This window comes from Azolla caroliniana, unplaced genomic scaffold (assembly GCF_043228905.1).
Source record: "Azolla caroliniana isolate FFs.n. ecotype wild unplaced genomic scaffold, voAzoCaro1.0.p SCAF_4, whole genome shotgun sequence".
NCBI classification, from domain to species: Eukaryota; Viridiplantae; Streptophyta; class Polypodiopsida; order Salviniales; family Salviniaceae; genus Azolla; species Azolla caroliniana.
The window spans coordinates 21,665,895-21,737,983 of record NW_028230439.1 but is presented as its reverse complement, the minus strand read 5'-3'; the positions used below and the strand labels follow the sequence as shown (position 1 = coordinate 21,737,983).

Genomic DNA, 72,089 nt, shown 5'->3' with positions numbered 1-72,089 from the left:
TAACCTATTTCTACCACACATTGCCTTCATGTTGTGGGTTTTATAGTTCTTCATTCTCTTGTAACCCTCTTTGCCGTCCACTCATTCCTATAAATTAACTTATGATAAACATTGTTTGTATATACTTAAGTAAGACACCATGCTTTTTACTTTGGGGTGGTGGGGGGTATATATCAATGCGTTTCATTTTAGTTGACCAAGGCATGATTGCCATTGATTGTATACTCATAGTGTCAAGGATATCCCAACCTCTTCCTTACCGATTTTCTTTCCACCTATCTAAATGGGTTAAGTGTCTTGTAATTTAGCTTATCTTGAAATACTTTGTTAATTGGGTTAATATGACGAAATCCTTGTAATGAGTGGGGTTTTACAGCACCTTTCATCCTAATTACCTACAAAAAAGCCAAATATTTTCCTAATTACAATTGGCTTAATTTTGGCACTACCTAGCTAAGGACAAAGTATGCTTGGTCTTAGGCTTAGCTTACTATGGATGGGAATAGCTTGTTTGTAGCTTTGTGTTGAGAAGAACAGTATAGAAGCAATTACTACATGGACAAAGAACAACATAAGAAGGTGTGATGCTCAATTGATCATTATTGGGACAACCGTCACCGCTCCAATGACAACTTCTCCTTTATCTTAGTCCTAGGATTTGAACCTAGGCTAGTCATCGAGCCTAGGCCTCACACATATGTTGTTACACATAGTTCTCAAGGGCCATACGACAAATTTGTTAAATATTATGTTCAAACATGTCTTCCTATGGAAAACTTGTTAAGCCTTTACTAGCATGTGTTTATTTGTAGTGTTGATTATCAAAAGTGTGCAAGTTTCTTGAATCAACATTGCAATCTAAATAGGGAATAAATTTTGTTTTGAGTTTCAAATAAGGTCATCTTGCTTATCACTATTTAATATTTAATATTTACTTTTCCAAGTGGTGGTGTATGTATTATTGTTGATCAATCGTCTAATAATAAAAACAAATAGAATACCCTTTTTTTTTTGGAAAAAAAAATAGAACACCTTTTGGTGTTCGCTATCAAGTCACACACAGTCAAACATTCTTGTTATAGTAAGGCATTACATTATGGGTGACAAACCTCAAGGTGAGGTGGAAACCCACAAATAATCTTTGCATGTCCAACTAGAATCATTTTGAAAATAGTCTAAAATATAAATATCCTCATTGATGTTGTGAGTGACAAAACAAATTTATAAAAGGATCATAATAAGGAAGCCTAAATAAATTTAGTGCGCAGGAAGTTTATAGCCCAAATTTTGGTACATATAACAATCATGGAGATTGTCCATAGAACTTCATAATAGACTTATGGAAAAAAGACGAAAAATTTCAGTTGGTCCTTTGGTAAAAAATGAGACACACACACACACACACACACACATGCTCTCCAACTACGATTTTATTACTTCTTAAAGAGGGGGATTCTAGTCAGGGCATTTTGCTAAATACCTAAAATATTTCTGGTATTTTTCCCTTTGTATGTATATGTATATGGTGTTGATCATCGATATGCCTTTTGGATATCATCATAGTGGTTTATTGATATAATTTTGTTGGCATAGGAGTAGCTTTCTACATGAATTATTTGGTTGACCTATGCAATATAACATGTTTGTTAGAAGGTTTTTTTTTTTTTTTTTTTTTTTTGCTTTATTTTTTTTCCAAAAATAACTACTTCCATTAGTTAAGGCAATGTACATAGGATAATATACAACTCATATCTTAGAGGCCAACTTGCATGTAAAAAAGAAAACAATATGTGTAAAGGAAACAACAAAAACAATTCCAAAACACCGCATCATTCGATGAGCATAGCATTATTCGAATGCATACCCTCCATGTGAGCCTCATACAATCCGAATTCAGCATTGACATCCTCCACTCTCTTCTCATGGCAGCACCCATCTATATGTTAGGTACACTCGGAGGGAACAACCACCGTGGTGGTTGATAATTCCACTTCGCTTTACCATCCACCATCTGTAGTATCGATGAACCGCTCCATTTTAGAAGGAATAGAGCTCTAGCTTCTTCACTTGCATCTGAGGGCCCTTGAAGACTTTCAAACTCTCCTCGTAATGTAGAAATAAGATTAAACTAGATCATCATTAAACTCTCAGCCGGTGGGGTTCCCTTACCTGAGAAAGTCTCCTTGCACCGACATACCCACACTTGCCAAACTGTAAGGCCGACCACTAATAACCATATGTCCACGTAGCGTTTCTGTATGAAGAATGAACCTCCTTGCGCTGGTTGTACAGTTCCTTGCATCACCTTTTAAAAATGACTATTTCCATTCCACCCTTGAAACCACGCAACCAATTCAGTGGCCAACCAAGTGATTGATGCGCTCGATACATGAACCTCAACTCCGAATCGAGCCAAGATTCTCAAGCTCCTCAGCCAAACTTCTTGGGCTCATAGGCAACACCACAAACAATGTGCGATGTCCTCCAAGCTCGCACTATAGGCCTTGCAACTACTCATGCCACCTCTTTTCCCAAGCCACTCTCCCGGTGGAACAGCCCGATGGGTGATTAACCAGAAAAACACTTTGACCCGCCGGGGAAGGATGAGTTCCATATCCTGCTCCTGGTTCTATCCACGAAGACTGAATCAACAGCTACATGGGCCCATTTGTTGGCACACTTCTCACGATGCCAACATAACATTCTCCCCAAGCGCGTCGAGTATTCGAAGAAACCTATTGATTTATCTTGTTTTCCCTTCCACTTATATTCACCAAGATCCCATTCTAAGCATTTGAGTGGCTTTCCTTCAACCACATACAAGATCCAATCATTCTCAACCTCCTCAACTGGTGGATTCACCGTCCATTTCTTGCCGTCTCGTGCCACAATTTTAATCAGGTACCAACTTGCACTTTCATCTATTGATCCCAACTGGACGATCTTCCCATTCTTTCCTAGATCCCTAGCATTGATAATTTTTCCCGTATCATCACATTGTCCGAACCATTCACCCTCTTCCTCATTACCAATAGGAATTGAGTAGACAATTGTATTGACTAGGTCAAGCATCTTTTTGCCATTTCTGACCTTTCCCACGTCTTCATATAATTTATCATGATTATTGCTGGACAACCGCATCCAATTTGCCACTGAATGAATCCCGACACAATACAATATAGCCCATGGCATATGCTTGCTCTATCCAAGCATCTTTCCCTCTGACGATTTTACGGTCTCATTCCACAATAGGGGTTGACGCATCCATTCAACATTAGTACTTGGATAATTCTGACTTAGATGCCCATAGAGCATACTCCACGCCTTCATCACTGACATACAAGTACGATCAGCCAACCGATTAGATTTCCTCAACTTTAAGTCCATACAAAAAAACAATGCTTTATGTGACTTCCATTGCCCACCAAGTCTTGGACTCCAGAGAATGCTCCTATTATGTATCAATGTTTTCCATAACTCGTTACTGGGTAGCAAGCTCCTTACCAATACCTTACATAGCAATGCCTGACTTTGCAATCCAGGGTCAATCAATCCTAAACCCCCTTTACTCTTGGGAAGAACCAACGTAGACCATGATACTTTGCCTGTCGCGTTGTCTTTCTTGATCCCAGCCCATAGGAATCCCCTAATACACGCTTTAACAATACGAATAGCTTTCTTGTCAAACATCCACATTGAAACTGCATGCCATAACGTAGACAAGAGCACATGGTTAGCTATTATGATCCAACCAGCCAATGACCAGTTCATCCCTAACCGGGTCGCTCCGACTCTCGAAGTTCAAGAAACCATTCTTTATGGGATGTCATATGGTTTGAGGCTCCGGAGTCAACGAACCATACGTCGTCCGGATTGAGGGCACTAGTTGAGGTAGAGGCCGACATAGAGTTTGCTCTATGTTTCATCATGAACATTCCGCCACGGTCGGGGTTGTGTGCATACATTCCGCCACGATCTTTGTAGTCGGATTTGTTCCCGTACATTCCGCTATACACTTCGTAGTCGGAAATGTGCGCGTAATTCGTTAGTTGTCGGCTTGTGGAAGCCGATTCTTTAGTACTTCTTTTGGCACTCTTCTTCGTGGTGGCCAAGCTTTCTGCAATATCCTCATTCGGTTGCGTTTTGACGGCTCGGGCCGGAGTGGAAGCTCCCCCTTCTTGTGAAGGTTCCTCGTTGGCTTCCGTTTTGCGGCCGAAATTGGGAGTTGTTATCGTAGGTCGGACCTCGTCCGCCTTGTCCTTGGCCGAATCGGCCTCTCGACCGTCCGCGTCCTCTTCCTCCATTTGAGTGCGTGTAGAGCATGTGGCCTTCTGGCTCATTGCTCCTTGTACGCACGTGGTTTTCTTCGACCAATAGCATTGATTGGAGCTCGAAGAAGGAGGGAGATTTCTCCCGTGCTAGAACTGCGGTTCGCATTGCACCGAACCGTGGTGCGAGGCCGCCGAGGCATATTTGAATCATCTTATCATCATCGATATTTATGCTTATTGAGCCGAGCGAATCGCAAAGCTCCTTGATCTTCGAGGTGTATATCGTGATGGACATGTCCCTTTGTTGAATGTTGTTCAACTCTTGGCGGAGTTGAAGCCTTCTTGCGGTTGTGTTCGCCGCGAAAATCTTTCGTAGATTTTCCCATGCCTCCTTCGGCGTCTTGGCTTCGCGGATGTAGCCGAGCATGTGATCGTGAACACATGTCACCAAGCAATACATCACGCGGCTTGTGGCTTGCTCCCATGTCGCGTATCCGGGAGCCGCTTCGGCGGGTCGGTCTTCATGCACTCCTTTGATGTAGCTCCAATAGCATTGTCCGACAAGGTATTTGTGCATCTTGTACTCCCAAGATGCGAAGTTGTTTCGATCCAACTCCCCGGTAGGGAGAGCGCTCCCCATTTGAGTATTCATTATGTCGATTCTTCTTCTTCTTCTTCTCTCTTCGAATGCGAGCTATGTAGCGAAGCTACGATAGTGATTAGCCAGTTCTTGGTCGTCGGCGTGGAGCATAACACATGATCACGATGAGGCGAATGGGCTAGATCAAACTACCAAATCACTCTAATACCATAAAAAGAAACGTGTATGATTCTTGTGTAGCGGAATAGATGTGAACTGTGTGTGTGTGTGTGTGTGTATGAGAGAGAGAGACACACACACAGAGTATACGCAAGGTTAAGTATATTAACAAATGAGAAAGACACAACATCATACAAGGTGGGAGGAGGGTGCTTTATATAGTCACCCTCTCTCTTCATTAACTACAAGACTCATGGAGCATGGGCAATGTGAAAGCTCATAAGTTATGTGTCATAGAATATGATTCTATGACTCATACTAAATGCTAAAATACAAAGTGGTGACTTAATGGTGACTCTTGACCGTTGGAGTGTCTATTCACTCTCAAGGTGAGTTCACACACTAGACCAAGTTGAGCTTGATTCTCAACACATATGATGGCTCATAGATTTTCATTATTACAATACATGTGTTCAAACTCACAACCATGGATATCTATTGTTCAATGTTTCATTGAGAACAAGAGTTTAACACATGGGAGGACAACAATTAAGGCTTCATGGTGGCAATTACTAAATGGATGTATTTCATGTAGGGAATAGACGCTTCTATTCACCTTCACCACTCGGCCACAACCGTGTAAGCGCGAATCAATGGAGCAGAAAATAGGAACCACAAAGAGAAACAAAAACGCGAACACACAGGGATTAACGTGGAAAACCCTAGACGGGAAAAACCACGGGAGTACAAGACTCCAAACCAACACTATACAGAGAAGTATACAATGGCGAGCTGCAAGGCGACAACCTTGAGCTCGCTGTCCTCGCCACAGGAGGCGGAAATACAAAGAGGCGTCGTCCTCTTCCTCTCTCACGCTCTATCTCTCTCTCTCTCTCTCGGCTGCTCCCTCTTCACTCCTCTTGAGTGGAAAAATAGAAAAATGATTAGCAACCACAAACAGGTTTGCCCTAAGTCATATTTATACTTATATGACTTTGGGCTATTTACAACTATAGCCTCAGGGGCCCATAGCGAACATATTCACGGATATGTCCCTGCATCCGGATCGCTCTCCGGGTACATTCGTCATCCGGCACCGAAGCCGGGGTCTTCGTCATCCGGATCCGAAACCGAAACCGGGCTTGTCGGCATTCGTCTCCGACATCCGACCATCCCATCCGAAGGGACCGAAATCCCAACAAACTCCCCCTTCACTTCGGCGTGGGATGTCTCTCCAATCCGATCCTCTTCCGGCATGCTTCCAGCTTGTCGGGTGTGAGGACCTTGGTCAGCATATCCGACCCGTTCTCGTCCGTGTGGATCTTTGTCAGCACGAACTCCTTGTCTTCTATCCTTTCCCGGATCCAATGATATCTTCGCTGGATGTGCTTCGTCCGGGAGTGATAGGCCGCGTTCTTCGCAAGGTGGATTGCACTCTGACTGTCGCAGTAGAGTCGGTACTCCTCCTGTTGGATACCGAGCTCTCTAATGAAGTCCTTCATCCATATTATTTCCTTGCCGGCTTCAACGACCGCCATGTACTCCGCCTCCGTGGTTGACAACGCAACCGTCTTCTGCAGCCTCGACTGCCATGAAACAGCTCCCCCTGCATACGTCATCACATACCCTGATGTGGACCGGCTGGTATCTGCATCAGCCGACATATCCGAATCGGTGAAACCGTCGAGTTCGGGTTTACCGGAGCCGAATCGAAGGCACACATTCGCTGTGCCCTTCAGGTATCGGAGTATCCACTTGACCGCGTTCCAATGCTCTTTGCCGGGATTGCTCATGTACCGGCTCACCACTCCGACTGCATATCCGATGTCCGGTCTCGTACACACCATGGCGTACATCAAGCTCCCGACGGCTGAGGCATACGGCACTTTCATCATATCCTCCTTTTCAGCCTTTGTCTTGGGACTTTGCTTGCTGGACAGCTTGCAGTTTGCCGGGAGAGTCGATCCGACCGGTCTTGCTTCCGACATGTTGAACCGGTGAAGCACCTTCGTCACGTACTTTTCCTGTGACAGCCACAACTGCTTCTTCTTCCGGTCCCGGATGATGTGCATCCCTAGTATTTGCCTCGCCGGACCCAGGTCCTTCATTGCGAAGGTTCGGTGAAGAGCCTTCTTCAGCATCCGTATCTTGACCTGGTCCCGTCCGACGATCAACATGTCGTCCACGTACAGGAGGAGTATTAGAAAGTCTCCTCCTTCGAACTTCTTCACAAACACGCAGTGGTCGGACTGCGTTTTGAGGTACCCTTCGTCGGTCATGAAGGAGTCGAACTTCCGGTACCATTGCCGGGGAGCCTGCTTCAGTCCGTAAAGGCTCTTCCTCAACCGGCATACCAGGTGCTCCTTTCCTTTCTTCTCGAATCCTTCAGGTTGTTGCATGTAGATCTCTTCATCGAGGTCACCGTGAAGGAATGCCGTCTTCACGTCCATCTGTTCTACCTCGAGGTCCATGCTTGCCGCTATGCTCAGCACCGTCCGGATGGAGGTCATCTTCACTACCGGGGCAAATATCTCGTCGAAGTCGACGCCCTTCTTCTGCTGAAACCCCTTCACCACGATCCTGGCTTTGTATCTCGGGGGGTTTCCGGCATCTCCCGGTTTCAGCTTGAACACCCACTTGTTTCGAAGTGCCCGCTTTCCTTTCGACAACTCCACAAGTTCATATGTGTGGTTCTCATGCAGGGAATCCATCTCGTCCTGCATGGCACTCAACCACCTGCGGCTCTGGGTGTCATGCTTTGCTTCTTCAAAGCTCTCCGGCTCCCCCTCGTCGGTTAGCAGCACGTGCTCTGGTTCCGGAAATCTCCGGGGGGCCCTTCTCTCTCTTAGAGGATATCTCCGTTCGGGAGCTTCGGTAACCGGTTCTTCCGATTCTTCTTCATCCGAATCCATTTCGGGATCGGGGCCGGTTCCGGTATCGTTTTCATCTTCTTCGGCCGGTTCTGTTTCTTCACCGTCTTCGGCCGGATCCTCGAGTGTTAACCGGTCCCTTGCCGGTCGGGACTGCTCCTCGTAGAGTTGATCCTCACCGGTCGACTTGGAGCTCTTCACCTTCTTCTCCGACTCCCAGTCGGCGAGTGTCTTGTCCTCCATGAAGATGATGTCTCGACTCCTGAATATCTTCTTGTCGACCGGGTCCCATACTCGGTAGCCGAACTCGTCGTCGCCGTAACCGAGGAATATGCATGGCCGGGTCTTCGGATCTAGCTTTCCTCTCCGGTCCTTTGCCACATGCACGTATGCGAGACACCCGAACACCTTCAGATGCCGGTAGGACACTTCCTTACCGGTCCACACTTTCTGCGGCGTGTCTCCGTCCAAAGGTACTGAGGGTGATCTATTTATCACATACGTCGCCGTCGACATTGCCTCAGCCCAAAATCCCTTGGGTAGTTTCGCATGTGCCAGCATACTCCGGACCCTCTCCATTATGGTCCGGTTCATCCTCTCGGCCAGCCCGTTCAGTTCCGGCGTCTTCGGCACAGTAAACTCGAGTCGGATTCCCTTCGAGCGACAGTACTCCTGGAACTGCCCTCGGTATTCCCCTCCGTTATCCGCTCGTATCGCTTTCAGCTTCTTGCCGGATTCCCTTTCCACTCTCGCGTGGAGTTCTTTGAAGACGGACAATACTTGGTCCTTTGTCTTCAACGGTGCCGTCCACAGTCTTCGGCTGTGATCATCTATGAATGTTACGAAGTACTGGGCTCCGCCATGCGACTTCGTTTCTACCTGACACACGTCCGTGTGCACCAACTCCAATGGTGCGCTACGTCTCGTCGGTGGCCTTGAGTGGAAGGAGGTTCGGTTCTGCTTACCGGCCAGGCAATCGGTGCACTTCTCCAGGTGCACATGCTTCACTGGAATAAGGTTGTCTTCTGCAAGCCTCTTCATCCCCTTCTCACTCATGTGGCACAATCTTTTGTGCCACAGCTCACCGGCAGTGTCGGCTACCACATTCAGCTCTTCCGGACATAACCGGGCATTCATCAGGTACAATGTGTTGACTTTCCGGGCCCGAGCCACTATCAGGCTCCCCTTGCTGAACTTCATTACGCCGTTCCGGATGCTACCTGTGTAGCCTTCATCGTCTAGCCTCCCGGCCGAAATCAGGTTCAATCGAACCTCCGGAACGTGTCGAACATCCTTCAGCAGCATTTTGCATCCGGTCGGGGTTGTCAACCACACGTCTCCGATGCCGGCTATCCGGCACGTACCTTCATTTCCCATCCGAACACAGCCATGCTTGCCGGCTGTGTAGGATGAGAAGTATCTTCTCTCCGGGGTCAGGTGGAACGATGCTCCGGAATCGACCACCCAGGTCGTCTCATCGCTGGCAATGTTTAGTTCACCTTCTTCGGTGATGAGCATGATCTCCTCTTCACTTGCCGCGAGTGCCGTCGTTCCTTTCCGGTCCTGTCCTCGCCGATCCGAACCATTCCGGTCCGTGGCTCCCCGGTATGCACCGTTTCTCTCCGGTGACTTCTTCGAATCGGTGTTGTCGGTTCCATTATCCTTTCGGTAATGCCGACAATTCTTTCGGAAGTGCCCCGGCTTCCCACAGTGGAAGCATGTGGGCCTTCCTCTTGACTGCGACCGGGTCCCCGACTTCTCCCGTCTTTGCGGACTCCGGTTCCATTGTCTTCCCCGATCCGATTCGGTAAACAACATCTTCGGGTCGGAGGTCGGTTCCTTATCTCTCCGACGCGCTTCTTCATTCAAAATACTTGTCTTTACCGTTTGTAAGGACAAGTTATCTTCGGTGCAGGAGGTGCTGAGAGTCACCACCAAGTTCTCCCAGCTTTCTGGCAATGTACACATCAGGATGATGGCTTGCATTGCATCCTCCAACGGGAACTTAATCGCCGCAAGCTGGTTCACGAATCCCATGAACGTGCTTACGTGTTCAACCATACTCTCGCCGTCCCGATACTTGAGGTTCACTATCTTCCTCATCAGGGAGGTCCGGTTCAACGCATTCTTCCTCTCGTAGAGGCCCGACAGCTTCTTCCACATCTCATATGCGTTGGTGTCATTCGCCACATGTTGTAGGACGCTTACATCGACATATTGTCGGATCGTCGCTACGGCTTTCCGGTTCAGGAGCTTCCACTCCGACTCAAGTACCCCCTTCGGTATTTCCGACCTGTCAATCGGTTCGTACAGGTCCCGAACAATCAGAAGATCCTCCATCTTGATCTTCCAGTCGGCGTAATTCTGTGCATTCAGCACCATCATCATCGGCTGCCCGCTGCCGCCGCCTTCCATTTTCTGCAACAGTCGCTCTGATACCAGTTTGTAGGGAATAGACGCTTCTATTCACCTTCACCACTCGGCCACAACCGTGTAAGCGCGAATCAATGGAGCAGAAAATAGGAACCACAAAGAGAAACAAAAACGCGAACACACAGGGATTAACGTGGAAAACCCTAGACGGGAAAAACCACGGGAGTACAAGACTCCAAACCAACACTATACAGAGAAGTATACAATGGCGAGCTGCAAGGCGACAACCTTGAGCTCGCTGTCCTCGCCACAGGAGGCGGAAATACAAAGAGGCGTCGTCCTCTTCCTCTCTCACGCTCTATCTCTCTCTCTCTCTCTCGGCTGCTCCCTCTTCACTCCTCTTGAGTGGAAAAACAGAAAAATGATTAGCAACCACAAACAGGTTTGCCCTAAGTCATATTTATACTTATATGACTTTGGGCTATTTACAACTATAGCCTCAGGGGCCCATAGCGAACATATTCACGGATATGTCCCTGCATCCGGATCGCTCTCCGGGTACATTCGTCATCCGGCACCGAAGCCGGGGTCTTCGTCATCCGGATCCGAAACCGAAACCGGGCTTGTCGGCATTCGTCTCCGACATCCGACCATCCCATCCGAAGGGACCGAAATCCCAACATTTCACTTAGGAATCCAGGCTCTATATGTGTTCAACACTTGGTTACCTCATGGCAAGAAGCACTCTTATTATGTGTATGGAAAGTATTGTTAACTCTTAGGTCCGGACAATGGCCTAACACAGGGTGTCTACGGAAGACACTTCACCAAAGGGTGTTACGGCAACAGGATTATACTCAACGATTAATCCGACTTAATTAAGTTACTTAGCAAGATCGTCCTTAATATTCACACGCGTAAGATATAACAATGAATGCAGAATGACAATTAACACAGAGAGATAACAATACTAAGCTTTATTAATTAACCGCTGTTCATTACATTGTATCCGGGCCTTTAAATAGGTTTTCGGTCTGTATTACAAAACGGTGCCATCCGCACCTGTTTGGGATCGGTCCGAATCCGGAACAGCATACCGATTCCGGTCCGTCCGTCCACACTCATAGCTTACCTACAACCATTCCTACTAATTAAATAACTCCCCGTTTCACACTCTAGACTCCTTTGCCGGCCGGGCCAGTAACACATGGCACGTCCGTGGGATAGTACCTTGTACGTCGAATCCACATCCGACCCTTGCTATTCCTCGTCCAAAATATCCAAAATGCTTTGTTCGAGAGTCTCCAATGGTTCATCTAGAATTGGTTGTTGTTGTTGTGGTTGCTGCTACTGCTGTTGCTGCTCTGTTGATGGCTGCTGCGACGGGTCCATTGGTGGCTGTTGCGGCTGCTCCTCCGTTTGTTGCTCTGACACTGGCGTCTCCGTCGTTGCTCCCTCCGTTGTAGTGGTCTCCGGTTGACTAGTTCCGGGCTGGCCCTCGGCCGACGACAGTTCCTCATCACTAAGGTTAACCGTTGCCGCTTCCCGTGCTTTTTCTTCCCGAACCCGAGATTGCTCGTAGCTTTCAAACTGGATTTGAGCGTCCAACCTATCATCGTCTAGCTGAGCTATGAGTTGCCGGACCTGCGCTAGCTATTCATCCGCCAGGACTTGGAAGTCATCGGCCAACTCGTCCCGTATGGCGGTGAAGTCCTCAGATGCATTGAATCCGGCCCGTTCCCAATTGCGATTTGGTCTCCGCAGCTTGCCATTCCTCCTTCAATTGCTTGATGATTTTGACGTTGTCTTCCGCCTGCTCCTTGTAATGCGTCAATTGCCTTTGATATGTGCTTTGTAATTTCTGCAATACCGTTGACGCTCTCTCCTTTTCTTCCTGCTGCTGCCTCTGGCGCTCCATCCGGACCTTCTCCGCCTCGTCCAACCGTCTTGTATTTTCCGCATGTTCGTCGGCGATCGCCGTCGCGGCCCGATCAACTTCCTGCTGGAGCTCGACCATCCATTCCTTATGCTCCGTTTCTAGCCGTTTGTAGTCCCGGTGCAGGTGCTCAAAATCATCTGTCTTTTGCTTGAGTCGTGCGTTGATCTGTTGACGGGCCCGGTCCTCACGGTCCTTCTGCTAGCGGAGCTCTTCCTTTAGCCGTTCAATTTCCGTTTCCGCCGTCTTCCGTAGCTTGTCCTTTTCCTGCAGCACTTTGTCTTTTTCCTCCCTTAGCCGATCGTACGCTTGATGGCCTTTCCGGAGGCTCTCCTCTGCCCGGCGGAGGTTCTCAGCAGTCTTCTTTAATTCGGCCTCGGCCGCTGTCTTCAATTCCCGTTCCCGGCTCCTTAGCGCTTCTTGTGCGGCCAGTTCATCTCTCAATTCCGCAAGCTCCTGGGCTTGCGCCGCATCTCTCGCCGGAACGGTTTCCGTTTCCGGGGTCTTATTGGTATGTACAGGTTGCTTTGTTCCTTTATTCTGTACACTTACCGGGGTCACCAGTGATTAGATCTGTGTTGCCGTTAAGGCCATTTTGGCCATCTTTGCCGTGACCTGATCCAAGTCTTTTCCAAGGCACCGGATTCTGGACCGGGCCGTCTCTAGTTGTTCGGTTGTGACGAGCAACCGTTCGCTTTGCGCTCTTTCTTCTACCTCAATATACCCCACTGCTCCGGCAATCTGTTCGCCTATCCACTGGAGCCACAGGCTACCGGTGCCTTGTTGTTGCGTTTGCACGGAGGTTTGACGGATGGGCTCGCTTGTAGATGGGTGGTCCCGCCTGATTGCGCCGAGTTGCAATTCCGTTTCAGCCCGTGGACCACCCTACTGTCCTGGTTCCTATTGCGCTTCTTCTTGGTTGGCCGAGGGAGGCTGCATTGACCTTTTTGGCTCTGGCGGGATGGGACTTGCCGATGTTGCCAGTGGTGCATGGGCTTCTGATTTCGGTGCCATGCGCACCGGTTCCGGTTCTTCCCTTGGCGTGGGAGTCTCAGTATGGGGAGCGGGTGTTCCCTCCGTCTGAGGGTCCGAACGATTCCCGGCTGCCTCAACGGTCCTTGCCGACGACCGTCGCTGGAGATGCTCCGTAGGCTCCTCCTCTATTTCCTCTTCCTGAGTCCCGACATTGAGTTTTGCCGCCAAGGGGTCCGCTTTTATATTCACCGGTCGGCGGAGGGTAACCTTTACGGGCCGTGCCGGTGGTTCCTCCTGCGCATCTGTTGGCCGCTTCCGGCTGGCGCTCTCCTTTCCCGCCTGTTCTGCGTCCGCCGCCTTCCCCTTAGTGGCCCTAGAGGCCAACAACTGTTGTCATTTGGAAGCCGTCTTTGGGGTGCCATCCGCCACTCTTCCTTGCTTCTTGGGTTGGATGGGCTGGACAGGTGGCACAAGTAAGGTGAGCCACTGCGTTACGGCGTGCCATATCCTCCGTCCGTCTCGACCTTCTTTGTCGTCTTTGCCTCTGACGATCTCGATCGCCGCACACAAACCGTCTGCGATCAATACCGGCCAATCCACCTTGATCCCTTCATAGGTGGCGATGATCATCCCTGCCCGGTTCTGCGGCATGACAAGGGGTCTAGGGTACACATGGCCGTATTCGTGGAGCACACAAGCAATCTCGCGGAACAACATATCTCCGCCGCCCTGTGTCCGATAGCCCTTGCTGGCTAGGGAGTACTCACCAAAATACTTGATGAGTTGCTCCGAGGTCGGATTGTCAATCGTGAGTATGCCTCCCTTCGGAAGGCCTGTTAACGCTCGAATCGCCTCCGCCGTTATGACCTCTGTGTCAATTTCTTTGATCACCTTGTCGGCTTCTTTGTGTGGCGGTACCTCCATTATCATCAAGAAGCCCTCGAGCCCGTGTTGCTTTAGCCATGTCTTGGCGGCTTCCGACAATGTTTGCGGGTCCATGTCTGTGTCGAGGTCGGATTGCGGTGGCGAGGTTGGATGGTGATGACAGTGAGATTGAGAGAGAGAGAGTTTAGAAGGCGGGGGTTCTCTGTGCGTAGGTTCTCGTCTGATGATCTTGTAGTGCCTTGGTGCTTCTGTGCTCCTGGGTTCGCGAAAGTAAAGGGTCTCCACGTGCAGTGGTTTTTCTTTGTGCATTCTGGCGCCTTTTTCGAGTGTGTGCACGTCGTGTACTAAAATAGCATTATGTCCTGTGGTGGCGCTTAAATGCCCACTTCGTACCTTTTCGGTCCTCGCTCTTTCGTCCATTCATACCTCGCTTTTGCATGATTACTTCGCCTTTTTTTTTTTTTTAATGATTACTAACTTTTAATCCGTTGACCCATTTGCCTAGCACTTCGCCGACAAGTGTCCCTAACTGGTAGGACCCATTATACTCACGTGTCAGCCAATACGGACCGGTCCATCTAAACCGTAGTTTACCCGGCATCTTGCCCATCCGGGTCTGAAATACTAACACCGGTTTGCCGATTGCGAACATTTTTTCGTTTCCTTTCCTGTGCCGGTCGACAAATGCTTTCCGTCACCGTTGTTCCAATTCTAAGTGCAGGATGCTTGCCAGTCGTTGTTCCTCGAGTTCACACAACGCTGTTAACCGTATTGCCTCCGACTCCTTCTCGTTCAATCGTTCCCGTAGCTGGATCCGTAAGCTGGGTACTTGGAATTCCACCGGCATTATCGCCTCTAGTCCGAACGCTAACTGGAACAGTGTTGTTCGGATGCTCGTTTTATATGCCGTCCGGTATGCCCAAAGCGCGCTATGTAGCTTGGTATCCTAATCCATTCGGTTTTCGTTGACGATCTTTCGGAGGATATTCTGGAGCGTTTTGTTGGTCGATTCCGCTAACCCGTTTGCTTGCGGATAGTATGATGTGCTCCGTTTATGGAAAACAACATAGAATGTCGTCAGGCTTTCAACTACTTGGCCAAGAAAGTGCCCCCCTTGGTCGCTTATTAATTCGATTGGGCATCCGTAACAGCACCAGATGTACTCGTATAGAAATTTCGCCGTTGACGCAGCGGTGTTGTCTCTTAAGGCTTTGGCCTCCACCCATTTCATGCAGTAATCCGTCGCGACGATGACGTACCGATTACCCGTTCTCATTGCCGGTGGTTTGAACGGTCCAACAAAGTCCAACCCCCACTTCTGGAATGGCTCGAGTGGTAGTACCGGCTGGTGTGGCATATGAGCCTGCTCCGTTGGCTGGCCCATTCGCTGGCATAGGTCACATTCTTTTGCGTACCGTACCGCATCTCTTAATGTCGTTGGCCACCATAGGCCACTTTGCCATATTTTCCTGGCCGTCACATCTCCGGCATAGTGACCTCTGGCAACTCCGCAGTGGGCTTCCCTGAATATCAGGTCCCTGTCATCGCTGCGCACAACCCGTCTCTATATGCCGTCCGTGCCCTTGTGGTAAAGTGTGTCTTGCAGTAAGCAGAAATGTCGGCTTTGCACCGCTCGGCGTTTCCGTTCGTCCCGGTTCATCTCTTCCGGAGGCAGTCCTGTGCTCAGAAATTGGTGCATGTTTGTGAGCCACTTGTCTTCCTGTGCCACCGTCTCATCTGCTGCCGTTTCCGTAGTGACTCGAAACAGCTCCGCATCCGGAAACTCATCCGCTACTCCGTCACCCGTCTCTCCGGACTCTAATTGGCTTAAGTAATCCACCACGACATGCTGTATACCGGGTTGGTGGAATATTTCGAACTCAAATTCCTGTAACAGTAAGGTCCACCGGGCCAACTTACTGGTGAGTGACGCTTTGGACACCAGGTAAAGGAGTGTTGAATTATCTACATGGAAGGAAAACCTCCTTCCCAATAAATAATGCCGAAACTTTGTCACACAGTAGATCATCCCTAGAGCTTCCCGTTCCGTGGTAGAGTAGTTCCATTCTGCTTGGGATAGCTTTCGGCTGGCATAGTACACTGGCCGGTACCACTTTGGCTCCGTAAGCTGCATCAGTACGCTTCCGATTGCGATGTCGGAGGTGTCCACGAACACATGAAATTCTTTACTCCAATCCGGAGGCTGCACTACCGGTGCTTGCGACAATAGTACCTTGAGGGCCCTATACGCCCTATCCTCGGTGTCGGTCCACTGGAATGGTGTCCGATGTACGGCGGCATGCAACGATGTAGCCAGGTCGGCCAAGTATCGGAGCATCCGGCTGTGCCACCGGATCTGGCCTAAGAACCGGCTTAATACCTTTGCCGTTGCCGGCGCCGGCGCTTCTAATATGGCTTTCACTTTTTCCGGGTCGACTACAATACCTTCCTGGCTCACAATATGTCCTAATAAAGTTCCACTGGACACGCCAAATACACACTTTGCTAGATTCAAGCTTAGCCGGTACGCTCTACACTTTTTTAGACAAAGACGGAGGTGCTGAAAATGGTCCTCCCGGCTATAGACGGCGAAATCGTCAAGGAAAACCTGCATAAACGCCAGGATATATTCACCAAAGATTTCCATGATGATTCGTTGAAATGTCGCCAGTGCCGTTTTGAGTCTGAACATCATCACCACGGCCACAAACACCCCCCATTCGGTGACGAAAGCCGTTTTTTCTTGGTCGTCGGGGTGCATCCGGATCTGATTATACCCGCTGAATCCGTCTAGAAAGCTATAGACCTCATGGCCGGCGACGACATCCAACACTCCATCTGTGAACGGGAGTGGAAACGCATCCGTTACCGTAGCCGCATTGAGTTTCCGGTAGTCCACACAAACTCGAATTTTTCCGTTCTTCTTCGGTACGACTATGATCGAGCTCAACCATGTCGCTTTCTTTACCGGACGGATAAAGCCAACTCTTAGCAGTTTGTCAATTTCCTCCTTGACTTTGGCGGCATAATTGGGAATCATCCGGTACCATCTTTGTGCCACTGGTTTTGCGTCCTTGCTCAAGTGAACCTGATGCTAGTATAACTGAGGGTCGAGTCCTCACATGTCTTCGTATGACCAGGCGAACACGTCGCGAAATTCCGTGAGAAGTGTGATCATCGCCGTTTTGTCTTCAGTCTTCATCTCCTTGGCGATGTGCACCAGTTTTGCTTCGTCCGTGGTCCCTAGGTTCACCTCTTCAAGTTGTGACGCTTTTACGCGCTGTGAAACGGCCATTTCCCATTCCAACGCTTCCTGCGCTTGCCGTAACTCCCGGATTGCGTCTTTATCTGGTTCTGCTTCAACCTCTTCCGGCTGCGGTAAGTATGGTGCTACTGCTTCGGCAATGTCAATTTCGAAGAGGGGTATGATCTTCGGGTTTTCTTGCAAGTACTGAGCTTCTTCTTCGTCAGCTAACCCTTCTAGCATGTTGACGCACTCTGCATACAATGGTGTACATTCCTTGCCAGTGCTCATCCTTGGCTGTGTTGGTACCCGTACTTTGGCTTTTCCTTGCCGGAAGGTAATTATATTTTTCCTCCAATTCTGTTTGATATGTGTCGTTTTCAACCACGACCGCCCCAACAATAGCGGGTATGCGCCTTGTGCCTGTAATTGTAGCACTACTTGTTGAGAAGCAAGCTCAACATGGTATGTGATGCTTATGAGAAATAAGCTATAGTAGCTATTTAGCTACTAGTGAACAAAAAGGTAAAACAGCTATTTAGCTAGTGACAGCTAATTAGCTAGTGAACAGCTATTTAGCGACTGACAGCTAATTAGCTACTGGCAGCTAATTAGCTGCATGTGTAATAACTTATGACTTAGGTAAAAGTAAGTGAGAGTGAATAGGAAGTAAGCAGTAAGAAAAAACAGAGAATAGTGAGTAGAGAACTCTGAGAGAGTGAGAGACCAGAAGACTGACGAGAGCAAGTTGAGCTCTACATGTAATAGAAGAAAACCATTTTGCTACTACAAAGGTAAGTCCCCTTTCCTTTCTCTGTCTGTTTAGAGCACGCTAACGATCCAGCACACTACGATCCGCCGCGCATACAGAAGAAGAGCCCGAGTGCCTTCTTCACGTTTTCTTAACATGGTATCAGAGCAGAGTAGCTCGTAAGGAAGAGTATAGCAGTGCCTTAATCTGAGAAAGTTATTTCTCTGGTTGCTGATCAGAAATCAGAAAGTTACTTGTTGAAGTAACTAAAGCAAAACCCTGGTTTTTTTGGAAGGAAAAAAAAAATGGCTGTAGAGAATGTAGGCCAAATGGTCACAGAGAAATTAGATAAAAACAATTTCCCGGCGTGGAAATTCAGAATGACAAACTTTCTGATGGGGAAAGGATACTGGGATTACATTGAAGGAGACCTAGAAGAGGCTCCAGAGATCCCAGAAGAGAATGCAACAGCTGCACATATTAAGGCATTTAAAGATTGGAATCAAGGGGCAAGGAAAGTAATGCATTGGCTATCACTCAGCATCTCAGATTCAATGCTTGGGCATATACAAGATGTTATGCTCCCAAAAGAAGCTTGGGACAACTTGGTAAAACTGTTTGCTGTGAACACAAAGGCTAGAAAGCTCCAGTTAAAGACTGAGCTAAATACCTTGGAGAAAGGTAAGATGTCAATAAATGAATATGCCTTAAAAATCAAGAGTATATGTGAATCACTTGCTTCTATCAATGTGAAGATAGAAGATGATGACAAAGTGGAAATATGCTTAAGAGGCTTAGGACCTCAATACAAGAGTTTTAAAACTTCTATTCTCACAAGGGATAGTATCCCAAGTTTTTCAGATCTGGTCTCAATGCTTGTGGTAGAGGAAAGAAATCAGATGGATGATGCAAATAAAGAAAATCTTGAGAATGAGGGGCAAGCCCTATATAATAGTGCTGGAAGAGGCCGAGGAAGAGGCCATGGAAGATTTGGCTCAGCAAGAACCCACAATAATGGTTATCAAGGAAGAGGACAACAAACCATTAGAGGAAGAAACAACAACAGAGGCAGGGGGAGCAACCGAGGTAGAGGTAAGCAAACATATGTAAATGATGATGGCTGTTGGTATTGTGGAAAACCAGGCCACACACAGGCTGAATGTTACAAGAAACAAAATGATGAGAAAAGAGGAAAAGGACAACAGAGTAACTATGCCTCTACTAGTGAAGATTGTGAAAAGGAAGGTGTTCTTGTAGTGCAACATGAGATAGCAGCAGTGGCTGAAAGCTCACAGAAATGTAATGAAGAGTTTACGTGGTATGTAGACTCGGGGGCATCTAACCATATGACTGGACATGCAAATTGGTTTGAGAGTTTAAGAGAACCAGAGGTTCCTGGTTATGTACAAACAGGTGATGACACAACTCACCAAATAAAACATGTTGGAGATATCCCATTGTGGGAAGAAAGAGGAAAAACCAAGTATATGTTGAATGTGATGCATGTTCCAAACCTTGCTAAGAATCTGATTTCTGTTGGATAGATTGTATGCAAGTGAAGTTTAAGCAAAGTGGATGCTATATAGAAAAGAATGGGAAGCTCATTGCAAAAGGGAAGAGACAAGGAAGAATGTTTATCTTGGATGTAGAAATGCCCAAACAGTTTTCAGCCATGTTTGCAAATGGAACGAGTGTAATCTCAGATGTGGAAATGTGGCATAAAAGGATTGGCCATATAAGTATGCAAACATTAAAGAATATGTTGAGAAAAGATGCAGTGGCTGGACTGCCAAACTTGAAAAAGTGTGAAATGGGAAAAGTATGTGAAGCATGTCAATATGGTAAGCAAAACAGGTTGCCATTCCCTCATGAGAGACATGTAAGCAAAAATCTATTGGATTTGGTACATACAGATGTATGGGGACCAACAAAGAATGCATCTATTGGTGGATGCAGATTTTATGTTACATTTATTGATGATTGTTCACGGAAGACATGGGTGTACTTCATGAAGGAGAAAAGTGAAGTATTTGACTGTTTTCGTAAGTTTAAATGCATGGTAGAAAAGCAGGCTGGTACAAGGATAAAATGTTTGAGATCTGATGGAGGAGGAGAGTATTTCTCCAATGAATTTTCTGATTTTTTGTGTAATCAGGGAATAAGAAGACAGTTCACATGCCGATATACTCCACAGCAAAATGGAGTTGCTGAGAGGAAAAACAGAACTTTGGTGAACATAGCAAGGGCAATGATGACTGAGAAGAACATGCCATTATACTATTGGGCAGAAGCTGTAAATACAACAAATTACATTTTAAATAGATGTATTACATCAGGAGTACATGAGGCAACTCCTGAAGAGTGTTTTTATGGCAGGAAGCCTAGCTTACAACACTTGAAAGTGTTTGGATGCCTTGCATATGTACATGTGCCTGCAGAAGTAAGAAGTAAGTTGGATCCAAAAGCAGAAAAATGTATCTTTGTTGGATATTCAGAAGAACAAAAAGGGTACAGATGTTATAACCCTGTGACTAAAAAGATTGTGACAAGTCGAGATGTGATATTTGATGAGTTGGCTAGTTGGTACAGCCCAAAACAGAATCTAGAGACTGATGAAGACTGTCAAAATGAAGACAAAGACAGATCAGAAAATGTAGAAGACTGTCACAGAGATGGAGACAAGGTTGGACAGCAAAGTCCAACATCAACAGAATGTTCTGGACCATCAAAAAGCTCAGATGGTAAATCTGATTCAAATTCATGGAGTGGAAAAACTGGACAGAAAAAATCTGATGACAAAAAAGGAAAACAGAAAATGCCAGAGTATGAAATCTCGGAGGACCTATCAAAAAACATGGAAGATGAAGATTCAGATATGTCTTTGGATGATTTCCTTGGAATACAGGAAATGAAAATCCCTGGTATGGAAAAGGCAATAAAGAATGCAAATCAGAAACTGAGAAGATCAGATAGAGAGAAAAAGACTGTGGAAAGATTTGGGTATGATACATATATGGCTATGCACTATGCATATATGTCTAAGGTGGTACAGATCCCTGACCCAAACAGCTTTGAAGAAGCAAAATCTGAGAAGAAATGGATGGATGCAATGCAAGAAGAGATTGATGCATTGGCTGAGAACAAAACGTGGGATTTAGTGAAGTTACCAAAAGAGAAAAATGTGGTAGGCTGCAAATGGGTCTACAAGACAAAGCATGACTCCAATGGGAATGTAAGTAGACATAAAGCAAGATTGGTTGCAAAAGGATATGCTCAGATGCAAGGGATTGATTATGATGAGACTTTTGCACCGGTTGCAAAGATGGCAACCTTGAGAACACTACTTGCTGTAGGAGCAGCCAGAAAATGGATTTTGCATCACATGGATGTAAAAAATGCTTTTTTACATGGTAACTTGGAAGAAGAAGTGTATATGAGTCAACCACCAGGTTTTGAAGATAAGAAACATCCTGATTATGTATGTAAGCTGAAAAAAGCTCTCTATGGACTGAAACAGGCACCAAGAGCATGGCACAGAGAACTTTCAGATTCTCTGAAAAATCTTGGTTTCAAAATGTCAAAAGCTGATCCTTCTTTGTATGTAAAAAGTGAAAATGATTGCATTGTTATTATTCTGATTTATGTAGATGATTTGATTATTGGAGGAGATTCCGTGGATGAAATAAGAAAGTTGAAAAAAAATCTGGAAATGCAGTTTCATATGAAAGATTTGGGAGATCTGAGATATTTTCTTGGTATTGAAATCATCAGATCTGAAAGTGGTATATGTATGTTGCAAAAACAGTATGCAACAACTATGTTGAAAAAGTATGGTATGCTTGGATGCAAACCTATTGCTGTACCACTTGATAAAAACTGCAAGTTGAGGGCTGATTTGGGAGCCAAGATAGAAGATGTAAACATGTACAGGTCTATGGTGGGCAGCCTTATTTATTTGACCATAACAAGACCTGATTTGAGTTATGCAGTTGGATTAGTCAGCCAATTTATGCAACAGCCAACAAAGCCGCATTTGGACTGCATTAGAAGAATTCTGAGGTATGTAAAAGCTACTCAGAACTATGGATTGTTTTACAGGGCTGATTTGGACATAAATCTGGAAGGATATACAGATGTTGATTGGGCTGGAAGCCAAACAGATAGAAGATCCACAAGTGGATATATCTTTACCTTGGGAAGTGCAGGAATTTCATGGAGTAGCAAGAAACAGGCTACTGTTGCATTGTCCAGTACAGAAGCTGAGTATAGAGGGGCTGCAATAGCCACATGTGAAGAAGTATGGATCAGAAGACTGCTTGCTGATCTGGGAGTATATATAGATGGTGCTGTCACAATCTGGTGTGACAATATGAGCAGCATTCAGCTTGCAAAGAACCCAGTGTTCCATGCAAGAACAAAGCACATTGAGGTGCATTATCACTTTGTTAGAGAAAAAGTGATGGAAGGTGAAGTTGATCTGGTGTATGTGAATACAAATCAGCAGGTTGCTGATATCCTTACGAAGGGATTGAGTGTGGAAAAGCATACACAGTTTCGGAACATGATGGGAGTTGTAAACATTGATGAGATGGCTAAAAAGCAAAATGGAAAAGAAGATTGAAGAGAACCTCAAGCGAGAATAAGTTGAGCTTGAGGGGGAGTGTTGAGAAGCAAGCTCAACATGGTATGTGATGCTTATGAGAAATAAGCTATAGTAGCTATTTAGCTACTAGTGAACAAAAAGGTAAAACAGCTATTTAGCTAGTGACAGCTAATTAGCTAGTGAACAGCTATTTAGCGACTGACAGCTAATTAGCTACTGGCAGCTAATTAGCTACATGTGTAATAAGTTATGACTTAGGTAAAAGTAAGTGAGAGTGAATAGGAAGTAAGCAGTAAGAAAAAACAGAGAATAGTGAGTAGAGAACTCTGAGAGAGTGAGAGACCAGAAGACTGACGAGAGCAAGTTGAGCTCTACATGTAATAGAAGAAAACCATTTTGCTACTACAAAGGTAAGTCCCCTTTCCTTTCTCTGTCTGTTTAGAGCACGCTAACGATCCAGCACACTACGATCCGCCGCGCATACAGAAGAAGAGCCCGAGTGCCTTCTTCACGTTTTCTTAACACTACTGCCGAGATGTGAAATGTATGACCGCCCACGGTGACTTCTAATTTCCGTATTAATCATGTCGGCCGTACTGAGTTTGTATCGGCCATCCGTAACCAGAACGGACACGGCTCCCACTCGTGGATTCCAAGGGCATCACACGTCTGGAGGCTTATTACATTCACCGCGGAGCCTCCATCTATAACTATGCCGGGGAGTTCTTTCCCTTTTACAATGGCAATGATTACCGGACTGTTGGTGTCCACCACCGTTGGTCCCTCCTCCGGATTTGAGAAGAGTACCGGTGCCGGTGATGATTCTCCTGCCGTCATGGCCGTCTTCAGTCCTTCCATGAATCTTGGCACAAGCTGTAGGAGTCTTCCTAGTGGCAGCGTAATCTGGCATTCTTGCAACGCCTGCCATATCTCGTTCTCGGAGTGACTGCCGCCGGCAAGCCCTACGATGTTCTCCTTTTGCCACTGTAAGTCTGTGACATTCTGCTCGTTTGCTTTCTTTACCCATTCCGTTGCTTGCTTCTAGATGGTCTCCTGCGTCTCCCATTCCTTGGCCATGCCCTTCGACCTTGTGGTCACCTGCAGCAGATCTGCCACCTGAGGGACTACCATATTTATTGCCGGTCGTTTTTCATAGCTTTTCACCGGGCATTGATTACTATAATGGCCTTCCTGTTGGCAGTAGTAGCAGTAGGCTTTCCGGGTATTGCTGGATTTGGCATTGTCTGTTGTACCTGAGGCCGGTCCTGTGGTAAGCGCGGGGTTTTGGGCCGGTTGGCTGCTTGAAGCTCCTTGTTCCGGATCCCGTGGGTAGCCGCCTTTTTTGAAATGCCGTTTTTTGTTATAGTTCTTCTTATTGCGGTACTCTTGACGAGGTTGCTCGTTATATCTGTCGTATTCCTCCCGTTGCTGACGATACCCGGGGGAGTGCTCCCAGTCATAATGTTCGTATCGTCTATTGTAATCCCGGTACCGATCATATCTATCATGCCGGTCATAGTTATCTCGCCGATCACCGTACCGGACATCATTCTCCCGTCAATCGCCATACCGGACATCCTGTGCCGGTCGGTCGCGGTCCATTCGCCGCCAGCGTTCCTCTTCTTCATCCCAGCTACTGCGTGGCTCTATTTGCCGGACGAGTGGTGCTTGCTGGTTCAATAGATTATACTCGCACCTATCCGTCGTATGGCCCTTGGATTGACAAATTACACATTGCGTCCTCATAGTGCATTCTAGTGCCGAGTGTCCGGAATTCAAGCAGGTTGTGCACTGTATTGCTTGCCGAAACCGGAGGTCTTCATCGGATGGTAACGCCCGTTGGAGTGCTCCCAGTGTGAGCCAGGAGCTTGTCTTTTCCATCTCTCTCACCCAGTCAATGACCTGGTCAATGGTACTTGTGCGGAAGTCAATTACCGTGCAAACCGTGCGTAGGGGTTCTCGGAGCGCATTTAGGAATATAGTCCGTAATTCCTCCTACGGGGGTGCGCAGGCAAGCTAACTATGCATCCGTTGAAACCAGATGACAAACTGGGGAATGCTCTCCCCTGCCTCCTGTCGGATGGTATAAAATAAGCCCACCATTACTGTCTGGTCCACCTCCTTTTGGAAAAAATGCAAGAATTTAGTTTTTAAATCTGCGAAGGTGGTGATGGTAGACGGGTCCTACGTCCGACGCCATCTTACTGCCGGTTCCTCCAATGTGACGCCAAATTCTGCTATCTTAGAGTGTTCCGCTTCTTCCGGGGTCAATCGCTGGGACACATGGTTTGCTTCCCATGTCTATTCAAAAGCGTGAACATGAGCTTCCGCGTCCGGATCATCTCTATACTTGGAGTATTGCCGGTCCCTCCAATGTGACGCCAAATTCTGCTATCTTAGAGCGTTCCGCTTCTTTCGGGGTCAATCGCTAGGACACATGGTTTGCTTCCCATGTTTGTTCAAAAGCGTGAACATGAGCTTCCGCGTCCGGATCATCTCTATACTTGGAGTACTGGAACGGCATGTCGTCGTCCAGTATCGGTGCGCGGGCTGGCAATGTTGGTGGTCGTTCCGGGATTTTCTCCGGCGTCGATGGTCTTTCCTGATTTGTTTCCGGCATTGGTGGTCTTTCCTCTTCTTTTGGTGACGGAGGCCTCTCCTCTTCAACTTTCGGTGTCGGAGGTCGCTCTTCCTCTGCTGGTTCCGGAGGTTCCAGCCTTAGCACTTCCGGTTCCGGTGTCGGTAAGGTGTCCGATCCTTCGTCCTCCGGTCCGCCCGGGGTTTCGTTGCTACTATAGTAGTTCGTGTGCACGCTGTATTCCCCTTCGGAATCCGATTCATACGCTGAAAAGGCTTTTGCTTCGCCTTCTCCGTTTGCCAACGCCTAGAGAAGGGATTCGGTTTCCCGGAGGCTGCTTAGGCTGTTGTCGTCATCCGGGTGCGATGTTTGCTGTAACCAGAGGGAGTCCTTCGCTACTCTCCGGATTACGTTGGAAAACGAGCGATCCGCTCTAATTTCCTACACCACTTGCTGGAAAGCCTCATGTCTCCCTTGCCTTTCGGCAAGGCGTCAAGTTCAATCTGTAACCAGGTCGTGCGTTGATCTAGTCATCCATCCGTGCCGTCGTTCGCTGCAAAACAGGAATCGTGGTCGCCAAAAACTGTGTTAACTCTTAGGGCTGGACAATGGCCTAACACAGGGTGTCTACCGAAGACACTTCACCAAAGGGTGTTACGGCAACAAGATTAGACTCAACGATTAATCCGACTTAATTAAGTTACTTAGCAAGATCGTCCTTAATATATTCACACGCGTAAGATATAACAATGAATGCAGAATGGCAATTAACACAGAGAGATAACAATACTAAGCTTTATTAATTAGCTGTTGTTCATTACATTGTATCCGGGCCTTTAAATAGGTTTTCGGTCTGTATTACAAAACGGTGCCATCCGCACCTGTTCGGGATCAGTCCGGATCCGGAACGGCATACCGATTCCGGAACGGCATACCGATTCCGGTCCGTCCGTCCACACTCATAGCTTACCTACAACCATTCCTACTAATTAAATAACTCCCCGTTTCACACTCTGGACTCCTTTGCCGGCCGGGCCGGTAACAAGTATCATCTAGTAGAGAGCATTGTAATTCTTTGCAAAAAGAGTTACTTGTGTCTTCTCGGTTATTATGTTGGCCAGGAAAGGAGAGATTGCGCTCTCAATTTAATCATTTGTTTCGTTTGGGGGTCAAAGAGGTGGGAGATATAGTGGAGGCTCCATCTCAAAGAATTTTGGAGTTTGTTGAAGTGCGACAATTATTACGCATTCCGCCTAATTATGGGTTTATTTGGCAACAACTACAAAATATTCCATTGATACAAGATCCCTTACCTCTACAAACAGGAGAATAACCATGGATTAATTGGTGTTTAAAGGGACAAAGATCGTTGTTACAAGTGACTACTAATCTTTTGTATCATTGCTCTGTTGAGTCTCTTGGATGGTTATCATCCAAGGCTGAAGAAGAATGGAGATTACACAAATCTGATCATGGGTGGTGGCAAATCTTACAACGTAGTTGCCATTCTAAATTGCCACTTGTAGCAAAGGTCTTCGTTTGGAGAGTTTTGATTGGAGGATTGCCTTTGGGATTAGCTCTAAAGAGTTGTGGACTAGCAATGGGCAATTGCTTTTTTTGCATTGTTCAAATGGAAGATAGTACTCATCGATTTATACAATGTCTGCTTGCTTCTCAGATTTGGAGTTATATTTCTCAAATTTGGCAAGTTTTATCACGGTGTTATTTGACACCTAGACAATGGGTGTTTGCACAATTTACACAGGTGGACCCAAAGTCAGAGATGGAGATCATTTTTCTATTTCTGAGATATTGGGGATTGCGTCATAATTGGAATATGCGCAACGCTTTTGTATTCGATGGTAGACATGGAGTGAAAGCCTATCTAGGAAAGTTGAAGGGAGTACTAATGTGGCAATTTTCTTTATTGGAGCAAGTGGAAATCCTTTCCTCAGTGGAGTGTTCGTCTTGCCTATTGGCAATTCAACATGTTCCACTACCCATGTAGTGTAGTGTAGTTAGTGGGTGACCATACTTCATGGTCACACCCATTGTAAGTAGTGTTTTTTACACACATTTATTAATATAATTGTGTGCTTTCACCAAAGAGAGAGAGAGAGAGAGAGAGAGAGAAAGAGAGATGTATAAACACGTTTGTTATGTCAATGTATCACAACTTGTGAGAGATGTGTAGGCTCACTTTTCACACATTATATTATGTATATTTCACCAAACTACCGAACCATGTTCTTTTCAAAATAGGGAAACAACACTCTTTGATACATGTTAGAGCTATGTATCCCTTTGTGCAACATCTGCATTGTTTCTTCTATACAAGTTAGATCACATTCTCTTCAATGTGAGATAGGTGTTGGGGCATAGGTGAAGAGACTCATCAACTATGCATATTTCAAACTCAAGTGTCAAAATATCACACTTTGATACAATCCAGACCATTAAACCATATTCAAGGTTGCTCTCCACATATTGTCAATCCAGTCCACTCCTAGCACAAATTTCTCTCAAAGTCACTATGTTTATTCTAGATTCTAGTGTTTATTAGTAAAATTCTTGAATATTCTCTACTCAATTCCATGCATGTGTAAAAATGATAAAGTTTTGGTCACATAGGTCATATTTTACCTCTACGAATTTGATTAGTAAATAACCATCGGTCAATAAACATGACTGCTCAAAGGAACACCTCCTTGATCCCCCACAAATGTTCCCACCAATACAACAAACGAAGCATATGAGGAGACGAGTAATGATATTGACCATCACTTGTAATTGTTCTTGATCCATGATCCTATTGCTAAGACTAATTATGGGACTTACAAGGTCTGACATTGTTGCATATAGGTAGTGAGTACATATCAAATTTTCATGAACTTAGGAAGATTGGGGAAGAATATACAAGGATGTGTGGACGAGTACATGAGCAGATAAGTGGGAGATTGGATGACCAGATGGGTGTATTTAGACAAAAGATTTTAAGGAAACTGATTGACTGAGAAGAGTTAAAGGGGATGGCCCGGGCCTAGTCTCAAGGGAGAATTAAGATAAAGCAAAGAACAAAGAGATTGATAATGAGGTAACATTCAAGATTGATATTGATCTACTTGAGATCAACTATGGGCGGAACCACCCTTCTTCATACATATGTATTAAGCATGAAATATGCCCTTTTTTTACATAAAGAATGATCCCAAAATAGGGGAACTTAAAATAAATTACGTAAATCAACAAATTAAAATTTATACACACTCAAAGTCACATTATATGCTCTATGATCCAAAAACATTGTGGTACAAAACTATACCTATGTTGGTCATGGAAAGTATTAGAAACTATGGCTTTGAAAAAATGGGGCAAACGTATAGTTGAATCAATTTACAAATAAAGGATGCAAACATCGGTTGTTGTAGATGCTACTCAAGTGCTCCAAACTTGGAGCATTTATTGGTTTTGGGATACCTATTCTAAAACTAAAAGAGCTAAGATGTATGCATCATATACATACATATAGATTATTTTTGTTACACTTAAATTTTATATTCATTGTTTTGGAATAGGATGGCTTCCTAATTCCAGCAATTGGCCTCTTTTTATGTAAAACTACATTGCATACATTTAGAAATAAATGTCCGAACAACCCAAAATCTGTTAGGAGCACCCTACATAAAACCCCCATTAGAGTTTAATGCACTAGCACGATGGAGATCTTGTTACGACCGACGCAATTTGATGCCCTTGAATATTTAATGTCGTGCACATTGTACATTCATTGACACGTATGCAATCACAATGCCTTAGTTAGCATCATATGGATTCGCACATTAGTTAAATAAAATGCTCAATGTGTGTCTAACTTTGATGGGTTATGAGTAGTAATCATCCATTACACATGGAGTTTATTTATTGGTGGAATATATGGGTCAAAATGTTGAGAGAAATGAGGAGTATTGATGATTAATCATAAACTTCAGCAATCTTAATCAATTGCATTATACAAATGAGTCATTTTTATGAAAATTAACCTACATGAAACATGTACAAGTCATACTATTTATACAAGTTGCATTATTTATGACATGCTTTATTTGTTGCTTACCCTTAAGCACACACTTCTACTAATTTAGTGATTTGTTTGCAATTGAGATTTAAATGACACACTTTATCAGTAAAAGTATGTACTTACTTTAATCACCAATTTATCTTCTATTTGTGTTCTATACTAAATATGTATGCAAAATGTGGTTTTCTTGCAAAAGCACAAGTCTAGGTTTTCATAAGCTTAGGCTTTCAAATGTGGTGCTTTGGACCTCACTCATTAGAGGATATGTAGAGAATGGCTAAGATAAAGAAGCATTGAATTAGGTTCAACTTATGCCAGATTAAGAGGCACCCAATGTGTTCAAAAGACTTCCATAACAGAATAGAGGAGTAACTGTTTTGGCAGGAAAAAGGTTAGAGGATATGTAGAGAATGGCCAAGATAAAGAAGTATTGATAATGTTCAACTTCTCAGGGTATCTTTCTCGATCCTTTAGCTCTGGTTTGCATCTTGAAGGTATGTGGACATGCATGGGGTGTTAGCAAAGGCCAAGGAATGCATGTGGTGATAACAAAGAAAGGGTTACTTGAAAGAAATGCAATTGTTGGAACTCCTTGGCTAAATATGTATATGAAATGTGGCTTTCTCACGGAAGCACTCAATGTGTTCAAAAGACTTCCATTACATGAAATGTGGCTTTCTCTTGGACCGCACGGATTTCTGGATATGCTTAAAATGGGTGTGGGGAGGATGCTCTTATATGGCACTCACATATGCATTTGGAAGGTATATCTCTGAATGTCATGGCATTTGTTTGTGTCTTGAAAACATGTGGAAGTTTTCGAGCAGTAGAAAAAGGATAAGAAGTGCACAATAGTATCTGCACACAAGGTTTGGAACATGATCTTGTAATCAGTAATATGCTAATTGATATGACATTGATGGATGCATAATTCCATTTCTTCTTATGAGATGGATGGAGGAGTTGTGGGATAGATTGGCATCAATAGTTGCACAATCTCTACAGAAAGCATAGTGTGTGCAGATGTTTTAGGGTCAAATAATGTTGGTCCATGAAACCATTACTTCCGTTTCATCGGAATTGATGAGTTCATTACAAGTTGAAAATGATAATATTCCTATACATATGGATTGTGGACTACTACTAAAAATAACTTTTCAGAAGCTTTGGAGCTACATTCCAATCTTTCGATTGATAGACCGCAGGATCATCTGGAAGTTTTCTCCCCATTTGTTGGTTGTTTTCCTCTACTTTGGATGTATATAGATTCGTTTCCTTAGCTCATTTAAACGAAGGATCCATGGCTAGCCATTGTCTTACACAAGACGGCCTTGGGAAGGATAGTCACGTCCTTTCAATCTATTTTGTATGTTGTAGCTGATACGTCTTTTTTTTTAACTAATGGAAGGATATTTTGTTTTGAAAAAAAAACAAATGTACTGACTTTAGCAAATCATGCACTTTTTGGAAAATTTGATTCTACTAGGGCAATAGATGACCATCTAAATTTGTTGAAGTTAATTTCTAGACATTTGAAGCTCGTTTTAATCTAAACATCTCAAAAATTTGGAGTTTTTTGTATTTCCACTTCTGAACCAAAAAGTTACTTCGGATTGTCACAAGTGAGACTTACATTGAACTCGAGTAATTGTCAACTATTTTGAGATATAATGGGAGGATAAAAATGGTCTTATAAAAGAAATTGAAATTTGTTTGTTTGGATTACCTACTCAGATTATGTTTATGATTCTCAAATATTATTAAAATTGTTATGATTGATCTTTCTCAATTATATAATAGATATTTTTGGTCAAAAAAAGATGGAGACGTACACGAATGTGCTTCTTGTGATTCTTTCCTATTAATATACATGTGTGTTTTTTCTTAAATTTAGTTTTATATGTTTGATCAAAATTTTACTAAAGATTAAACTAGCAGGTATCTTTATGAATATTTCTCTCAGTTGTACCCGTGAAATTTCATTAGTTTGGGATAGATACAATCAATTGATCTCGTAAAATCAATGTGATTGTAGAAAGTTGTGCTTACATGCCATAGCAAACTATGACGGTATAAATGCAATTTGAGGCATATTTGAATGAATAAAATCAACGAGAGTGTGTACGTCAACGAATGAGCTTTTCAATTACCAATCATACATTTGTGACATATGTTAATTGCAACCCGATTTTCACATGTGTCTCAACTCTCCTCTTTTAAAGTCTTCTACAAATTTCCTAGATAAGAATCAGGTTAGGAGGCTACTAGCTAGAGACATGTACATAAATGTAAATAGAATTTAACAAAATAGGAAATAAAATCTAATTGGAGAATCTGAATAGTCCATTTTGGGGGTGGAGGCGGGGTCCCACGATAAAAAAACATGTGTCACGTGATCTATCCACTATTAACTAACTTGCCAACAACAATGACAATGATGACGAGAGCTAGATTTCTTTGATTACAAAACTTTGTTGAAAGATTGTTGTTGTGGGTTCAAATCTCTCTTATCCATTACCTTTGTGTAGATTCACTTAGGATTTTCTCTACTATTATATGTGACATATGTGTGGATTGTGCACACATGTCACACCTTCCTAGGGTGGTTGTACGATGTGTTTGTATAGGTGTATTGTCATCTCGTATGTGTGTCTCAATGAATAAATATGTTTATGTGTGTGCGGCGTGCGCACATGGATATATACATAATGAATGGAATTTGGACCTCCTCAACAAATATTCCCAGCATTAGATTCATGCAACTTCCTTAGATATAGATGCAAGCATGAATCTAATCTCCAAACAAAAGTGTTGATCAGGTTAGGTTTCACATAAGGCGAAAACAACTTTACCAACATGAATAATTTAAGTTCAACAATCTAGTGTTTGTTTGTTGGTTAGATCATGTGGATGGGATCTTTGTTAACCTAGCTGCCTCTTAAATTTACTTAGAAGCATTTTTTGTGTCTTAAAAACTCGTATCCGTTAATTATAATCAAGCTTAGAGAGAAACGAAATTCTCTCACTTTATGGAATGCTAGGCATGCCACACTGTAGATGTCACTCCCAAAACTTTCAATGGCGAACATGCATCGATGCATTTTTATGATATTTTTCATTTGGTCTAGTAAGATTGAGTGACTAGTAAATCTACCTTTTTTTATTGTTTATCCATTAAGTTTCTTTGTAGATGACAAAAGTGTTAACATAGAAAGGTTGTTTTTATTTACAACAACATTATATCCTTGTGCAAACCCTCCGAAAGACGAAGCTATAACATGTACGTGGGTATTATTATGGACATAGATTTATGCACGATCACACTATGGTCAACATTGTTACAACTATTATGCGGACAAAGATGGGTCACATAATCGACGCCGGATGAAGGGCACAATTTCACTAACCCTTCATATTTGGCAAATTATTTATGCCACAATTATAGGTTGTTTGTATAGCACTAAGTAATTGTTTTTGTTCTCTCGCTATTTGGAGAGGTACACACAAGTTAGTATCAAGCTCATAACAAAGACACATTGCCAAGTTTCTAAGTGCTCCCCTTAGTAATGTTCAATATCATTGTACCCTACTTCAACAATAGAGATAGTACAATATGCTCACAAGAATCATTATCATGTGCATTTGACTTAACTTGGTTGTCTATCCAAAGGATCGCAACAACATTCCAATCCGTTTGGCTAGCTACGTATGTCAATGGTGTTGCCCCATTGCTTGTCGATGCATGAATGATAAACTACATATTCAATCACTATGATAAACTAAGGATACAATCACAATAAAGTTCAATTAACGTGAGCGGAAAAGTGTCACTAGTTTCTTTAGTAGAAAGCCTTGAGTATGGTCACTCTAGCCTTGACATGGTAATCTCTTGTCCTAGAAAAGCCCCACATATATATCTATCTAAGGATAGGAGGAGGAGGGAGGCCAACGGTTCAAAATCAATGCAACAATGTTTTACCACACCGAGGATGGACATGCACTTCCATTTCTTAGAGCAAATTCTACATTGGAGACACTCTCGAGCTATAAGCGAAATTAATCAACAAGTAGGCCCACCACTATTTTCACTAGATCCAGTAAGGTGGTGCTACATGAGTGAATATCGTCCTCGGATATAATTGTCGAGGAAGCAAAAGAATGTTGTCGGTTCCGTGTAGCCCAAGGCCCACATGGGGGTGTGGGTCTCGTTAGTAGTTAGGATGAGAGAGAGAGAGAGAGAGAGAAAGAGAGATGCAAGGCACATGTGGGGAAAAATTAGTTATAGATACACATGTATGTAAGGTATGTATGGTATGGTTTGTATGTATGTATATATGTATGCATATGTATGGTATGCATGTGTGTGTATGTATGTGTGTATGGTATGTACGTATGTATGCATATGTATGGTATGTATGTATGTATGTATGTGTGCGTGTGTGTGCATGGCTTATTAATGAACTTAATATTGGTGAAGAAGAAGAAGAAGCTCTGTTCTCTCGCTCTCATTCATTCATTCATTCATTAGTTTGATTCCATCCAGTTCAATCCAATCCAATCCAATTCAATTCAATCCAATTCAATTCAATCCAATCCAATCCAATCCATTCGAACCAATTCAATCTTCCAATCCCGTTCCCATTCGTTCAATTCAATTCCATTGAATCAATCCAAATTCCTCCATAATTTTCATTCATCCATTCAATGAATTCTTCTCATGTGATCTCCGCTGCCATCGCCGATTGGCAGCTGCAGATAGCTTCCTCCGCCCACAGGCTATGGAACAGGGCTTTCTCTTCTCGATACGGGAGAGCCATGGCAGATGCATTCCTCAGGGTCTCATCTCTGAGGCAGGGCCTGATGGAGGCCATGTCTGCCTTGTTAACCATAGCCTTCTCTACCATGGCCTTCCTCTGCATGACCTTGGCTTATAACATCATCTTCATCAGACCTAACCCTAACCCTAACCCTAATTGTCACCATGATCTCACCATACCCTCCTTCACTAGGCAATACTACAACCATTATATTTACTGTTATTATTATCAGTTCTTGGGCCTGATTCTCTTCGCGTCTGCTTGCTTTTCCATGCTCGCTCTCACTTTCATGATCCGTCTCCAGCGATGGAGGGCCATCCTGCTCCTCTTTATCCATCGCTCTGCTCCTCACTGCATCAATGGCGAACCTCCCCTCCCGACTCACCCCGCCCAACCACAGATGATGATGATGATGATGATGATGAAGAAGAAGAAGAAGATCCATGGCTCTAGCCCTCTGATCAGCCTTCCCTCCATCGACCCTCGCACAGCCACTCCCCATGAAGAAGATTCTGCTCCTCTGATCGCCTCCCAGAATTATGTGGATGATGCAAACTCTGCTAATTCGAGCTTCAATTATATCGATGCTGCGGATTCTGCTCATTCGAGCTCCAAATATATGGATGATGCAGATTCTGCTCATTCGAGCTTCAATTATATCGATGCTGCAGATTCTGTTCGATTGACCTCCAATTACATGGATGATGCAGACTCTGTTCATTCGAGCTTCAATTATATCGATGCTGCAGATTCTGTTCGATCGAGCTCCAATTACATGGATGATGCAGACTCTGTTCATTCGAGCTTCAATTATATCGATGCTGCGGATTCTGTTCGATCGAGCTCCAATTACATGGATGATGCAGACTCTGTTCATTCGAGCTTCAATTATATCGATGCTGCGGATTCTGTTCGATCGAGCTCCAATTACATGGATGATGCAGACTCTGTTCATTCGAGCTTCAATTATATCGATGCTGCGGATTCTGTTGGATTGAGCTCCAATTACATGGATGATGCAGATTCGGTTCGATTGAGCTCCAATTACATGGATGATGCAGACTCTGTTCATTCGAGCTTCAACTATATCGATGCTGCAGATTCTGTTCATTCGAGCTCCGATTTCATCGACGATGCAGATTCTGTTCATTCGAGCTCCAATTACATCGATGCAGATTCTGTTCCCCTGACCTCATTCGATATCGATTCTGCAACTCCGAAGCCGAATCCCGGCCCGTGGAATCTGATCGACAAATCAGATTCCCATCGTAGTGGGATCGGCATCATCGGTGAGGATTCTCCCCTAATTCCAAGCTCGGCAGTCTCCGATGGCGATCCAGTACGGACAAGTTGGGTACCGTACCGTCCCGAATCGAGGATGGGCGAAGAAGGATCCAAGGCACGATCGGTTCCTCCGAGCTTGGGAGGATCATCTGTGGAGAAATTGGGTTCGGATGTCGGGGCATGGGGCGGGTTGGGGCGGGGCACCATGGCCAAGTCTCCTCCGATGATGATGAATGATAATAGAGAACTAGCTATGGCTTCTCGGGGCATGGTCGGGGCCGGGGCCGGGGCCGCCACCATCCGTGGAATGCCGGTGAATAATGGCGATGGTGACAATGGCGATGGTGACAATGGTGATGGTGATGGTGATGGTGATGGTGATGGCGATGGGGGGCCCGGCCATAGCCTCGGAGCCGAAGCACATGGGAGGAGCTCCATCACCATCAATGGGGGGGACTCATGGAATGAGAATACCAGTAGTGATAATGCTACCGATGATACCGATGATGATGATGACAATGGCGATGATTCAAGGAACGAGGATCCCGAACCCGACCCCGTGGCCGTGGCCGTGGCCGACCAAATGAGGGGCTGCCTAGACATGATGAGGAGGAGTGTGGAAAGGGCAGAGAGAGCTGAGATAAGTGCCTTCAAAGCTCGCCAAGCCAAGCACCAATTCATGGCCTATGTCTTCCACAACATCAGAGGTAGTATATATATATATATATATATATGTGTGTGTGTGTGTGTGTGTGTGTGTGTGTGTGTGTGTCCCCTATATAGTTGTTGTTTTTGTTTTTTTTAGCCATGGTTAAATTACTCCCTCTAACTTTGGATACATATGTGTATGTATAATGTATATGCATCCATCCAATCATTGGATGATCTCACCCCCCCTCCTCCAAGTTCAAACTTATATATGTATTATCTTGTAACTTGTGGACATCCACATTTTATTTTTTTTGTACCCAGTCCCCTTCAATGCCATCATCCTCGGATTGGGCCATCTTTCGACCGCGAACGCGGGCAAGTGCAAAAGCAAGAATGAGAACCGGGAGCTCATCCAGATGATGCTCGATTGCGCCAACTCGGTCACAAGCGTGCTCGACGACGTGATAGAGATGGGTATATACATGCATATATATTGTCCACCAGTTTTTTGGCATTATAAGTATTCGAATGTAATGAGGAATTACAATTCCCTATATATCAACAAGATACTTGTAGAACTATGCCATGGATTTTCTAGGTGATATCAATTTCATAACTTCGGTAGCATAATGCTGATATGTATATATTGAATAGGAAAACTCGAAGATGGCCTCATGGAGCTTGCATTTGAAGCCTTTGATGTATTTGAATTAGTGTCCCATGTTTTCGAGACCTTGAGGGACAAAATACACAATTCCAAGACATCCATCAAGGTGATCGTAGATATGTGCACAAAGAAAAGATTGTCATCCAAGAATATATCAAGTGATAAGTCCAGGATCATGATGATATTAGGTAAATTAATAGTATGAACAACATTTGCATGTAACACATAATTCCCATGAAGTCTACTCCTATGTCTTGGATTTCATGAATTTAATGCACTATCATTCTTCATATTGTTGGTGTATGTGCAATATTTTGTAGGGAGCTTCCTCAACAATGTTATAGAGCTAGGTGAAATGGGAACTCCATTAGAATTGAGCATCCAATGCTCACCAATTAACCCTGAAGAACAAGCAGTAAAAGAAGAGGAAGAAGAAGAAGACCATGGATTTCGCAACGATGATGATGATGACGATTCAGAAGATGACGAGGAAGGGGGTTTTGCATGCCCTTGTACTAAGGCCGGGGGTCGTTCGAGGATGCACTCTTCCTCTGCAATGGCAACTGCATATAGTTCGTGTGCACATAAGGAGTATTCAAGCCTTCGGTTTAAGATTTATGGACCCAATGGTAAGTCTTGAATATTGAGCATGAAACATCTATACAATGATTTATGGACCCAATGGTTCGTTGTGCTCTCTTAGGGGGAGGGTGAAGTAGACAATAAAATCCAAATCCTCATAATAGCACTTGCATTCATGAGCTTTTCCAAAAAAAAACAATCTTATTGTTGTTCTTTTCAATTAATAAAGTGCCCATATACAACAACACCCCCTCTCCCATGGTTAACTCCATGGAAATCAGTGTGACATCTGTTTACAAACGTTTAAATGTATAGCATTCATTGCATTACAAAGGAGTCACGTGTACATATATATATATATGTATATGTACATATTAATGGGTGATAACCCCCAAGATTCTGTGCATTAACCTTCACTTGATTCCCTTGTAAAGTGACCATGTCTTTATTGTTCCCATGACCATAGGTTTCTCAAAAGAGGAGGTCGGTCAAACTGAGTTATTCGAGGCATGCAATTTATTTGCACCTGACAGTACATCACCATCAAGTGCGGATAAGGATTTCGGGACTGGCCTTAGCATGGCGAAGTGCTTTACCGAGCAATTGGGGGGTGTGGTTGGGCTTGAAGGAAACATGTTTACCTTCTGCATTCCAGCTCCTGCCATTAGAGTAGATCGCGGCCCAAACTACGAGGCTCTTTCAAGAATTAAGGAATTTATAACCGTGGAATTTAATGATAATGACACTTGTGAAGAGTCGGGGTTCGAAGATTGTCATGAATCCCTCAAGCTTTCTGAAAACAACGAATCACACGTGTCTGTCGAATGTGATGATACTGAATTAGCTGGGTTTGAAGATTGTTGTGGCGACTTTAGTGAATTTGAAGGCAAAAGTGGAGCTAAAGCAAATGCATGTACTAAAGAACACTCAAGTCATGCTCATGTAGCACCTACTAAGGATAATATAAAGCATGAAATTAAGAACAATGTTAAGGAAGAAGTTGTTGGAAGTTGTAAGAAAACTCTATCGAAATCGCAAAGCACTACTGTACGAATTCCTTCACCACCAAAGCATAATCATGGGCCTTGGCCTAATGTCTCTCTAAATGACGGTACACCTAAAACAGTACTAGTGGTGGAGGATACAAAAATTAATAGAGTAAGTCACTCATTTGTCTTAGACAAAATAGCACTTGTTTACTACCTACTATTTCATATAGCGCACCTTCAAATAATGTGTTTATGCGACAACACTATAATGATTATTCCCTATTTGCATGTAGATGGTCATCAAGAAGGTGTTGAATAACCTTAATATTACATGTGATGAGGCTGAGAATGGTCTAATTTCTATCGATCTTCATAAAGAGGGCAAAATATATGACCTTATTCTGATGGATAAGGAAATGCCGGTTATGGATGGGCATGAGGTGAGTCTTTTATGTTTGTATTGGAATTCCTAGGCCTACACACATGAGTGTGCATGTAATATATCTAAAAGGAAATGCATGTGATCCATAGAGCCTTTTTTTTTCTCATCATGGCTTAAAATTACTTAGGAGGCTAGTATATTCATGTGTGTGTGTGTGTGTGTGTGTGTATGTGCGCGCGCGCACGAGTGTGCATGCACTTATATGCATTGTTGAAGATAAGGCTTACTAACTTTTTACTTTCAATCTACCTCGAGGCTACTCAAACACTACGAGCAATGGGTGTGAAGACGCCGATAGTTGCCTTGACAGCAAATACTCTAGAGTCTGATAAAAATCTCTTCTTCCAAGCAGGAATTAATGATTTCCAATCAAAGGTTTACACTAACATACTCATCAAAAACATTTTAAAGTTAATTGTTCGACAAAACCACATGTTAAATAATCAATTTTCATGTTTGAGGAATTTATTCAATAAGCGTAACCTTCATGTCATGATTTTGTTGTTTCTGTAGCCAATGTCGCGAGACAAACTTCTTGGAATACTTGTTCGATTTGGTTGTTATGAGCCTCAGACTTCATCTGAAGTAAAGGCTAAGGCTCAACCACAAGCTAGTCATCAACATCAAGTTGCACCTTTGTCTCCATCTCTACTTCAACCTCAGTTATTACCGGAGCCTAAAGTCTATGTGTATGAAGATACACCTAAAACTGTGCTAGTGGTGGAGGATAATAAAATAAATAGAGTAAGTACTAGGTATAGAGTATACAACAATGGATTATTAAACAAAATTAGGATTCAATCTCGGGCCTTTTAAACATTTACGACCAATAGGAAAGAGGTTTCCATTGTGGAATTGTGTTAAAAGTGATGTCCAAATTCAATATTGTTTAGTGTTCTCAATTGCTCTCAATAAGGCCTTTCCAATAATAGGTCATGTGGTATGTAAGGTTTGTATGCATTATCTACTTAAACATTTAGCCACCGCCTATGCATAAATATATTGATGACATGGCATTTCTAGAAGGCCCAACTTCAAGTTGACAATTTGTATAATTAGTAGCTAAAAAACGGCTACATTATCCTCAGATTGTGTAGTTGACCAAGAAACCAAGGCTCCTCACAAAGACATAAAATAATGCATTCATAGAGAGCGAAAGAATTCGCTTCAACAATAATGCATTTATCTTTCATTAATCCAAGTGATTTGATGAGCTTGTTTGGTTCAATAAAATGTTGAAGATCCCGTCTCAATAGATGAGAGCAACCATTTATATCCATCGTAGGAATGATTGAACTCTTTGGGGATAATGTTTGAACTCTTTGTAAAATTCTGAGAAGCAAATAACATGGGTTTCATACATATATAGTGGATTCATATATAGGCGCAATTTTGGGGGACTATGGTTGCAAGTGACAACTCCATGACCTTCATATGTGACCACTGACCACCCCAACTCTGGGTTTAAATGCAACCGCAAATTATGTTATTATTTATTTGGTGCTTAATATAAATACTCACATGTTATTTCTATATGAGTGTACCATACTTACTACTCTTTTATTTTCCATGTAGATGGTCACCAAGGAAGTGTTGAATAATCTTAATATCACATGTGAGGAGGCTGAGAATGGACTGATTTCAATTGATCTTCATAAGGAGGGCAAAAAATATGATCTTATTTTAATGGATTACGAAATGCCTGTCATGGATGGACATGAAGTGAGTGTTTCATTTTATCCTTTGAAATTCCTTGGCCTACATGTATGTATGTATTTGTGTATGTGTGAGATTGCACTAATAACACAAGGATTGTTAATAAAATCTCAATACATTTCAGGCTACAGAAACACTACGATCGATGGGTGTGAAAACACCCATTGTTGCTGTGACAACAAATGCTCTAGAGTTTGATAGAGAGTTATTTTTCCAAGCAGGAATAGATGACTTCCAAACAAAGGTTAATATAAGTTTATTTGATGATTTTTTAAAATATTACTATGATTATATTTCGAGACATGTATTTAAGAATGACGTTATCTATTTCAATGTTTGGAGAGGGATTTGTTATTACATCATTTATACAATGTGTCAAGTTGATGGTGTTATTATTGTTGTAGCCCATGTCACGAGATAAACTTGTTGCAATGCTTGTTCGATTTGGTTGCTACAATCCAGAGCTTGATCACCCTCAGAGTCAACCTCAATCTAATATTAAGCCTCGACCTCCGGTTGTTCTTCAATCTATATCACCATCTCATCCTTCACCTCTCCCTGAACCACCGTTGCAATCCAAAGTTTGTGCAACTGAAGATACACGTAAATCTGTGCTAGTGGTGGAAGATACCAAAATAAATAGAGTAAGTGTTGCCACACATCGCCTTTACATAGATAAAGATTCACTCTATCACTTTGGTGTATAATAAGAGTCTTCTTTTAGGTCGATAAGTGTTTACAAGATAAGTAGTCAGGTGTATTTAATGTTTAAATGAGTCATATTCAGAGGTTGTAGGAGTTCTAAGCATGTGGCATCAACCTTATGTATATTACTAACAACCCAAAAGGGCATTCCAAGCTTGTGGATAACAATCGGCAACGGTTTAGTTTGAACCGAACTGAACCGCGAAACCGTGGTTTAACGGCTTAAAAGTTTCAACAGTAAAAAAATGCGGTTTAAACGGTTAAACGGTTTCTATTTTTTTATTTTTTTTAAAAAATTTAAAAAATTCTAAAAAAATTCTAAAAAAAAATTTTAATGATTTTTTAACAATCTTTTCATTTTTACACCTTATTCTCACAATTTAGGAACATCTTAAAAATTCTAAATAATGAAATATTATAAATTTTAAAAAAAATAAAAATTTGACCTATGTTGAAAACCGAAACCGAACCACAAAACCGCGGTTTTTACGGTTTGAAAAAATGTTTAACGGCTCTTGAACTGAACCGAACCGTTGCCGATTTTATGTGCGGACCCATCATATAGTGTAATTTATGATACACTAAAGAGGGTAGATTAAGACATTCACGCTTTGAGAATATAGAATCCATGAATTTAGTCTTCAACTTCATTTTTTCTTGTAGAACATCAAAACAACATGATCATCTTTTCGTCTCGTTCATTCGAAACAACATAATGTTGACTATTTAGGTATTATAGAAAATAGGCAATACTTTAAGGAGGCTTAAAGTTGAATATGTGAAACATCATACTTCGTTTAAAGTTTAAACATTAACACCAATATGGATTTCCAAAGTTTCCCATTTAGGCTAAAATATTTTCACCTTGTTTAGACTATTGTTGTCTCTTTTTCGAATTTCCTAATGAAGTGTACATAATTAATAGCTATAAAATAAACTCACGAAAAGGGGTTATTTTGGGGTCTATCACCTTATTCTCAATTCTCATGAGTCATCACTTATACTAGTGGAGAATATGGTAGTACTTCTTTAGTTCCCAACTTATATTGTCAACCTTCATAACATGTGATTATATTTAAGTTGTTATATAATTATTACTCTTTTAATTTGCATGTAGTTGGTCATCAAGAAAGTTTTGAATAATCTTAATATCGCATGTGATGAGGCCGAGAATGGGCAAATTTCAGTTGATCTTCATAAAGAAGGCAAGCAATATGACCTTATTCTAATGGATAAGGAAATGCCGGTCATGGATGGACATGAGGTGAGTCGTTTATTTTTATTTGTTGAGATGTTGTTGCCTACATCTGATGTGTGTATGTATATAAACAAATATACCTATATAAGTACTTGATTGGCATTAATATGTATCTAGTGTATCCAACAATTGTACATGTATGCACACAACACGCATACATAAATAGATATTAGCTTATTACGTACAAATAGTGCCGGTCTTATCAAATTATTTAACTTTTTTCTATTTTTTAGGCTACAAAAACACTTCGTTCAATGGGTGTGAAGACACCGATTGTTGCTTTGACAGCAAATGCTCTACAGTCCGATAAAGAGTTATTTTTCAAAGCAGGAATTGATGATTTCCAATCAAAGGTCAATACTAACATACTTGTCCACAAATTGTTTTTAATATTAATAGGGCATGTTTGGGAAACACTTATTTAACAATGACAGTACATGTTCTAATATTAGGAGAGGGTTTTATTTCTTCATAATTGGACAAATGGATGTTGATGATGATGATGATGTTGTTGTTCTTATAGCCCATGTCACGAGAAAAACTTGTTGGAATACTTGATCAATTTGGTTGTTACAAACTGGAGCAGAGTAAACCTTCCTCTCAAGTTCCAACAGAAACTAAGAAAAAACCTCAAGTTATGCTTCCGCCTGAACTTCAATCAGAACCTAAAGTCTATGTGTATAAAGATACACCTAAAACAGTGCTAGTGGTGGAGGATTCAAAAATAAATAGAGTAAGTACTAGTATGCAATAATTGTAAGCAGTCACAATTGTATGCCATGCAAGTGATTCTTGTTATAATTGTGTATTGCATCACGTGAATGTACAATAAGGGTATTACTTTCAACGGTCAATAAGTATTAGGTTTCTAAATTCAATGTTTAAAGGAGTTATATATTCCGGGTGTAGGAGGTAGGAAGAAGTAGACTTATGTGTTACCAACAATCCAAGAGGATACTAAGATATATGGAGCATGCAATAGGTCATTTAGATAAAAACCTTATGGGATGTCCAAACAACATTGTCATTATTTGTCAAATAAAGTTCATCCCAAAGAATAACATGATGATTTGATATACATTGGAAAGCCCACAAAACTCTACATAACTAAAACTTTGATGCCACATAAACCTCACACATATTCACTTGATGAATTATGACTTTTGGAGATGTCTCATTCTTTGGTTTAAATATGGCTCCTAGGAAATGTGGCACATAAAGTATTTATCTTTAACATTGCCAAACTCAATTTAGCAATATCTTTTAGCTTATTAAACTGATTTAGGGTTCTAATAATTAAGCCTTTGATGCTTTATTAGCTTATTCCAGTGAAGGATATTAATGGGGTTACACCTCTATACATAAACTCGTAAACAAGGGTTGTTTTGGGAGATGTGGGGCTCGACTACTAGGTTTATGCATGAAACGGCTTATATTAATATTAATGGGAGAGAATGACAATATTTCTTAAATGCCAAATAAATATGATCCACCTTTATAATGTGTTCTCTTCTATATGACTATTTTATGATTATTACTCTTTGAATTGCCATATAGATGGTCATCAAGGAATCGTTGAATAACCTCCATATCACATGTGACGAGGCAGAAAATGGACAAATTTCAGTTGATCTTCATAAAGAGGGCAAAAACTATGATCTTATTCTAATGGACTATGAAATGCCGATCATGGATGGACATGAAGTGAGTCGTTCTTTTTTATCTCTTGAAATTCCTTCTCCATATACATGTAACATAGGGACACATGTACAATGTAGATATGCATTTATGTAAGTAATTTAACATATGCAACGATATGTGCATATACACAAATATATCTACACACACCCGCATACCTATATGTATTAATCCAAGGCTTCTCCATATCTCTAGGCTACACAAGCACTACGATCAATGGGTGTTAAGACACCAATAGTTGCCTTGACAGCAAATGCTCTACAGTTGGATAAAGAACTCTTTTTCCATGTTGGTGTTGATTATTTCCAAACAAAGGTTAATATTCACATACTTGTCCATAAGTTTTTATTATGGTGATAATGATAATGTTGTTATTGTTGTTGATAATGATGGTGATGTTGATGTTTTTTAGCCCATATCACAAGATAAACTTATTGAGATACTCATTCAATTTGGATGCTACAAACCCAAGCTTGTTGAGAGCCAACCTCAGATTGAGCCACAACTTACATTGAAGCCAGAACTTGAGCCTAAGACCGAAACTAAGAATCAATCTCAATCCCCTCATGATGTCCATGAGGATGAATATATTCCTAAAAGTGTGCTAGTGGTGGAGGATACAAAAATTAATAGGGTATGGGCTACTATATAACAATTATTATAAAAGATTTTAGTAGCTACCCAAAGCCAAATTGTTTATGTTACTATGCCATAAATGATTGTAGATGGTCATCAAGAAAGTGTTGGATAACCTTAAAATCAATTGTGACGAGGCTGAGAATGGATTGATTTCAGTTGATTTTCACAAAGAGGGGAGAAAGTATGACCTTATTCTAATGGACAAGGAAATGCCAGTCATGGATGGCCATGAGGTGAGTTCTCTATATGATTAGAAATCCTTGAACAATTTATTGTGTTGTATGTGTGTGTTAAAAGGGGATTTTAAACTTTATTGAAGCAATTGATCTATTGTATTAACACACTATAGTTAATTATTTGGATTCATATTTGACATTTAAAGTCACTTGAGATACCAAAGCGTAGCTAACTAGGGAACCAAAATCCAAAGGACGGAAGACATCATCAAGAACCAAGCCTAATTTTATTCAACTAGTACAAGGGTCACATGTCACCCAAAAAAACCACCATTGTAAGAACAATTATTAGATTCAAATTAGAGGACATTCATGTTGCTCGCAACTACCCACTTTACTTGTTAGAATATCCATGTGGTGGATATTAAGAAGAACATTGACATGAATTCCAATATCAATAACCATAAGCCTAATGAGGTTATGTATCCCATCATCACACATTGTTAGAGTATCATAGTTCTACATCTTATTATTGTAAAGTGTTAAGTTAAGTTAATCCATAGTATGTAAATAAGTTTTAACGATTAACTAGTTATCTATTATACAGTACTAAGCATGACTAATCATACCAAGGGTGATTGCACCACTTGTAATCTCCTAGGGACAATTTCGTTATGAGATAGAAACAATCCATTGTTAGCACACCCAATACACTTAGGCTCTACACAACTAAGGTTGGATCGTAAGGCTCATAATCTTAGAAGGGATTCACAGTTCCTAATCATCACTTCCCTAGGTGTTGAAGATTGTGATCTTGGTTGTCAATGTGGACTACTTTGTTATTATATCATCTTGAACATCTTACAAGCATGTGATGGGTGTTGTCATGGCCAATGCTATGTTGATTCTAGAAAGGCAACTCCAAAGGCATTTCCCCTAACCATGATGAAAAAAAAGCAAAACAATTATGCAATAAATTAATATATATGATTGACAACGGAAAATATATTATAAACCATTCAACTTAGCAATAAATTTAACTTACAACAAATAATAGAATACATGAGGTATTCATGAGAAGCCCAAAATCCCAAATTGAGGATAGTTTCAAGCCATATGCAATTAGCAAAGCAATTTCTGAAATCATTCTAAGGTACTAGGAATCAACGAATCAACTAGATTTTTGGAAGAAAAAAAAAACGGAGCAACTAGATAAATTATGTCAATGAAACCTCACCTTAAACCCTTTGTGCTTTGCGGATGGTGCATCTTATGCCTAATTAGCTATATTCGTAACTAAATGTAAAAGATCGTGAATCAATCTATTCATATACTTTGAAATTATATAAGGTATTATACTTCATTAGTTCCCTTTAGGTTATAAACCCCATAATGACTTATTACTCATAAATTATAATACTACCATATGTACAAAGTTTTTTTCACTAAAAAGAAATTATAGACTCTAAACTAAATGGGTATATGTGCATGTATGTGTGCTCACATAATTTGAGTCAATAATGTGTGTGTGTGTGTTGAAGTTGCACATATGTGTGCAAACTAATGACATGAGATATGTTAACCTAAAATTCATTGTTTTCCTAGGCTACACGACAACTACGAGGTTTGGGTGTGAAGACGCCAATAGTTGCCTTGACAGCAAATGCTTTGCAGTCTGATAGAGAGCTCTTTTTCAAAGCCGGAATAGACGATTTCCAATCAAAGGTTAACAAGATCATACTTTAAACACAATCTTTTTAACGTTACTTAATATTTGAAATTTGGATTTAGAAAGCATGTTGATTAGAATCTATTCATGTTTTGGGATGGGGGAGCTATTTGTTAATCATTAAAGTTAATTTTATGCTTTATGAATGATGTTGATGATGATGTTGTTGCAGCCCATGTCACGAGAAAAACTTGTTGGAATACTAGTCCAATTTGGCTTGCATAATCCAAGTAAGTGATCAAGTTGTTGAGGGAATGGTTTATTCTTTTATTCATAAGATTGATCACATTGTTACATCAACATTCTTTACAAGCCTTCAAGTGAATTCATGTGGATTGGGTTGTAAGTCTAAGTTTAAATGGTGTTTGGGAGCCTCTGATAGCACTTTCCAAGACATTTACCAAAGTTTCATTGCCTCTAGCATGTCAAATGAATGAGTGGATTGGAGGGGTTTTCTTCGACAAATATAGTTAATAAGGTTTATACCTTGCCATTCCAAGTATTCGACATGCAAGCACACTATTCTTTTCTTCTTTTTGCAAATACCATTATTTGTGCAATGGCTTGCAACATCTATTCTTGTAAATTGCACCCAATATTGTGATGTGTATACCGTACCCATTGTTTATTTATAGCCCCCCCTAACCATCTTAATTGGTACTATTTTATCATTATGGTTTTGGCATGGAACCAATCATGTTATATAATAATATGCCATTTGAGCTCCAATATAATCAAAAGTATGTTTGTAAAACATAAATGAAATCTCCCTTTGGGCACACTTGCAATAAGAGTCACACTCATCTCCTCACCCATTTGGGTTTCTAAATATTTGTGAAACATTTTTTTCTTTTACAAAATTTACTAACATTTTGTCCATCTTTTGTTGAGGCTTGCGTATTACTGAGAATTTGGAAAAGTTTATTTCTCAAAGTTATTAGAAGAATATATGATATCTTGTTATATGTATTGTATCATGACTTGTCGGCTGAGATACTTAGCCCCAAGGGTTGTCTTCATTTTCTATAAAAACACACGGTTATAACTAGTTGTGGATTGGAATGTTATTCGTAGCCTCCTACGTTTTTCGAAGTGCATGTATTCATCCATGTAACTGTCCAAAAATTTTGTATAGTGCACATCTCCATGTTAATTGTTGTTTCAAGGATTTCTAGGATCACAAGTTTGTGGACATAATGTTATGCACTCTATTGGTAGACAATTGGGGTTGTTATTATGACAACATGTTATCCATAAATAGATGTAATTCAATGGTGTTTTCATGGAATTGTATACATCACTATATTAGGGTTTAGAGTTGCAATTTTCTTGTAAATATAGGTGCTTGTGTAAATAGGTATGGCTACCCTTATTGACCATCTATACAAAGACTCTAGAGTCTACACCTTGAGGCCAAATTCATTTTCAGCCTTAACAAGAAAAAGTTGAAAGCATTTGGGGAACATGTACCTTCTCTTTTAATGCTTAAACTATAGTAGACCTAGAGTAGTCACTCATAAAACTTACAAAGTACAAATGCCCCATCAATATATGATGTTTTCATGGAATTGCAACTTTCTTGGAGCTCTAACTCATCAATCATGTGGGAAAAAAACATGTGCCTCTTGTTAAAAATACATTCTTGACGATCATGTTTAACAAGGTATTGAACTTGAGGTATTGTCATTAGCAATTACCTATACCATGCTTCTATGTAGTTAACAAACTATCATAATTAATATGTCAAAATCTAGCATGCGACAATTGAACCACTATCATACTTTGTTACATGACCTATTGTACTGTTCGCATGGGTTCTAACTTCTAACATTTGTCGATGAGTGTTGTTTCCTCATTCACAAAACAAGAGGGCTTGGGAGGTCCCTTGTATCGAAGATATAGAGGTAGGTTAAGGCAAGCATTACAAAAGTGTCTCACGAATGGATCGTTGGATATTATGATGTTTCAAGAACATCATTTGAATGAGCAAAGAATAAGGAACTATGGCACTATATTACCTGGTAGTTGGGAGAAGTTTTGGTCCCCGGCTATTGGCACTAGTGGTACACAAGGCGGGGTGTGTATGGCAATAGCACATCATTGGAAATCAAGTATTATATGCAAAGAGATCATTGTGCCAGGAAGAGCACAATATATTGTATTACAAGATTTGCATACAACTTGGGGTTACTTGAATATCTACACGCCAAATCATGCATCGGCTAGGAAACACTTTTGGTGTGAAATTACAAATGCATTACCGAATGTGTCTCATTGGTGTGTTGCAGGGGATTTTAGTATGCTTGAGGACCTGGAGGATAGGAAAGGAAGGAGTGTTTCAACAATTCATGGGGAGGAATTAGCAGTCTGGGAACGGATGTGTTTGAAATTGAGTATTTTGGATGCATGGCATATGCCTAATGTTTATAGATCTCAGGACTCCTTGAGTTTCTCACGTTCTGATAGAAGAATTGTTGGAACCAATCTTTCAAGATTGGATAGATTTTATGTGGGGGAGGCCTTTGTCTTAAATGGGGGAAATATCACTATTATGCCAGGCACAACTTTCTCTAATCATGCTCCTGTTATATTGAGAACCTTTGGGCAATCGAAAAGGGAGTCCATACGATTTAGGATACCTGAAAAAGTAATGTTACATGATAGATGGTATAATCAAGTGACAGATATTTGGCGGAACAAAGATAATAGGGATGTTCCCATTACAATCAAAGTGGCTTGTGCTTTGACGGAGATATCACAATATTTTGTGTTAAAATCAAGATCTGAATATATGGAATATCAAGAGAAGGAAAGAAGGATGAGGGCAAGATTGATATCTTTGCAAAGATTGCAACAAGGTCGGCCAGAGCGTTCATGGATAGCTACACATCTTGAAGAAGCCCGAAAACAAGTTCAACATATGGAAGAATGTCGTAGTCAATTTCGATATCACAATTCTGCTTCAAGATGGACGCAAATTGGGGATAGATGTATAAAACATTTTTTTAATATTAAAGGCCCCAAGAGAGTCTCTAATGTAACCTGTTGTTTGCGGAATGAAAATGGCGAACTTGAAATGGATCCAAATGTTGTACGGGAAATTTCCACGAAATTCTATGCTACCCTTTTGTTAGAAGAGCCTATCTCTGAGGATATCAGCCAAAATAGAATGAAGGTCTGGGCAGAAATTCAACCCAAGGTTACTCAAGCAATACAAGATTCATTGATGTCACCTATTATAGAATTGGAGTTGGAACAAGCGTTACACTCTTTATCAGACAATAGTTGTCCTGGAGTGGATGAACTTACACCTAAATTCTACAAGAAATATTGGGGGATACTGAAGAAAGATTTAAAAGATGCTTACCAACATATGTTTGAAAGTGGATAGATGCCCATGTCATTATCTAAGGGGCTTATTTAGATTATACCTAAAACAGAAGGGGTTTCAGAAGATATTCATAAGTGGAGGTCAATCACCCTCTTGAATACTAGTTATAAACTATTTGGTAAGTTGCTTAGTTCTCGGTTACAAGAGGTATTATCAAAGATAATTCATGTATCGCAAACTGGTTTTATGAGGGAAAGGAGTATTGTGGATAATGTTTTTACATTTTGGGAGGCTACTGCAATAGCGGTAAAAAACAAACAAAACCTAGCCGTGTTGCTTTTAGACTTTGAGAAAGCGTATGATAGGGTTGATTGGAATTTTTTGGAAGGTACTATGCATCACTTGGGCTTCAACACGGCACGGATTAAGGGTGTTTCTTGTCTTTATAGAAATGCACATAATCAGGTGTTGTTGGCAGGTGGAGTAGGACCTTGGTTTAATATTACTCGATCCGTCTGCCAAGGATGTCCACTCGCACCATTTTTGTTCCTTTTGTTTGCGGAAGCAATGCATGTATTTATATCATCATAATCTATAGGTTTGCGTGGTTTGGCAATGCCAATGCATGGACAAGATATATTGGACTCGGAATTTGCATATGATACTGCATTATATGTGGATGGGACTCTAACGAATTTGCAACAAGTACAAGTGGCTTTGTCACAGTTTTGTATAGCGTTTGGAGCTAAGTTAAATTGGGAGAAAATTGTTGCATTTTGGGTGAGCAAGGAACCGCTGCCTTGTTGGGCACCGCATCATACTTTCCAGTGGACTCAAAGAGGAGTTGCGGTTCGATATCTTGGAGTGCAGGTTGGGATTGATTTGGTTCCGGAATTACATGCTACACCATTACTATTAAATTTAAGGAAAAAGTTATTCTTGTGGAGCCATGCTAAACTATCTTTGGCCGATAGAGTGATAGTTGCCAACCATGTGCTACTATCTACGGTGTGGTATATAGCCTCATCTTGGATCTTTTCAAAATCGTGCATTGGACAAATTCGAAGGCTGGTTAGGAATTTTATATGGGCTGGGGAGGATAAGAGTCATGTAAGAGCAAAGGTGGCTTGGAGTACACTGATAACCCCGAAGCAATACGATGGTCTAGGGATTATAGATCCATTAGACCAATGCATGGCCTTGTTAGCAAAGATAATAGTTCGTGGCCTTTTACCAGGACATGCTCCTTGGAAGCAATTGCTTATGCAAAGATTGTATCGTTGTGCTCTGCCGATGAGTGGATTATGGGTTGATAGCATAAGGTGGATCTTTATACCAGACAAGAAACATGTTATGACTAGGAATTGGGAAGACAATTTTTTTAATGGTCTTCTACGAGCATGGAAGCATGTACATAAAGGGTTGGAACATGGTGTACCAACATGTGAGGAGGAATACTTGAGACAAAACTTAGTGTGGAATCCGAATATGCGTTTGCCCTCAGGGCACATGTTGGGGTCCCATATGCGATTGGATTGGGCCAAGCTCGATGTAAGGCCAGGAGCTTCCGTTGATGCATGGAAATCATTTCATACTCTGAATATAAATGACAGATCAGAATTCTTGTCTTCCTTGAGAGGGGGGCTGATTAGGTGGGACCAGGTGCAGTCGGTTTTGGGGCACTCAGCCTCTAAAGTATGGTCCTTTAATCCTCCCAACTGGGAAGGAGCATTTACAAGGATTCAAGTGCTAGTGGGGGTAAGGGGACATTTGTCTTGCGGACAATATCAAGACTATGATGTGGAGGAAGATGGTAGTATATGTAGAGCAGCGATACAAACAGAGATCTTGCAATATGCTACATTTTCTAAAAGAAGGGTCCTGGCTTATGACGGAGCTAAGTGGATCATCGACCCGCAAGTTGAGGCAGTCAAGGAGCATTGGAAACTGAGAGTTTTTTAAAAGAAACCTTTGATAAGGTTGCAATGGGATCCGAGAGAATTTTGGTGGAAATATCCGTTTGATCGTGCGGAAAGGTGTGGTTTTTTTCAATACTCAGTTAAGATTGGACGACACATTTTGGCAGCTCAACGTAGGACTACACCACGAGCGAGTCAATTTTAGACCCACCAAGGGATCACATCCGAATTCCTAACAAAGTTTTGGAGAACATTATGGAAAAGGAAGCAAGATATGAAAATAAATGTCTTCCAATGGCTAGTAATACATAGAGCATTACCAGTTGGCCAATGGTTGCAACAATCAGCTGCACCGGCCGCATGCATCTATTGTAGTTGTCAGATGGAGACATTGAAACATTGCTTGTGGGAATGTCATGTTGCCCAACAAGTTTGGAGACGAGTGTTCCGAGTTGTTGCCTGTATGTTTAGGGATTGCAGTTTTTCGTGGGGTATGGTAGTATGGGTTACAGTGGCACAAGTGATGTGGCCATATGAGGCATGCTCAAATGACACGATTATTAGAATTCAAAGAGGAATGATAATGGTGGTGCAACGAAGTCAAATGGAGGCTCCTTACATGTTAAAGACAATGCAAGAAGTATGGGAGCTACTATGCACCACCACAATGTGGTTTATTTGGACTCCTAGGTGTTCTAAGGTGTTTGGTAATACTATTGTTCATCCAGTGGAAAGTGTATGGAATGTCTGGATGGAGATGGTACATACCTTGAAAGGGCAGTATGAGGATATTAAAGGTGAGACAAATGTTGCAGTGTTGCAACGTCTCAAATTTATTGCCTATTGGAAGAAGGCCCCTTTCCTCACAATACAAAATTCAAGACCTAAATGGTGCTTAGCACCACCAGTATGGTTGTTCCCACCACCAATCACATAACTCGGTTAAGGAGTGGTGGAGTGTTCATACTATTTATCCTTGAGGGATGGGACCTAAGGAAGAAAGCACCATATCAATGGTAGCTTGATGGTAGGTCAGTTTTTATTGTAATAATTGTTCATAACTAATGAAAGGATATTTTTCAGGAAAAAAAAAACAAGAGGGAACTGACTCAAAGGTAGGAGAACCGTAGTGAGCAACGATTGCAAAGAACTATCTTTTCATTCCATATACTATTTGTTTCTTTATATATTGCTATTTATTGATCTATAATCTAGGCATCAACGAGCTATTAAAAAACTCTAATTAGTGAGGTCTACTTTATCTATATTGTGCATTTGAGGTTTTGCATTTAGAGAAATTGAGTGAAATTTTAAGATAGCAAATCAACGATTATATGTGATATTGTGGGTTGAAATCCTAACCCAACTGCCAATGACAACATGACAAGGAGGAAGTTAGAGAAACCAAGACCTTTCTACCATGTGACATGACATGTCCATGTGGAATCTTCCACCAGGAAATCACAAGCTATGTGCCATGAATGTGAATGTGAATACATCACATCAACAACCATTTATAAGGAAAAGCATAGTTGGCAATGTAGTGTTTCATCAATAATCATATGTATGTCGTATGAACAAGGTCCTAACAACCTTAGTGCTCTTAATCGCTTTCAGACCTACAATCTTAAGAAACCAAGTCCTCTATTTTGATCACACAATTGGGATATAATGATCACAATCCTAGAAAAATAGTGCAACATCTAACTTGGACAGTATTTTAGCAAGTAATCTCTTGTCATTTTCCTAGATTTAGAAGATTAATACCTTGGATATATTTATTCCATATCGAAATCCATGATGCTTTTATGAGGTCATAAATTAAGTCAATGGACACTTTTTTATAGTGCACACGATAACATTTACCCCATGTGAAAAAAACTTTGTTTTCAATGCTTTTGATGAGAGAATTTTGGATTTCTAACCTCTGAAGAGAAGAGCATATGCTCTTTTTGTTTTTCAACAATAATGGCATTGGAAACTTCATTCTGTTTGATCCAATATATATACATATAAGTATGTATATGTATACACACACTTTGTTTGATCCACAATAAAATGGCAAGATCCATGGATATATCAGACAAGCATACCATGTCTTTCTTTGTCATTTGTTTTTCAACAATAATGGCATTGGAAACTTCATTCTGTTTGATCCAATATATATACATATAAGTATGTATATGTATACACACACTTTGTTTGATCCACAATAAAATGGCAAGATCCATGGATATATCAGACAAGCATACCATGTCTTTCTTTTTGTCAACAATTCAGTGGTCAGGAAAGAACTCTAGAGCAACAAATGTGCTCTGTTGTTTTTTTTGGACCATAATTCAATGGCTTACAAAGAAAGAAAGAATTCTGAAAATCTAGAGCATATTATGATTTTCTTTGCTCCAAATTCTAGAGAAAGTTATGCTTCTTTGATCCCCCCATTTCAGGACCCAATTTAGGGTTTGGTTGGTTCATAATTCGACTTCGAATATCCCATATTTTACATGTTTTTCTTTGTGAGGTATGTAATATTTTTGTCTATGCATTGGTTCTCATGTCACTCATATCACTTTGAGGTGTTCCTGGAAGGCTTTGTGGTCCAGTTTGATACAAAGATTGAGATTGTGTTGGATGAGGTAACTGACGATTCCCAGCCGCCGATTCATATATTTGCTGTGCAATGTGATTAAAATTTACAGGTTGAACCACAGCTTGGGAAGGCTGTATTTGGTGACCAAAAGGCTGCATTTGGCGTAATACTCCATTGCTCTGTTCCATCTTCACATCTGGAATAATGGTATTAGTGGACATCGTAGTGGTAGTAGGTTGATTTTGATGTAAATATGACTGATTTATTGGCCCTTGTCGGTGATTGTTCAAATTCATGTTTCCTTGAGTTAGCTGAGTCATTATCTGATTTACAGTTGACCTTGCAAGTAGCTCATCGGGCAATTTCCTCTTGGTTGGGAAATTGGAAAGGCTGGCTGTTATATGACCATCAAATTTCATGTATTAGTGGATAGAAGTATTTGAAATACATAATTTAGAAGTAATATATCACTGTGCTATCATTCAATCTCTTCATATATATCTATATGTGTGTGTGTGTGTGTGTGTGTGTGTGTCACTTTTAGTTAACAGTAATGCTTAGTCGGATGGGTTTTCTAAGCCATCACTTTGTCTCACTCTATACTACAAGTATTTTGCAGGCTTACACAGACAATTGAACAAAGGTTTATGGATGTCTACTAGGCCTTTGTATGGTTGCTGTATGGATAAAACATCAATTAGTTTGATTGTCTAATTGTTGTTTCATCTATTTCTGTAATGTTGTAGTTCATTATAAATATGATAAGAACTTTCATATTCCTACTAATGTGAGATGGTTGTCTAGATACATTAACACCCTCTACAGTTAGGCAACCATTGCTTGGTTGAGCCAAATATATTTCCTACAGTGATTCTCATTATCCAAGAATTAATGAACGTCTTATCCATTACTAAATTGTTTTGGTTTTTGGGCGTATATAATGTACAAGCTGTCAAATTTTATTCGTTCAAAAAACCACTTCCAAAATTTGGAAGATTTTTATATGAATTTTACAAACACCATATGCATCAAAATGGATAGTTGAAAAGGGAACAGGATACCCGGGAGGAATGTCGAGCTAGCATTGATGGGGGGAAAATATCATCGATAATATCACATGACTATGCACTAGTCTCACAAAACATTGGTTCTAGCGAAATAACAGTATTACATTGCCGATAATATCACATGATATGTTCTGGGTAGAGCTACTCACCTACAGGTCCCAAACCAGTCTTCCTTTCGAAAGAAATCAGATCCTTCATGCTATTGACAACTTCAGCAATCTAAAAATAAGCAGTTCCAATTCTCAATTGAGGAGCCTACTTAATGGATCAGGATACCGAAATGAAAAATAGAAGGAAAAAAGAGAATATGTTTTATTTACTTGCAAACACTGTACGTAACGTCTTGAAAAACCAAGATCATTCACACTGGGAGCTTGAAGCTTGCTTTCCAGTTGTTTAGAAATAGATGTAACCCTGAAACAGGAAATTGAAACAATCTTAATAGTAGCACTTAACAGGAAGAGGGGACATGGATTATTGTACAAGTATAAATTGCACAGCCAATAATTGCATAGATAAGATGACCTTGTCTTAAGTTTTATACATGATGAAACTCATAAATGCATAACTTCAAGAAGCATGCTGTTCATCCCATTTGAAAGTTGCAAAAGCACAAATGGGTGAGCAGATAAAACTTGCATCTCATTGCACATAGAAGACGTAGAGTGCATTGGAGGATACATTGATATGATCGAGATAAGGCACAACCCCAAGGCAGTTCACTAGGGAGGACATTTATGTTATATGGCATCATCCTATGAAGGTGTTCAACAGTTGATCCACTCACATTCCACGTCTCCTAGATTTTATTTATTTATTTTTGTACATTGTAACCCCAGTTATAGCAATATATGATGTTATTTTCATATAGCTAATTTCACAAGTGTATGTAACGAGACAATCTAACCTAGACTCCATCTGTTCAAGCTGCAAAGAATTGTCTAAAAAGAGAGAATCTAAATGCATAATTATGATAATAGATATGAAAGCCGTTTTTCATTTCTAACTGAATGAGAACTTCAAAGTATATTCTCACTCCGACACAAAATTATTAAGAACACCATGGATATGATTTCATTATGTAAGCAGGCAATACAAATATAATTAGTGTAACAAAAACACCAGCTGTTTTGTAGGGACATTAGCACATACTTTTAATTACCTAATAACAGAGGAAGTATTAAAACATGGCATCTTACTCATGGCAGTGGGTTTTCAGAGTTCCTATACTCTTATCGAAACCTTCTTGATTGCAATCCATTACAAGTTTTGCTAACTGTTGTGCCTGCCACAACACAACAGACACACATCGTTTAATGAAGAAAATGTAAATCAAGCATACCCTTATAAGAGCATTTGCAAGGAGTTAGAATGCATGCAGATGTAGACATATATGTACAGTCCATACCTGTTGTAAAAGGCTTTTTTTTGAAACAACCTCCTCATGAATCTTTGTACAAAACTCCCATGAGTAGATCTGTTAAACCACTACCAAAGCAACATTCAGCATCTATTACAGCCATCCACAAAACACCTCAGGTCTAGTCTGTTTTTAGACCATACCTTAAAGGAGCTCGAGAATGTGACACGTAACCTGCCATATCTCACCACCTACATCGCTTTCACATGCCCAACTATCATTAGCAATATCAAAGATAATGGATTTCATCCATTCTTAAAGCCAAGGATTTTACATCTAACAATGTCAAGTCTCTTACTCTCAGCTCAGGAAAGATGGACTCATGAACAGCCTTTGGGAACTCTAGAACTAGCCTTCCATTGGGTAGCATATATCTTCTGCTCTAACAGAGAATGAATGAAACATGTAATACACACACATTGCAGTTGTTCAGAAAATATGAAAACAATAATTTGAGCACCATACTTTTCTGCCATGTCCAAGAACAAGAGTTCGTTCAGCAATCCACTGGCATATTTGATTTTGAAAAGCCTTGGTAAAACATCAGTGCTGGATTCTGAAAAGAACTTGCAGTTTTATATATATGCATAAATCTTTGTATCAAGAATGGATATTATGCTATATTAGGCTTACCAAACCCCCTTCCAGGATACACCCCGCAAATATTGCAGAACCAATAATCCTGCAGACAAAAACATGTGAGACCAAATAGGTATTTTTAGAGTTAAACCCCAGGGGCAATATACATTAAACCATCTATCATCGATCATAATTCAATAATCAATACAAGTATGTGGAGCAGTAAGAAACTATTGTAGCTATGTAAATTTATTTGGCGTGAAAAGTTTATAATTTATTGTTTGCATTCAGAAATGGAAAAGCACAAGAATAAACAACAGAGAATTCTTTGAAATAAATTAAACATGCAAAAGAGGCTCCAATTTTATGTCTTTTTCTTTCTGAAGAAATTGATGTGTATTTAGAAATGCCAAATAACTTCAAACGTAACTACATATAAGGGCTTTCAAAGTTAATAACGAAATATAAGTGCTTGCACTTTATCAAACAAGGATCTTCGCAAAATAGTTGATCTAGTAAGCTTAGACAAGTATTTTTATTCTATATAAAAGGAGAATTGCTCACCATAGGGAAGAGACCCTGTGCATGTCTTCCCATGGGTGATGAATTATAGCTTGACAAACACCATCGCTTCGTTGCACCAGGCACAAAAAATTCTTTGACGAGATTTCTCCAAAAGGCTATGTCGTTATCCTGTTTTATATACATTAAGGAGAGGTCAAAAAATCATGCTTCAAGGTTGACTTCCCTGTTTTAAACACATGAAGTACCACCGAAAAATCATGCTTTCACCTTGTTAGCTTGAAACTACCAAAGCAATCAGTTAAAAGACCACATTAGAATGCATCCATAAGGGTATCAATGATAGTGTGATTTTTTGGAGATGCAAAGATTTCAGACCTCCAAAACAATGCAGCATGAGTTATCCAAACATAAAGAAGAGTTGCAATTAACCTAGAAACTAAAACAATGCTAAATAAAGAGGGGAAAATAAATATTTAAGCGTGACATGGTAACTATTGACATGATATGCAACAAATTACTGGATTTCCTCATATGATTCAGGATTTAATATACTTGACCCACTATAAGCCTCATATTGAAGTTGCAGTTCAGTTTTTACAACAAGCAAGTTTCAATCCTTTCACTCCCCTCTACTACTAGTGGCCAATTACTCACACACCACATTATGATTATTATAAAATGGCAGAGGAATATAAATGAGAATTTTATTTCAAGGCCTCAATATAGAGTTAGTAAATGACTCTAGGACTGGAGAATACATTGATGGACGCTCTATATGCCTATAAATATGAATGATGATGGTATTGTGGCTTTACAAATTAAGCTACTTAAGACAACACTAGGCTGGTGCAGAGAGAGGCAATGTTAAGAAAAGGAGGAAACATTGAGAGAACAATGAGGAAAAAGAACTGACCGGTGGTTTCTTTTGTTGTTCTTGTATATAGTGCATGAGAACTTGTATGCAACGAGCAGCGATAGGAGGCGGCATTTGGGTTCTAGCATTTCCATCCACACTATTACCAAATCCCAAAGGAGAACGTTGTGGTGCCCCAACTTTCAGGCCTTGCAGCATTGGATTGAGCAGCCTTGGAATTTGAGGAATCATGGGTTGTTGTGTTCCATTAAAATTCAGATTAGGGTTCGGGTTAGAATTAGGGCTAGGGCTAGGGTTAAGGTTGCCAGGAGGTTGAATTGAATGAAAAGACGTTTGCTGATTGGCATTCAGTACCCCCCCAGGCAATTGCCTAGATTGGTAACGAGCAGGTTGCTGATTTGGACTTGCAGCTTGCGGAAAAGTGGATTGCACTTGCACTTGACCTTGACCTTGACCTTGACCTTGGGAGATGGACTCCAGCTGAGCAGGAGACTGCGATGGCAGGAGCCTTCCTTGCATTTGGAAAGAGGAATTCATCAATGACTGCTGCACATCATTCTGCTGGTGCTGTCCATTATTAAGCTGCCCAAATTGGTTACTACCTGAGAGTTTAGTGACACTGCTTTCACCGATCCCTGGTTGGAAAAGGGAATTGGCATCTTGATAGCTTGTCAGTATGGCAGAGGCATCCCCTTCTCCACCTGGTTTTGATACAGAGCTCTTCATTGCACTAGGGCCCTGTTGTTGGGCTTGTAATATGTTTTGCATCATGCCAGCTCTAGTGAGAGAGTTTCCCGGGATTGTGCCTAGTTGATTAAGTGTCCGAGGTTCAAATCCAGATGTGGAAACCCTAATTGTTTCTAGTGGGTAGCTCAGTATACTGGTTTCAGGAAGAGCTGAAGCTGTGCTATTACTAGGTATAATATTGGGTATGCTAACTTGATCAGTATGAGATTGTTGTTGTTGGTTGAATAGCATAGGAGGAATGTCTACATTCCCTTGTTGTAATAACTCAAGATTCTGAAGCTCATGATTTCTTACTCTGGGTTGCCCTGCTTGAGAAGTAAGATGAGTAGCCCCTCCCTGACTAGAGTTGACTTTCTGAACAGAAATCCCTCGACTAGGATTGACTTCTCCTTGACTTGGCTTGACCATTCCTTGAGAAACAACAGGGCTAGAGCCTCCTTGACAAGAGTTGATTCTTTGAGAAGTCATAAGAATCGACGCTCCTTGACTAGAGTTGACTCCTTGAGAAGCCATAAGACTAGATCCTCCTTGACTATGGTTGATTCCTTGAGAAGCAAGAAGACTAGACCCTTCTTGACCAGGGTCCAAATGTCCTTGCTTCCCCATTATTATCATCTGATCAGCCCCTCCTTGATTCAATCCTCTGTTTATTACGCTCTGATGACGATCAACCCCATCTTGGGCAGATTGAAGACCATTGTCATAGGGTATTTGTGGTAATGGGTTCCTCCCATCCAAAGTCATGGATTGATTAGTACCAGTAATGAAGGAAGGATTCGTTAGAGAATGTACCTGAGAATTAACTGAAGTTATGTTGCTTAGGTTTCCATGGCCTCCTTCTTGCATAGAATTAGTACTAGTTCCTGACCACTCATCTGCCGGGGCATAGAACCCTCCATTAGAAGTAGGCATTACAGGGCTAACTTGATGAAATCCTTCCATGAAACTGCTATTGCCTTGAAGGTTTGCAGAGTATTGATCCATGAATACTGATGAGAAATCGCCACCCATTTGGACCGAGAATGAGGGGATATTGAAGGGCTCTATGGATGCATCTGTGGAATATGGGCTGAAGTCGGGATCGAGCAGGAAGAGGTCTTCATTGCTTGTAAGAGCTGATTGAGGGCTGAATTGAAGGGAATTTGAATTCGAGGAAGAAGGTGGCAGTGCTCCACCGCCTCCTGCATCATTGTATAACTGTTGCCCCATCTCCATCATGATGGTGGTGAGGGTGACGGCAATGAGTAATGTATGCTGCCTGATGTAATGGTATCTGATGATGATAATGATGGTCTTCTGAAACCCTAAGTTACAGAAACGCTAATTTCTCTCACAGCAAACCTTCGTAGAGAAATCTCCAAATTTCTGATAAAACCCTAAAATTTCAGACTCCCAATTGCCTATACAGACCTTCATAAAAAAAAACCCTAATTTTTGGAAATGCCAAATAACTCACAGGCTTTTCATAAAAGAAACCCACATGTCTTTATAAAAAAAAAGCTAGCTGCTTTGCAGCAGCCTTCGTAAGAAACCCTAAAATCTAATGCTTTCACAGGACATCTATAAAAATTAAAAAAACCTAATTTCCAACAGTTCTTCATAAATGGGGGGGGATCTTAGACTATATCTGGGTTTCTCACAAGTCTGCAAAGAAAAGATCTAATTTCTGGGCAGCGGAGGGATCCCAGAGACAAACAAAAGCGATGGTGTTGCATGAGATGGGAGAATCAGGGGAGCAGAGAAGAGAGATGAGGGGAACAGGGGTTAAGAGTAAAGACGGATTGAGTGAAGAAGAGGAAGAAGAAGAAGAAGAAGAAGAAGAAGAAGAAGAAGCTTTGTGCAGCAGAGATACTGCCATCATCATCATTCCTTCTTCATTCTTCTTCATTCTTCTTCCTTCTTCTTCATTCTTCTTCTTCTTCTTCTTCTTCTTCTTCTTCTGCACAGCTGCTCCTCACTTCCATGCCTTCTCTCTCTCTCTCTCTCTCTCTCTCTCTCTTCTCTCTTCTCTCTCTCCTCCCCAAAGCCTTTTCCTTTCTCCTTTCAGACAAGGGTACTCTCTTGCCTCCACGTCAGCTCCTTCTCGCTCTACACGTGGCGCCTCCCCATTCGCCCGCCCAGGTAGCTATCCTTATATGTATGTTCTATGTATGTAAGCTTTTTCCCCTCTCTCTCTATCTCTACACGTGTACTCCCCTCATTGGCCCGTCGTCCCCCTCCCTCATTGACACGTGTCCGGTTCTCATTGCCCCTCCTTCGACATGTGGCACCTTCCTGTTGGCTCCTCCCGTGGCACCCCCCATGCCCCGGGCATAGCCAAATGATCCAACCGAGGCCCCACCATATCGAAGATAATCGTACGTATAGCTTCTTAGGGCTCGTCACCGCGCGCGCCTCCCTCTCTTTTTTGTGCGTGCCTTTTGCATTAGGGCTTTCGGGGCCGAGTGTGAAACCAAACCTCGAGGACGGTCCTCATCAACTTGCTCCCACCTGCCTGCTCGCCCGCCCACCAATCCATCACTCATTTCACTTACTCAATGCCTGAACGTAAGAGTACCGTGGGTTGGGCCCATGTTGGCACTCCCTTGCATCCTCCTCGGGACAAAAAAAAAAACCCGACCGATTGACGCGACATACATCCATTCTCGACGTTTCGATTCCTCATCCTCACCATGGAAATTTTGATTCCTCATAAATCGCAATCAATCGTGCCTGGGCATTAAAAACCCTATCTCTCCTTACCTGGCTTGGCTTGTTGATTGACCTGTTACTGTAGTCTGTGCTCTTTTAACCTGCACCGCAAAAAGGCTCGACGAAACCCCACTGATTTCATTCGATAGCCCTGCGTGTTGCAAGGGTTGAAACTCGTCCCCTTCTTTGTCAAATGCCCTCTCCACATGCAACTCCCTCGTCTTGTTGTTGAGCCTCACCATGACTTATTTTCCCTTTTTTGTTCCTCCTTTCCTCTTTCTCCACCCCACCCGGTAGTTAGAGGCAAGTCACATCTACAACCAACTACACCTTTTCAAAGAGCCTCTTTGCATTATCATGATGATGCAACATTTACTCTTTGATGGAGAAATGTGCCCTTGAGCGAAAATACGCCCTTGAAGTTTTTAGCTAGATGTTAGAACTAAAAGGTTTGGTGTTTTTTGTTTGTTGGATTCCTCTGAGACTCGTCATAAATGCCACCAAAGCACCCCCCCCCCCCCCCCCATACACATTAAACATGACGAGGTCATTGAGAGGCCAATCTTCTAACATCTTAAAGTTTGTTCGTTTTTTATTGATAGAGATTGCACTACCAAGTGTCTTGTCGGTTGAACAAATTTGTTACATTGAGATAGTTCACACCTCTAATTCAATCAACAAGAAACAGAACGCGTCGAATGAAAGCCACCGAAAGATAATATTGTGACAAGAACATAATTTATCCTAGACCTTCCTCAAATAACCGTCCATAAGGAGCCAAGACAAACCATGGTTCTTGTTCATGCTTGAACCAAATGAAATGTCTATAAATTATTTTATATACATATCATGAGATATTTAACATATGTGTTATTGCATTATTCTTTCAGTATCATGTTTGAGAGAGGTTGCCTATTGCAACATTACTTATATAGGCATTGAGTTTTAGCTACATGTCATGCAACCAAACCCCCATCAAACCCTTAACCCTAATTTCTAGAGGATACATAGCTTTTCTACTTGCTTCTCTCATAAGTCTCTTGTAAAAGGAGACACAAAATATGGAAAGGATGAGAACTCCCTTGATTGGCCTTCCTTTTCCATTTCAAAATATTTAAAACTTGGACACCCACTTTTTGGGACTGTATCCATATTTTTATTAGCATTGACTCCTTCTACTAAATAATTGTCACATTGGTTGTCATCCTCCCATTAATAAATAGCCACATAAGCCTAATGTCTCCATGAGAAGTGTCCATATTGCACGTTCACATGTTTGCTGGATTTTATTCTTAGAGTGTTTTTGCAACCCTACAGATAGATAGGGGTTACTCCGAAGGTGGGAGTTACAAGAACTTGTGGACGAGAATTAAAAGTCCTTGTTTTACAAGTGGGAATGTTAACCTAAGTCGACACTTGAGTAGAACACTAATTTCATCAAAGTTTAGGTTATCAATATGTATAAGTGTTGGACCATCCCTTCTACAATAACTATCATACATTATGGTGAATCATAAATTATGTGCCATGAAGGTGAAAAGGTCTTCCAAAGAGGTAGGTGCTACTATGTTTCTAAAGTGATGCAACAAGATTACCAAATATGAAAGGACAAAGAGTCTCATCAATTTTTCCATTTGTATTTGTAAGAGGAGGGGATGCCTATTCTTATTTTGCTTTTCAAGCATGCGTACAATTCTTGGAGTTGGAAGAGTACATTATGAGCACATGCATAACCATACAAATAACTTTGCGTCATGGCTCATGAATCAAATTATAATATAGGGATAGCTATATATATACATGCATATTGGGAGTTTGTTATCCTCTTCTCTAGAGAGTATATGGAGGAATCCATCCTCATCAAAGAGGAGTATTTGGTTGTGAGGAGAGTTCTACTCTATCTAACCTTTTCATGTTTTATTTGTTGAAATTACCATGTAATTGTGTTAATTGTTACATTACAATTTACAACAAGGAATCAACATGGGATGTGTTTCCCAAATATGTTTAATTGAGTGCAACCGCCTCTTTATTATTTTGTGAAAATAACATACAATGTATACATTAAAACAACACAACAATATCTACGCCCCAAATCGTGTATGTGCATGTGTGCATGAATGTGTGTATGTGTAGAGCAAGTGTACGTGTAGGGTGTACATATGGTTTGTATGGTAGTTCATGTGTACATGTAGGATCTATATGTAAAGTGTATGTAGGGTGTATATGTGTGTGTACTTGTGTAAATATGTACATATGTGTATGTGAACTTGTATATATGCATGTGTATATGTATGTGTGTGTGTGTGTGTGTGTGTGTGTGTGTGTGTGTGAACCTATGTATACATGTATGTGCATGGACATAGATTGAGAAAGAAAACATACTCTAAAGATGGAAATTTCATACTCTAAAGAAAGCATACTCTAACATGGAGATTTCATGATAATGCAATAATCTATAAATCTCACAAGTTTGAATTGATGTGTAGGGTTATTGAATTGATGTTATAATGCAATCTATAAATCTCACAAGTTTGACGTTTTTTTATAGAACATTTAGTCATACATGTTAAAACAAGGACAATATGTATATACATATGGTGAAAACAAAATAATTGGGCCCAACATCAAAATCATGATTTAGAGATCAATTATGTAATCTCACCATGTGTTGTATCCTTTGAATGACAAAGATTCTTAAGTTTGGTCAATAACTCCCAAGATTTAGCATCATATGTCATTGCAAACGCTAAACCTTGGGATTTATATGGTTTGCTTACATGAGGCAAACAATATTCGTGAGGCCATGATGGCACACAATAGAATATTGATATCAATTAGTCTGTTTCAGCAACCTCGAAAGCAGGTGCGATCTGTCTAGGTTTGGAAAACTGTGACTACGGTAACGTTATGGGTATTATGGAAATGTAGATGTAGTCGACTATTATGATGCAACAAATCTTGGTCCTTCAGATGTACTGCTTGAGATATGGGAAACACTATTGACGGTAGTCCGTGGCAGTATGATAATATGTATGGTTCTCCAAAAAATATCCATAAGAGAAGGACGAAGCTTCTTCACTTATGGAGGAAGTTATCCCTATTTGTAGTGTTAGATCAAGGGCCTCAATGGAACTATCAACTTCCATGGACCCTTTCTTGAATATCAATACATCATGGTAATGTATCGTATCAAGGTTCAAATCCCTTTATAAGTTGTTTTTGTATGTATGGGTTTTGGTGTACATACAATGTCTTTTATTCTGCGTTGTAAGCCTTTGGGCAGAAAACTTCAACTTGTAGTCTTCAGACATTTTTGAATACTATTGAAGAAAATCTTTCAAAAAAAAAAGTGTACTAAGAAGTGCATAAAATATAATGTTGAATTCAATATGGTTTACAAACCCAATCTACATTGTGCAATGGGATGAAAATGTTTGAATCCCGCTGTCCGCATCTTCCGCATTCTTCTTTTCATCTCTTCCAAGAAAATTCTGAAAATATGGCTCTTGCTTGACATCAATGAAATTGTAAGTGTTGAAATATGAACACTACCATTTGTTTTCTTTGTCAATAGATTGCATAATTTACAGGGATTGAATCACGAGAAATGGCCGATTGAGAATTCAATTATAGGAATTGGGAGGGATTAATCATGTGAAACTATAGATGAAAAGTTTAATTAAAGGTTTTAATGTAGTAAAACATTTAAATAATTGGTATTTTAATTCAGAGAATTTCTGAGGGATTTATTGTGAGAATTGATTGATTGGATATTTAATTGCAGCTTTAATAATAGTAATTAAGATAGATTAATTTAGAGGAAAGATAATTGAGACATTTAATAAAGTGAATTGAAATAGATGGATAATTGAAAACGATAAATTGGGCATCCAATTTGAGTAATTGAGAAGGGTTACTCATGACGTTTTACCTTAAAAGAAGCACAGAACTTAATCCTACGAATCTTTGGAAAAAAAATGAGAAACCAGGTGTCTAATTTGAGTAATGATAAATAATTGATTTCATTACCAAATGAATGTTTTAATTAAAGTATTTAGAAGAACTAATTGTGAGAATTGCATGTGCAATTAGGTTAGTTTATAGAGATTACTTGAGCACACTTATCAATAATGCATTTCATTAGAGTAATAGAATTTTATAGTATGGGTACGTCCATGACTAAACATACCCAGTGGTAAAGCAGTGTGCAGTGTGCACCTAGCCCATTAGTTAGAAGTTTACAATAATAAGATTTTGGTATAGATTGTGCCCAATCTCCAGTGTGACAAGGTATGACAATGCCTAAACATATTAAAGCTTTAGTAATATAAACAAATTCATGCATCAATTACAATGACGTGGTTTACAGAAACGACGCAAAGCTCTATATTATCAAGATTGTGGGTGTTTGTGTGAGAAACTATGATCTTCCTCCATATCTTACTAAATGCAATCGTCAATTCATCCATGTTAGAATCATGTATCAAGAGTTTAGATAAAGCAAGAGTGTTGGTTAATTTAAAATATGCTATTAGAAATTCGTAGCATCCAAAAATAATATCTTCTTTAAAGCTTTGAGCTTCACATTAAATGTGTGAAGATCATAAAAAGCCAAATGATCTATCAAGGACCCTTGAACCCTGAACCTTCATAATGATTTGGTACTAATATGATGTAAAGCAACAAGCTATGTAGTTCTAACCTCCTTGGACAACAAAAATGATTGGTTCATGAGTTGGGGAAATTGATGTTCAATTATTGGCGCTAGATCAAATACAAGATGGATCATAGTCCAAGAAGACCCAATGTATACACATATAAACTAATATAAATTATGTGCATAATTATCATCGACAAGCACAAATGTCTATCACCATCACCATAAAGTAAATGGGGCAACTTTATGTTCAAAAATATGGTAGTAATGTATTGAGATTCAATGAGAAGGAATGGGAAAATAATTTATACTGAGAATCTAAATTTTGTTATCGATGGTTACTGATTATTATAATCTTAGAATCTACAGTACTAATTGCTTTCACCATCACAAATAACATATTTCCACTTGTTTTCCATATTTCTTATTAAATGTGTATGACCTCAATTTCAAATCTGTTTTTAAGTTATCCCTTTTTGAAAAGATCTACTCCAATGTGTCTATCCGATTACTTGTGGATTGAATTATTCTGATTTAATCCCAAAAGTATCAATGCTTTAATTACGACTTTAATTCATAAGCAACCAAAACACACCATTCAGCCAGTTAAATTGCAATACTCTCACATACGACAAATCCGCTAGATTCTTGTTTATCTATAAAAACATCTGGCAACAATCAATTATCTTGTAGATTATTATACAAAAGTGAAAAGTTGTGATTTTCTTGCTAGGGCTAAACGCAACATATCGTTAACCTTTTTCTCATGGTAGTAGAATACATGGCATGGCTACTTCAACTAGCACGACAAAACTCTGAAATTATGGCAACCAATCTGTTTAGACATTATTTCCACATTACCTCAAGAATACTCGCAGAACTTTTATCCCCTTCTACAACAGTTTGCTTTGGCAATTCAAAAATTGTAATCATATGAAAAACATTCGAAGTGTTTATTGAATTTTATTTACTGCTCGACACCATATGGCAACAAAGCAGCTGCAACTAATCTTCCTTCTTCATTGAGAAAGTTGAATGTTGAAACTGCATTACGCTGCAAAACACATCAACAGTTTATTTTCAAAGTTTTTTTCTGTGAAGCTGCAGTCAAAGGGAGGCCACGCTTTATTAATCTTGAGAGGGTAAAAAAAAGTAAAGCAAACATACTGAATCAACTGTCTCTAGTTTGATTCCACTTGATCGGAGAAAACCTCTCACTTCATCACCAACACGTTGCATCCTTCTTCCACATCCAATCAATAGTATATCTGATGAACAAACATTCACACAGACCCATGTCACTCATCCAAATAAAATATACGTAGAATAAAACGAAGGTGAAATAAACATTCCATGCTTGCCCAAAGGATCCATAAGAGAGAAGAAACAAAAACTTATAGCATCTCTTAAGGGTACAAAATGTCCTCTATGACCAAACGAGAGATTACATCTAAAACTATGGTCTACCTTCTCCCTTCAAAGGATTTCTCCAACATTTCCTGATCCAAGATGAAAGCGTTTCTGAAGCAAGAAAAGTATCTTTGATCTAGCAAAAATAGTCCCAAGCATCATTTGCTTTTCGTATTCCACTTGCATGAGTGGACCAATGCCTTGTTTGTAGAGGCAATGTTATCTCCCCTATATTTCATAAAAAAATAAAATAGCAAACAAAGTATTTCTCTGAGTCCACATCTGGATGGTACAATTGGCAGATTCATTTCTCAATAAATTTGTGTGCATATATGCCTGTCTCCATCTCTAATTGTTTCTGAATAGATCCTCATATATAAATAATTACACCTACAGCACTGTCCTTGGGGCAGACCCAACAAATTCGAAATTACAAATGAAATAAATGGAACTACAAAGAAAAGTAAAGATAGGTTTCGAAATCAAACATAATGTATAGGTTGTGGGTGCAACCCATCATTATGTGTAAGTAACATCTAGAGTTCAAGCAGGTGGAAATTTATGTCCCATGAACACTCAAATCCAAGGAGATGACCTCAAGGAGATAATGAGTGTCATTGCGAGCCTTTCCTTGAAATGAAGGCCCATTCTCTTTGGAGAATGACGGTTGTGACAAAGCATCTTTATCTTTCAAGAAAGTCATTGACCTTGTGGCCATTCATTCAAGTGAATTCTTTGCATGTACAACTTGTATAAATAAGCTATTTCTTCCCACCCTCATTTACACTTGCGATTCTGATAGATCTTCGTGCTAGGAATTAGGGCCTTCATACGTGTCAAGGGTTCACGATGTTTGTCCATAGGGACAACTCAGATTGCTATGATCTTTCTGTGAATAGCCTAGTCCATACAGGCGGTGGTCATTGACAGAATGTTTGGGACATTATTTTTTTCCTTTTTTTGCCTCACCTTCAAATCATAAGTTTTCTACCTTTGCCAGAGTGCAAATCAGTTTAAATTTAAGATCCATGAAATAAGAGATTATGCACAGTAATGCAAAGGAATTTATGTTTTTTTGTAAAAAACAAATATATAACAAGAAACAACCCCACTACCTCATCAATACCCAAAACTAGGTGTAGGCCATACAAGAACCAGAAAACTACGCTTCAATAACTTGTATTAAGGCAAGTAGAAAACCAAAAGACTTATTGATTTAAATCTAGAGAAAAAATTATAATTGTGTACCTGGAGTAGGATGGAGTAGCTTGAATATTGAAAGGCTGCCAATAAAAATGTGTGCAGATTTTAGGATTTGAAATATTATATGCATTAAATCTAATCAGAATAATTTAGATATAGTGATTTGTCAACTATAAAAAAGAAATGTGTTGCAAGATGAAAGGTAAACTTGTATCTTAATGTGTTTCAATGTCATACACACTACCTCTCTTATTTCACATCAGAATAGTCTCTTGCCACACCTTTTCAACAACTAATATTAAGGACAATTTATTAACCAAACCAGAAATGACTAAAAAACCTGTACAGAAATGTTTTTCGACAAAAAAAGCATCAATTTATATAAAGAACAACCATTAAGATACATAAGTTCAGCTAGACTATTTCATGACATTTGCAATTCCTGCATAAATCATGTTATGTATTATGTGACATAGCTGTCAGCTAGTGACACACTTGAGAGCCAAGACTGCTGTAACTCTTGGACTTGAGGGATGACAACATGAGTAACATGCATGTGCTTGCAAGAATGGATCTATGGGGATTAAGATAAGGAGGGATTCTCTTGATATGTAACGATAGGTGAGTCATGTGCCACAAGACGATGCCCACCTATAACAAAAACGAATATTTACTAGTCAGTTTAAGGAAATATTTTAATATGCCTGGAAACGAAAATAAGGCAGGGATTGAATATGCATCATAGACCAATATGGTAAGCCAATCCCAGAGCTCTTCAACACTTATGTTCCTGTGCAATCTTTACTAGAAGCAGCTTTTCTAGAGAATTGACATGGAAACAAAGGTTATGAACAAATTGAGTATTCCTCTAGAGGTTCTACTTTGAGGGATTGTTGCTACAATCTCATCACATTGCCTTGCTGCCTGAAGATGTGAACACTGGACATCACAATGAAATGATGCTTCATCTACCTCCGGACTTCTCAACAAGCAATCACTTTGTTATAACATCTCACTCATTATCTTTTATTGTGGTTTCCCTCTAATAAGGGAGGTTTTGTCGGCTATTTGGATGCATACCTCAGCTCTTCAGCCATTGCCCATTTCCTTCATATAACTAAGATATTGGCCTTGTGGACAATTAGGATGTCTCACATCCATCTAGATTATGGTCAACCCATCACCGGCACATATCAAACTTTTACGTGTTCACTCATGCAAAGTTCAAATTCTTGCTATGTCATAAAAGATATAGATGTGCATATATATAATATATATATATATATGTATATAGATATATTAATTTATTGATAGAAGAGCATAATCTAAAGATTGATCAGTTGAAACGTGATGTATATACTATGCTAGGTATTGGGGATCAAAAACTTCCAATAACCCTAAATAATGTTATTTGACCGTACAGGGAACCAAAGATCCTAGCAGAACACGTTGATCCACTTGGCTACTCACTTGGCCCTCCAAGTGAGGAAGGGAACGGGATCTACCCATCAAACCATTAATAGCTATTAAGGTCCTTTGGCCCTCCAAGCAGAGAAGAGAACAGGATCTACCCATGAAGCCATTAATAGTTATTAAGGTCCTTCGATTGATACACATACATATTTGTTGTGTATATAACGAGACAATGTGGGTCGTGTCTCAGTCTCAGTGTGGCTGACCATCCTCTCAAACCAGCTACTGATCATCGCCTTGGTAAGCGGCTACCTCACCAACTAGCTAATCAGACGTGAGCCCCTCGGGCAGATCCCTCCCTTTTGTTCCTCAGCCTATGAGGTCGATTCCAGCATTCATGCGTTGGAGAGACCGTTTCCTATTCCTAGCAGAAGCTATATTCAAGTCTCCGGCTGAAACAGGCGAAATCAATGGGCAGTACTTGAATGCCACTGCAGGTACATGCAAAGAAATGCTCAAAAGAGCATATATATGCTCTCTTCTGTGGATATTTCTAGCTCAAGACAGATATAGTAGCCTACTGGTCAAGTTGATGCAAATAATTTGTGACTTTTCACCTCAAATAGTAGTTTCCCACCGTTACCATATCATATTCTAAAAAAGCATGTGATCACTGGTGTTATCATTGATGAGCCCACGAATAAGCGACTTTGATGGCTGGCTGGTGATTCAAACACTCTGCTTCCCAGCTAATTCCTGGAACAAATGCAATTGTGAGATTACCAAGATATCTATCTGTGTACTCTGAGACTCATAAGGTGAGATGTCAATGATTTCTGCATGTCCTTAACTCCTCCAAAAGATGATCAACATTGACAACACCATGATTGTGATGCTTAGCACTACTAGTGCTGTGAAACAATTGTTTGGAGAAGAGTTAATGGAATGGAACATATTAATATGTACCTTTTAGCAAAGTCATG

At 40.8% G+C, this 72,089-nt stretch overlaps 2 protein-coding genes and 1 long non-coding RNA gene across 3 annotated transcripts in view; all 3 read right to left on the bottom strand.

Annotated features, from left to right (window-relative positions):
• Positions 1-54,059: 54,059 nt before the first annotated feature.
• Positions 54,060-61,174, bottom strand: LOC147865407 (uncharacterized). The gene is made up of 11 exons (XM_087318205.1): positions 59,022-61,174; positions 58,148-58,276; positions 57,638-57,686; positions 57,470-57,560; positions 57,303-57,381; positions 57,148-57,195; positions 56,993-57,061; positions 56,784-56,869; positions 55,905-55,998; positions 55,734-55,803; positions 54,060-54,911 (listed from the first exon to the last, which is right to left on the bottom strand). Exons 1-11 carry the CDS (start codon positions 60,945-60,947, stop codon positions 54,466-54,468), a joined length of 3,087 nt encoding a protein of 1,028 aa, XP_087174331.1. The 5' UTR covers positions 60,948-61,174; the 3' UTR covers positions 54,060-54,465.
• A 6,642-nt stretch (positions 61,175-67,816) lies between these two features.
• Positions 67,817-72,089, bottom strand: part of LOC147865405 (uncharacterized) — a 9,294-nt gene continuing 5,021 nt past the window's right edge. The window contains exons 4-6 of the mRNA XM_087318204.1: positions 69,739-69,773; positions 68,248-68,348; positions 67,817-68,134 (exon numbers count right to left, since the gene is read on the bottom strand). Coding sequence (XP_087174330.1) covers positions 68,048-68,134; positions 68,248-68,348; positions 69,739-69,773 — 223 coding nt within the window. The 3' untranslated portion in view covers positions 67,817-68,047. The remainder of the gene's footprint in view (positions 68,135-68,247; positions 68,349-69,738; positions 69,774-72,089) is intronic.
• Positions 69,780-72,089, bottom strand: part of LOC147865406 (uncharacterized) — a 3,251-nt gene continuing 941 nt past the window's right edge. Inside the window, exon 2 of the long non-coding RNA XR_015529652.1 lies at positions 69,780-70,344. This is a non-coding gene — a long non-coding RNA (uncharacterized LOC147865406). The remainder of the gene's footprint in view (positions 70,345-72,089) is intronic.

Bases quoted from the DNA above. Each gene is read 5' to 3' on its own strand.
- LOC147865407 (XM_087318205.1), bottom strand. From the start codon at position 60,947: ATGATGGAGATGGGGCAACAGTTATACAATGATGCAGGAGGCGGTGGA. The intron at 56,870-56,992 runs GTATGGACTGTA...GTGTTGTGGCAG, and splicing joins AAAAAAGCCTTTTACAACAG to GCACAACAGTTAGCAAAACT. The intron at 55,804-55,904 runs GTAAATAAAACA...GCTTATTTTTAG, and splicing joins GTTACGTACAGTGTTTGCAA to ATTGCTGAAGTTGTCAATAG.